At 40.7% G+C, this 72,089-nt stretch overlaps 2 protein-coding genes and 1 long non-coding RNA gene across 3 annotated transcripts; 1 reads left to right on the top strand and 2 right to left on the bottom strand.

The window, feature by feature from the left end:
- Nucleotides 1-17,438: 17,438 nt before the first annotated feature.
- Nucleotides 17,439-18,272, top strand: LOC143875689 (uncharacterized). Its single transcript, XR_013250171.1, has 2 exons — nucleotides 17,439-17,660; nucleotides 17,788-18,272. It is a non-coding gene; the product is annotated as an uncharacterized LOC143875689 (long non-coding RNA).
- A 20,478-nt stretch (nucleotides 18,273-38,750) lies between these two features.
- Nucleotides 38,751-44,855, bottom strand: LOC143875688 (thioredoxin domain-containing protein 9 homolog). Its single transcript, XM_077377289.1, has 4 exons — nucleotides 44,738-44,855; nucleotides 44,367-44,642; nucleotides 39,384-39,542; nucleotides 38,751-39,285 (listed from the first exon to the last, which is right to left on the bottom strand). Exons 1-4 carry the CDS (start codon nucleotides 44,759-44,761, stop codon nucleotides 39,103-39,105), a joined length of 642 nt encoding a protein of 213 aa, XP_077233404.1. The 5' UTR covers nucleotides 44,762-44,855; the 3' UTR covers nucleotides 38,751-39,102.
- A 2,344-nt stretch (nucleotides 44,856-47,199) lies between these two features.
- LOC143876005 (aspartic proteinase Asp1-like) lies at nucleotides 47,200-69,980 on the bottom strand. Its single transcript, XM_077377604.1, has 12 exons — nucleotides 69,598-69,980; nucleotides 69,373-69,493; nucleotides 60,020-60,447; nucleotides 59,763-59,919; nucleotides 59,050-59,132; nucleotides 58,848-58,944; nucleotides 58,592-58,664; nucleotides 57,843-58,112; nucleotides 49,425-49,549; nucleotides 48,849-48,950; nucleotides 48,651-48,748; nucleotides 47,200-47,867 (listed from the first exon to the last, which is right to left on the bottom strand). Exons 1-12 carry the CDS (start codon nucleotides 69,855-69,857, stop codon nucleotides 47,675-47,677), a joined length of 2,007 nt encoding a protein of 668 aa, XP_077233719.1. The 5' UTR covers nucleotides 69,858-69,980; the 3' UTR covers nucleotides 47,200-47,674.
- Between the last annotated feature and the right edge of the window lie 2,109 nt (nucleotides 69,981-72,089).

Here is a 72,089-nt window from a genome sequence, read left to right as displayed (position 1 = left end):
TCCCTGCCGCCACGGCGGCGAGAGGCGATAACGTCTTCCGCCCAAACTGGGCGGTGCAGAAAACGGACACCGGCCTAGGGGATAGCCGGGTGGCCACAGAATTGATGTACCAGGGCGTCCTCCCACGCGACCGACAGGAAGTCGAGAAAGAGGCGCCGGAGACCTGTGCAGAGGCAATAGCCTCCGCCCTCTATCAGCTCCAGATGTACTCTAGGGATATGGCGAAGAAGAGTTATCTCTTCTCTGAGACGCTCACACAGATAGAGTCCGAGAAGGGCCAGCTCCAAAAGGACAAGGACGGACTTAGCGAAGCCGTCCAGGTCAAAGAGGCCGAATGCAACAGCTTGAAGGACAAGGTGCAGAGGGTCAAGAATCAGGCCGTGTAGGATCTCCTAACTGCGAGGGAGAGAGCCGATCAGAGGGAAAAGGCGGCTATCAAGGCGGCCGTGAAAGCGGCAGTGCGGGAGGCCGTGAAGAAAACCGAAGAGAGGAAGGACACACAGTTCTTAAACCTGGGCCTCCAAGCCTATAAGGCGGGGTTCCTTCTCTGCTCCAAGCAGGTTAAGAAGGCTCATCCCGACATCTCTCTGGACGGACTGGCCGTCCCATACGCACCTGCGGAGGAGGAAGAGGACGAGGAGGAAGAAGGCGAACTGGACTCCTCCGAACCCATCGAGGTAGAACAGGAAGTCGTTCTAGCTTCCGAGGTCGCCCCCCCAACCGCCGAGGCCGGCCAGGTTGCAGCCCTTACTACAGAGGCAGTCACCGACGAGGTGGCCGATGGGGAGGCCTGAGTGGCTGCCCTCTTGCTCCTATCCTTAATTTTTGTTTGTAAATTTTTGTAATGGCCCACGAGGCTCATTCTTTGTAAGCCAGCTCGGCGAAAAGAGCACTTTTGTGATATGAATACAAATTCAATTTTGTCTAACTGTTTGTACGGCTGCCTTGATTTTTGTATTTATGACGTCTGTGCTTCTTCCTTGTCTTTCTGCCGAGCCGGAGTGGTTGTCCGGATGTCATTGGCCGGAGTGAACCATTGTCGTTCTCTAAGTCTGCAAACACTTAGAATGAGAGCTAAGTCTGCAAACACTTAGAGTCTTTTTGGCGTCTAGCGATTGCGCCATATCCTGTCCGGCTTAGGCTCTAGACGGCCAGGCCGGGCAGGTCTTTGAGGTGGTTCTCCACTAGGGCGAGTCCGTGGTTGGAACTGATCTCCACACCAAATTGGACGCGCCGGAGTGCACCACTGCCGTTCTCTAAGACTGCAAACACTTAGAATGAGAGCTAAGTCTGCAAACACTTAGAGTCTTTTTGGCGTCTAGCGATTGCGCCATATCCTGTCCGGCTTAGGCTCTAGACGGCCAGGCCGGGCAGGTCTTTGAGGTGGTTCTCCACTAGGGCGAGTCCGTGGTTGGAACTGATCTCCACACCAAATTGGACGCGCCGGAGTGCACCACTGCCGTTCTCTAAGTCTGCAAACACTTAGAATGAGAGCTAAGTCTGCAAACACTTAGAGTCTTTTTGGCGTCTAGCGATTGCGCCATATCCTGTCCGGCTTAGGCTCTAGACGGCCAGGCCGGGCAGGTCTTTGAGGTGGTTCTCCACTAGGGCGAGTCCGTGGTTGGAACTGATCTCCACACCAAATTGGACGCGCCGGAGTGCACCACTGCCGTTCTCTAAGTCTGCAAACACTTAGAATGAGAGCTAAGTCTGCAAACACTTATAGTCTTTTTATGAGGGAGCTGGCATATACTAGTGACTCGAAAGTGAGGGACACAGTTTAGAGACAACTCCACTTTATTTCTCTTTGAAATTTAATTACAGAGATTCTTTACAGGCCTTCAAAGGCAAAGGAAAAGACTATTGATAGTATATTCGAAGATTTCTGGAATTCCAGGCGTGCGGCAGCTGCTGCTCGTCAAGTGCCTCTAGGCGGTAGCTTCCTGGACGGATGACCTCTTTGACTCGGTACGGCCCTTCCCAAGTCGGGGAGAGTTTGCCCACCCTTCTTGGCTGGGAGACGGCCGCTTTCCTCAAAACTAGGTCGCCTGTGCGGAACTCCCTTGGTCGGATCTTCGTATCATGGTATCTAGACATCTTCCGCTTATACGCTGCGGCCCTGATCTGTGACTCCTCACGGACTTCTTCAAGCAAGTCGAGGTTGACACGGAGCCCATCCCCATTAAGCTGTTCATTGAAGTGAACAATTCTTGGGGAAGGAATGCCGATGTCAACCGGGATCACAGCCTCTGTTCCGAAGGAGAGATTGAAAGGCGACTCACCCGTTGCAGTGCGTGGGGTAGTCCGATACGCCCAGAGCACATGGTACAGCTCGTCAGCCCAGCGTCCGGCCTTATCATCCAGTCTCTTCTTTATCCCCTGCAGCAGAGTCCTGTTCGTCACTTCGGTCTGTCCATTCGTCTGAGGGTGCGCCACGGAAGTGAACCTTTGCTCAATCTTCAGATCTGCACAAAACTTTCTGAAGTTCCTTGAGTCGAACTGTTTGCCATTGTCCGTTATGAGGACCCAGGGTATCCCGAATCTGCACACCATTGATTTTCAGAAAAAATTCTGGATGTTCTGCTCGGTGATCTTGGCCAGAGGTTCAGCTTCTACCCACTTAGTAAAGTAGTCGATGGCGACAACGACGAACTCGCGGCCTCCGGAGGCCGGCGGAAAAGGACCTAAGATGTCCATTCCCCAAATAACAAAAGGGAGAGGGCTGATGATCGGATCCATTGGCACGGCAGGCTGGTGAACGGCGGGAGAAAATTTCTGACACTTCTCACACTTCTTCACAAGGCTCAGTGCATCTTGTCTTAATGTAGGCCAGTACAGGCCTCTTAGAAGGACTTTGATGGCGAGGGCCTTGCCCCCAAGATGTTCTCCGCAAATCCCTTCATGGGTCTCTCGCAGGGCATACAGGGCATCGGTTGGCCGGAGACACTTCAAGTACGGGAGGGTGTAAGATCTCTTGTACAGAGTCTCGCCGTCAAGTGAAAATCTTGTTGCCCGCTGTACGACTTTACGGGCCTCTTTTTTCTCCCCGGGGAGCTCTCCGCTGCGCAGATATCTGATGATCTCATCCATCCAGCACGGCTCATCGTCGATCTGCATTACTACGACGGGCTGGTCATCAATACTGGAGGTCTTTAGGAACTCCATACGGATTTCTCTGAGAGCGGTGTAGCCTGATGCCGCTAGCTTTGAGAGCACATCAGCCTTTGTATTTTCAGTCCGGGGGACTCTGATGACCTCAAAACTTCCGAACTTGTTGGCCAGGCCACGGACCCTTTGCAAATATTTTATCATTCGCTCTTCTCGGGCCTCATATACTCCTTGGATCTGACATACGACTAACTGTGAATCGCAGTACGCCTTCAGTCTCTGAGCGCGGGCCTGAATGGCGAGGTTCATTCCGGCGATGAGCGCTTCGTACTCTGCCTCATTGTTTGACGCACGGAATCCAAACCTCAGGGCATAATTTAGGACAAAGTCATCTGGTCCTGTGAGAACTAGTCCGGCACCGCTGCCACTTTTATTTGAAGACCCGTCGACATATACCTCCCAGAGCGGCTCTTCAGAACATGGAAGCGGGCTGGTTGGAGGAGCTGCACTCTCAAGCCCGGGAAGCGGAACCGCTTCGGCTTCGATCTGCTGCTCGGATATAACCGGTTCTGCTTCTGAAGGAAGCGCTGCTTCTGACCCGGGGTCTGAATCTGGCATGGTACATTCAGCTATGAAGTCTGCAGGAACCTGAGCTTTGATTGCTGGCCTGGGTAGATATTTGATGTCAAACTTGCTGAGCTCCACGGCCCACTTCACAAGTCGGCCTGAAGTGTCTGGACGGTGGAGGATCTGCCTGAGGGGCTGTCCTATCAGGACCTTGATCGTATGCGCCTGAAAATACGGCCTTAATTTTCTGGCCGCCATAACGAGGGCGTATACGAGCTTCTCGACTCGCTGATATCTTGTCTCTGCATCATGGAGGACCTTACTGACATAGTAGATCGGCTTTTGCTGGTGGTACTCCTCTCTGATCAGTACTGCTGCAACTGCCAAAGGTCCCGCTGAGAGATACAGAATCAGCTCTTCTCCTAGCTCTGGCTTGGACAGCAACGGCGGAGAAGACAAGTACTGCTTCAGCTCTTCAAATGCCGCTTGACACTCCGAAGTCCAGGGCGCGGTTTTTATACCTTTGACTGCGTTGAAGAACGGAAGGCATCTTTCTGCGGACTTAGAGATGAACCGCCCCAGGGCAGCCACTAATCCGGTCAGGCGCTGTACTTCTCTGATAGTTCTAGGCGGAGTCAGCTCCATCACCGCCTTGATTTTCTCAGGATTTGCCTCTATTCCTCTCTGGCTTACCATGAAGCCCAGAAACTTGCCTGCTCCGACGCTGAACGTACACTTGGTCGGATTGAGCTTCATGTTGTGCTCCCTCAAGACTTGAAACGCTTCTTTGAGGTCGGCAACATGATTACTGGCAGCTCTGCTCTTGACCAGCATATCATCCACATATACTTCCATATTGCGGCCGATCTGCTCTTTGAACAGCCTGTTAACGAGCCGCTGGTAGGTGGCTCCTGCGTTCTTCAGCCCAAAAGGCATAACTCGATAGCAATAAGTCCCCTGATCGGTTACAAAGGATGTCTTCGGAATGTCGGACTCATGCATTCTGATCTGATTGTATCCCGAGAAGGCGTCCATGAAGCTTAGCAGCTCGTGACCTGCAGTAGCGTCGATGAGCTGATCGATCTTTGGGAGCGGGTAGCTGTCCTTCGGGCAGGCCTTATTCAGGTCTGTAAAATCTATGCAGGTCCTCCACTTCCCATTAGACTTCTTCACCATCACAACATTCGCGAGCCAGTCCGGGTACTGGATCTCGCGGATGAAGTCGGCCTTCAGAAGCCTTTCCACCTCTTCTCTAATGGCCCTTCGCCTCTCCGGTGCAAAGTGCCTCCTCTTCTGTTTCACGGGTTTGCAGGTCTGATCAACCCCGAGCTCATGGGTGCTGATTGCAGGGTCGATGCCGGGCATGTCTGAAGGAGCCCAGGCAAAGACATCTGCATTGGCTCTGAGGAACTGAGCAAGATCCTGCTGCGCGGCCTCTGGCAGGGCAGAGCCGATCTGAACAACCCTCTGGTCGTCATCGCTATACAACGGGATAGATATAATGTCCTCGGCCGGCTCGTTTACTGTGATCTGGGCTTCGTCCCTTAAATCAAACAGCTCGATTGGCAGAGACTCGGACGCATTCTTCCCTTTTAGTGCCGCTGCATAGCACTGCCTCAACTGGGGCTGGTCCCCTCTGACTTCCCCTACGCCCCCTGGTGTACTGAACTTCATCTTCTGATGATAGGCGGAGGGAACGGCTCGGAGGAGATTCTGGCCGGGGCGACCCAGGATAGCATTGTAGGCCGACTTGGCTCTTACCACCAAGAAGTTCACCATGGCGACGGACTGGCAGGGCGGCTCCCCGATAAGAACTGGAAGCTCGATCTGCCCTTCAACTTTGACAACTTCTCCGGAGAACCCGAACAGATCAGAGTTGGCCGGCTTCAGACGGTCGGTTCCGATCAGCATCCGCTCGAAGGCGTGATAATAGAGGATGTCTGCGAAGCTCCCGTTGTCGACCAAGATCTTCTTCATTTCCCAGTTCGCCACCAGCATGGTGATGACCAGGGCATCATCATGCAGAAGGATCAGGCCGTCGAGATCTGCATCTGAAAAGGATATCTGGTTCTCTAGCCTGGCCTTCTTGCTGCAGGTATGGACGGCGTTGACCTGCCGGGCATAAGTCCTGCGGGCTGATGAAGAGGTTCCTCCTGCGGTCGGCCCTCCTGAAATGGTACCAATAACACCATGAGGTTGAGGTTGAGGTACCTGAGGAGGGGGGCTGGCCGGGGCCGGAGCTTGAATGCGGTCGCCTAGAGGTTGAGCGCCCCGGGGGCTTCTGCCTCTAGGCCTCGGCTTGTCCTTGCGCTCTTTTTTGTTGTCATCATTTTTCAAGTACCTTCCGAGGTACCCTCTGCTGATCAACTGCTCGATCTCTTCCTTCAAATGAAGGCACGCGTTGGTGTCGTGGCCGTGGTCCTTGTGAAACCTGCAGTACTGGGACATGTTTCTTTTTGTCGACGAGGTCTGCCTCTCCGGCCACCGGATGAAGTCCTCTTCCCGAATGGCTGCCAGGATCTGCGCTCTGGACGCGGTCAGCCGCGTGTAATGCTCTCTCGGGTGGGGGCTTCTCCCCTTTCGAGAAGGGCTTCTCTCCCTGCGGGAAGGGCTTCTCTCCTTCTTCTGAGACTTATCATCCCTACGCTGCTTGGTAGGGTTCTTCTCCTCGGGCCTTCTCTTGTTAGCAGAGTCTAGGGCGGCGAGAGTTTCCTCCACCGAGATGTACTCCTCCGCCCCGGCCATCAGGTCTGCGAGGGACTGCGGGTTGCGCCGGGCCACTGCTCGCCTGAAGTCAGTTGATTGGGCGCCGGCCAGAAGGGCGTTCGTGGCCGCGGAGGGATCCAGGTTGGGAACCTGAAGAGCTTCCCTATTAAAGCGACCAACGAACACTTTCAAGGCCTCATCATCTCCCTGCCTGAGGGCCATCAGCGAAGCGGTCGTCTTCCTGGGTCTTCTGCTGCTCATGAAATGGCGGGCCAGGTCATCCCCAAAATCATCAAAATTGTCCACTGACCTGGGTTTAAGCCGCGAGTACCAGTCCCGCGCTGCTCCGGTCAACGTGGTGGGGAATGCCCGACAAAGGAATCCATCCGACGCCCCGTGGAGGAGCATTGTGGTCCTGAAAGTCTCGAGGTGGTCCACGGGGTCGGTGGTCCCGTCATACTGCGAAATCTGCGGCATCTTCCAGCCCGCGGGGGCCTCCGCGCTGAGCACTCTGTCCGAAAATGGTTGAGCGCTTGTGAAGATCCGGGAGGCAGGTCGGCCCTGCTCTCTAGCGAGCTCTTCGATCCGGTGGTCGATCTGTTGGATCCTTCGCAACACCGGGTCCTCTCTTTCCTCCGCCCGGTGGACGGGCCTCTCTCTTCTTGTTGGCGGACTCATAGCCGATCCGGACTGACTGGCCGGACTCCTTCGTCGGTGCCGCGATCCCTCTCCGTACGTGGCGTCTCTCTTGCTGCCATGCCTTTGTACGGAGGGAGATCGTGACCGGTGATGTAGGCGAGGCTCAGGGCGCACATGCTTGTCCCGGGAGAGGTGATCTCGTCTTGTGGAGTGACGAGTCTGCTCCCGGGGCGGGGGCGGGGGCGTGTGCTCTCTGCGGGAGCTTTCCCTCCTCTGGGTGGGCTGAGAAGCCTCGGCTGGGTGCTGCTGGAGTGCGGGGGCCGGATTCCTGAACTGCGCAATCACAGCAGTCATTTCTTGGAAAAGGGCCCGCATCTCCCTCGGGGTCGGGGTAGGGTCTGAGCGGTCCGAGCGAGTCGGACTTTGCTCCCCTACCGCCCCGACCTCTATCTGCGAGGCCAGTCGCTCGCTTCTTCCTTCGCGGGGGGCTGTAGCCCGGGTCGTCCGGGAGGTTGGCACATGCTTTCCGTTTTTTCCTACCATTACTTAAGTGAGGTTCCGAACAGCTTTTTGCTGCGGGGTCCCACGGATGGCGCCAAATCTGTTAGGTCTAAAATTGGTAACAGGTTATGGTAGGGCCGGAAGGGCTGATCTGGCACGCCACAGCTGAAGGGCTAGTGGAGTCCTGCGCTGCACAAGGGCACAGACAAGAAGACAAAGGGTCAGAAGACCAACCCGGAGTGTTGCTCCGGACGGGCGCTTCGACACTCAAGTCAGTATGAGCAGGAGTGCAGAGCAATGTCAGAGCAGAAAGCTTAGGGTTTTTGGTTTTAGATCCCTCACCTTAGCACAAGTGAAGGCTATTTATAGTGATTCTGAGCCACCTGTCCAGGACAGGTGGTAGTTCTGAGCCACCTGTCCAGGACAGGTGGTGGCCTCTGTATGGACCAGGTCTCATACCTAGGAGGGGCAGATGGAAGTCCCTGATTGGTCCAGGTGTCACACCTAGCAGGGACAGGTGTTGGCTTTGCAGCGGTCCCTGTGAGGGCCACGTGTCAACAGCCAATTGGTTGCGGAGTTCGGACCCCATCACCTGCCAACTGGTGCACCCATCACTGTTATTTAAAGGGGCACTCATACTACCTTTATTTTTTGTTGGAAAATTCTAAACTGAAGATCACTGTTAGGCCCCATTTGTGCCATGTCAATGACATCGGAACCGAATCGGCAACGAAAAATCCTGCGAAATGTAATCAATGTTGCCTTGATCGTATAAATTTAGGGCCTTGATCTATGAAACCTTTTAGGGGTCCACCTATTAAAGTTAAACCATTGGTTTTTGTAGTTATACCTTATGCATGTGATGTATGCAAAGGAGAGAATTATACAGGTGAAAAAGGAGTGTCAATATCAAAAACAGTAGAGAGAACATTATCAATGGTTTTCTTAAACCGATTAAAGTTAAACCGCCCGATTTATTTTTGTAGGGGTCCACCGATTGAATTAAACCTTGATTTTGTAGGGGGGGTCCCAAAAGTTTCATAGAGATCAGGTTTTAGCTAGACATGCAGGCCTGCTATTTGGGCCGGGCTTGAAATTTGAACTATTTCATTAAATGGGCTGGGTTTTGATCATGGACCCTGGCCCAGCTCGAATCTACGGAACAGATAAGTTGGTTAAATGGGTACAATTACAGAGAAGATGGTGATTTTTCTGGACCCGTTATCCAAACCTTTCATTTTATGAGCATCAATATATGGCTCGAAAACACTAAATTTGATCCCATCCGACCACTGTCATACAAACAGATGGTTACAATGAAAATAGGTAATGGCCCATATTCAACTAGCAAAAGCCCACAAATGGAGGCTGATCTCCGTATGGATTAGAAATCCTTGAATAATCTACTCTTGAGATTGGTTAGCATATTTGGATATATAATCTTATCTGGTACAAACCCTTGGGATTGGCTACACGCCTACACAATTTGTTTAGGGTGATGATAAATTCGCCCCCCTGTATAATGGTTCACATCCCTGTAACGTTGATTGACGTCAGCATTAGTCTGACGTTTTTTTACGCCAATTCACCTTACAGGGGTGCAAATCATCCTAAAGGGGGGGTGCGAATTTATCATCTCCCTTTGTTTAACATGTATCCTAGGACATTTGGCTGAGATTAAAAAACATTTATTTTAGCGAGACTGATCTCAGACCTTTTCAGGCGCTCTATAAAATGTTATGCTCTGTATGGTTGCCGGGTTTTTTTTGTTCCTGGGAGTTATGTGGGAGAAAAAAATATCCTGGGAGATAGGTGGGAAAAAAAAAGTCCTAGAAGTATCCTGGTAAAATAAAAATCCCATGTTTGGTTATCCATCTATTCTGGTGTGGATGGACCATCTAATTCTCCGGAAATGATCAGTTGAAACCCCCTAATTGTTTCTGCGAGACCAACATATTTCCCTGGGGTGCAAAAGATCAACTGTATGGAGTTTCTACAATTGTTATTGTATGCATTACCATATCGGGAATCAATCAAAAATGAGTGGGGGGCTTGTTTAAGAATAAGAAAGAGGAATCTCATGGAAATACCAGTGGGAGAAAAAAATACCCTGGGAGATATGGTGGGAGAAAAAAAAACCTTTGTTTGGTTGCTTGAACTGTTGGGTAGAAAAAAATTCTTCTCAAGCTTATTTTTGGTTCCTGAGTTTATTTTTGTTCCTGGGATTATCTTGGGATGGGATGAAAAGGCAATCATTACAAAAGTGGAATTAAAAAATTCACCCCACAAGTAATCATTACAAGAGTGGGATTAAAATAAACCTAGTGCTAAAAGGCAACCAAACATGGGATGGGACCAAAATTTAACTTACTCTCCCACAAAACTCCCAGGAACAAAAAAAACCCGGCAACCAAACAGTCCCTTAGGGTTTTGCTAACGAAAGCCCGTCATTAAAAAATTAAGGTTTTACACATGTTTTTAGATTATTTTTTTTCCCAGTGCACCTATAAGGACACTCTTAGCAAAACCCAAAAGTCATAGGAGCAATATTTCAGCATAGCACATCACATTGATTGGATGCTTGGAATCTTTTGGTCATCACAATTTTGAGGCTATTAGAAGCATATAACGACCCCTCAACAGAATAATTTAATTGCGAGGTTCAATCTTGCACCATCAATCATAATATTGAGAGTTACCCCACTGGCCCCGACTTTGATATGAACCATTGACTTGATAGGCCTTGCTTTGGATTTTCTATGGCTCATCAACCACGGCAATAATATTAGGAAAAATTGCCAACGGGGACACACTTTTGAAAAATTGTTACAGAGGGACGAAATGGGGGTTATCAGCCTGTAAATAGGGTTATCAAACTTTCAAAAGGGGGTTATCAACCCTCTTTAACAATTTTTCGAAATTGTGTCCCCCCGTTGGCAATTCGAGCTTTTTTGTGTCTCCCATCAGCAATTTACCCATAATATAATCCTATCATCCGAAAATGCATATGGTTTGTCATTGAACAATGTTCAGCCTAAAATCGTCCGGCGCAATTGGTCATTGCACCTGTTAAGAGTGTGGGCAGGCATAACAGTCTGTTATGAGACAAATCAAAATTCAATTCGAGGGATTGAAGATCGAAACTTTTCCATCTCCTGGGATTGAATTTTAGGTAATTGAGAAGAAGATCTGGTAGCACGCAACGCCAAATGATGTCAACACATGCAGAATGTGAAAGACTAGTGGAAAGCGTATTGCGCGCAGAACGCAGCTGAAAATAACGATTGCAAATTTCATGTGTATGTTTCTACTACAGTAGTGTGCAAATATATTCAAAATACAAAGCACCATCAAATCCCTTGGATTGCAACTATATACAAGTTACAAAGCACAATGAAATCCCTTGGATTATGGGATTGATGATAGAATGAAATTACAATATAAACAACAACTTTACAAAGGAGCACACATGAGGTGATGATAGAAAGAGATTAATTTAGTGAGGCTAGACACGTGAGCTAATAAGGATAATAGAAAGGAGTCAAGTGATTCAAACCCCTTGATTCATGGGATTGATGCATGAGACAATAACTGTAAAAACCCGAATTATCCCCTTTCAAAAATTAGTTCCCCTCTAAAAATGAAGGGTGTTTTTGTCCATGAGAATTAGACTAAAATTATGGCTTCTTTAAGAAAGTCTATAAATACACATCTTAGGAAAATTTTACAGCCATTAAGAAACCCTAAACCATTTTCTACAGCCCTAAGAGATGATTCGCATGAGAAAGAAAGAGGAGATTGTGTTTTGAAATCGGAAAGCGAAGATTGAGGTAAAAACCATATTCCTTATTAATTTATGTTATTAGAAACCCTAAAATAAGAATTCTGTGATCTAAAAAAAAACAAAGATGAAAGCGAAGGTTGATTTCGTTTAAGATGTGATTTATGACTGATCTCGAGTTCCTTAAGAGTCGCTTTGTTATAGAATCCCTAACGAGCCCAATATCGAATCGTTTTGGTGTTTAGAAAAGTTTGTCTTGAACGGTCGAACAAAAAAGTTTAGATTATTTTTACAATAATTATAAGTGTCGATTCGAGCGTGAAATTAGATTAGTTGGATTCCTCTTGTATATACGAATCCAACGGATCCGATTACTCGCGAATCGGAGCTAAAACGAGAAAGTTTGGTCCTAAAAGTTTTGATAAAATCAGGGACGAATGTAGAATTATCGCAAATAAATTATGAAACTTTGAAAATTCATAACTTCTTCGTTTCTTATGTTTTTTCGATGCTCTTGTACTCTACTGACATGCTGAAAATGAGTACTTTCTGTTAAAAATAGTTTTAAAATTTTTTGGAGACTCTATATTGATGATAATTCCAAAATACTAAAAAGAACCCTAAGACGGTTTACCGATTCTTTTCCGAAGGAGTACCAAAGGGTGTCTTGTGTCAGTAGGATGATATATATGCCTGATAAGATTGAAATTGATGATGAAACTCATGTAGAATATTCATACTCTTGATTGTAGGTAATTATGAAAAGGAAAGTAGTTTGATATCAAGGTACGAATTTAGTACTACTTTAGTGTTGTGATTTACCATTCGATATCACATCTTTTGATCATAGTTTCCTAACATCATTTGAACATGTGAACCTTTGAATAGAATTTCATATCTATATTTGGATCCTTCATGCTTTAGCCCATTTTATTGAATGAACTCTATTGAATTTTGTTATTTGGTGCACCTACTAGGTGTAATACTTTGAACATGTGAAATCCCTTTCAGTTTTTCTAACTATATGAATCTTTGGACTATTAGACATTTTCTACTATATGAATCCATTTTGGAATTAATGTGAAACACTCACTTTGAACTTGGAACACCTCCTTTTGCACTACGTGAACTTTGGACATCTTTTGAGAGGCTTAGGTATTTATGTGAACTTTTGGGCCCGCACCAATGGGGATAGTGCGTTGGCTTTTGGGTCCCATCAATGGGTGCTATACGACGACCCTGTCGACAGGTATGTCCACCTAGGAACTAGTTCCAACACCGTGGGCAGTCGGTGTAAGCAATAACTCGCTTTGTGGACCCGTGGGCAGTCCGGGTTAAAATAACTTGCTTTTTGGACTAAGCCGAGGATCTCGGGGTGGTATCGTACCCATATTGACTCCCATCAATGACCTTCAGGACTTGTGACTCCCTTCGTTGTGACATTTTGAGCCATCACTTTATGGATTTTATTTTTCAATTATTGTACTTCTGAATACCTATGCCTTATGTAGCTTGGACCTGCTTTATTCTTTATTGGCCTTTGATCCTTGGAACATTGTGACTCTTTTGTTGTGACACTTTGACCTATGCCTTTATGAACCTTACTCCTCAACATTGAACTTGTGTTAACTATCTCACTTGTGGCATATATCTTTCTATTCTGTTACGAACCTCTCTTTTGTAGCATGCAATATTCCACTTTTGTAGTGCGCTATTATGTACTGAGCTTTCCAGCTGACTGTGGTTATTTCTGTTACGAACCTCTCTTTTATAGCATGCATGATCCGAGTAATGTCAGTATAAGCCAATTCTTGTTAACGTGCTTTCTTGTTTTAAGTGTTTTGCACGTTTAGATTGGAATACCATTGTTTTGATGTTAGTGTTGGTTTCTCCAAGTTTTAAACTTTCAAGGCGCTGGAATACTCCAAATAGTGTGCCATTTTTCACACATATTAGCATTTGGCTCATCATACTTTTCTAGAGCCAATCAGAAATGTTGTATCGGCAAAGAGTCATCATTATATCTATTTTGGCTTCCAAGCTATTGTCCATCCTATCTCTTCGTCCGCTGTCATCTCTTTCCAGTCATCGTTTTGTTCAAATCACTTTATATTAAATTATCCTTTTTATTTGGCCTTTGCTTTTTGCTATTCTGATGACGAGTTCATCCTCAAAACATCCTATGGGGCCGACCTTCTTGACCTTTATGGTCCTATCGACCTTCCTCTTCACAGTGAGGAATTTTTACCGTCTTTTGATATTTCAGAGAATATCAACACTAATCCCCAGATTTCAATTTGTTGTTTGTGAAAAGTCAGAGGTTTGCCAATTTTGTTTCCAGCATTTCTTATCTTTGTTTTAAAACATGCCTCCTGAGATAAAATTCATCTTCATCTTTACCACTCAAGCTGGCCCTTCATGGTTCCAACAATCTCTCCACTTTGCTTCAAACATGAAAAGTAGTTTGTTGACCGAGATTTGATCCTCATACTTGATCCCCTCATGATTTGAACTTTAGTTCTACCTTAGAATCTTCTATAAAGATTATCTGTGAAGTAGAGGTCTTGTTCAAATGATCCATTTTCGCACGATCTTTACTTCCAAAAGAAGTTTCCACGAAAGATCACCTTTCCTTGGGGAATTCAATACTAGTAATGTCTTAAAAATTTAGTCCTAGTTGAGGGATGAATTTCACTTGGAACCCTTTGAACTCAGTACTTTAAGAACAACTCCGTCCTTCAACTCCTAGGGGGCGACATATTTCAAGGGGTTACAATTTCTCCCACATTTAGAAATCTTGGAGCTCTTTAATACAGATGCTAATGATGATGATTCCTCTAACTCTAACTCTAACGTGCGTGATCATATTTCTTCTATATAGGTTCTCGACTTAGAGAGGCCACTGGCCGGAGGTAATTTTTCGAGGACTGGTTATAACTCCATTCTTGCATTTGAAAAATTTTACAGGATCAAATTCATACCAACAAAGTTGATCGAGATGCTCGCTGAGCTTCAAAAGAAGGCAAGGGAAATCGAGCAAGAGAAGACTGATAAATTTCAAATGAGTGTGGCAGATTATATCGTCTGGTCAGGTACACGATGACTTGTTTTCTTAAGATCTCGATATATAGTTGGAAACGAAGTAGCGCTCGCATGTACAAGTTTGTTCCATAGTTGGTGCAGAGACCGGTTTCCAAGTTGAAAACGATGGTGAGGAAATGATGATACCTTCGTTGGGGAGGATGAATCGAGATCCCTCTCCAGGGTTGATTGGGTCAGTCAACGGGTTTGCAGCTACACATGTGAATTGGTTGTGTTGATTGAGTATGGAGGAGCCAGAACCAGGGTGATTCAATGGTGTATAGCTGGTACCTCAAAAGACCAACGGTGGTTTGCGGCGACTAATGGCGACTTCAACGAAAAATCTTCAGGTGGTTGGGAAACAAGTCGTGGTGGAGATCGTTGGGAAAGTTGTCTTGTTTCCCAAGATACTCCAGTTATGTTGAGAAGCAAAAATAGAAAACAAGTGTATTTTTTAGGTTATGAAAAACCTAGATATAAAATCCATCTTAACCTACACTTGTGGTGTGGCAGCTGCATAGAGGCGTGGGCTTGACAGAGAGAGAGAGAGAGAGGGGGGGAGAAGAGGAGATTGATTCTTCTCCGTTTTTTCTCTCGGGGTTTCCGGAGGTTTATTCTTGGAGTTTCTCTTGGGTACGATCTTGTTGAAGAGGATAAGAGAAGAGGGTTGCGGTTTGTGGGTTGGCGAGTTTGCATGTTAATCCTATTGTAATCCTTGTATATATATTTTTTCTCACAGTGAAGATCGTGTTCTCGCCAGTAGACGTAGGCATCTTGGCCGAACCACATAAAATCTCAGTGTGAATCTTATGGTTTGCTTCGTGTTTTTCCTTTCTATTTACTTGTGCACAATCAGATCAGATTTGCCAGGCGGATTTTCTCAACACAAATAATATTATTGATGAGAAATTACCGACCTAGTTTTAGCCATTAAATATTTGTTTTCATGCCAATGGTAAGTGATCGACCGAGGGGGTTTCTTTTTTTGTTGAACATGTGTCTAGACCTGGCAAACGGGCGGGCCGGGCCGGATTTGACCCGGCCCGTACGGGTCCGGGTCAAACGGGCCGGGTCAAAGTGACCCGGAAAATTCTACGGGTCATTGACATTGGACCCACACCCGGCCCGTACGGGCCGGGTCGACCCGCGGGTCACCCGGATTTTTGACGTATTTTTTAAGAGTTTTTTTTTTATTTAGGGATTTGCTAGCCACCTTCTCCTGGGCTATTTTTCGGCTTGTAGCCCCTCCTTTGCTGCAAAGATTGGGTGAAGTACGGTCTGGGGCAAAGGTTGCTAGCAACAAAAGAATAAAGAGAAGTAATCATTACGGATTTTTGAAATATTCTCAGAATTTCTAAGTTTGAAATGAAAAATTACCGTAAAAAGGTCAAAAGTAAAAAAATTACATATAAAATATGACAATTACCGAGAAAACTACGGAAAAAAGTAAAAAAACCGTCTTTTGCACTTTTTTACGGGCACCCGCGGGTCCACCCAACCCGGCCCACTTTTGACGGGCCGGGTGGACCCGCGGGTCAATTTCTAACGGGTCACCAACAGGTGACCCGGACCCGTAAATTTACGTGCGGGCCGGGTGGACCCGCGGGTCCGGGTCACTTTTTGCCAGGTCTACATGTGTCACACATGGAGGACAAAATTTGTTGTATGTCTCAATCTATATTTGATGTCATGCCAATGGTAAGTGATCGACCGAGGGGGTTTCTTTTTTGTTGAACTTGTATCACACATGGAGGACAAAATTGGTTGTATGTCTCAATCCATCTTTTAATGCTAAAGCATTCTGCTTGCATATTAGTACCATGGTCTTAAAAGAGAGAAAAAAAAACATCTTTGCTTTGCTATCTCTAATAATAACCATGGTTTAAAATTTTGGTTTCGGTACCGGTTTTGGACCCCTGAAATTTTGACTGAAATTTCAAAATTTCGGTCGAAATCCGGTGAAACAAAGAAAAGTATATTTTATTCAATATTAAATTTCGGCAGAGATTACCAAATTTCGGTAATTTCAGTCTAAATTTTGGTGGAATATTAAATTAATTAAAAAAATAGGTTTTTTGGGTTTGGTAATTTCGGTCTAAATTTCGATGAAATATTAAATTAATTAAAAAAAAAAACTGGTTTTTTGGGTGAAATTTCGGCCGAAATAAAATACCGTTTCGGGTTTTTGTGATTTCGGTGTCGGTCTCCACTGAAATCCGAAATTCGGATTTCGGTCGAAATTTAAAACCATGATAATACCTCCATCCCTTGAGATCCCACGGATGAATTTTAAAAGGCCATGTATATTCATTTTAATGATGGGGTCAACACAGGTTCTATCCGAATAACCGAGGTGAATCTCTTGAAATTATCCCAAGAAGCTTTGATGCTGGTCTGAGACAATAAAGGGTCTCCAAATAATTGCAAGCCCCTAGAGGGTTTCCAATATATAGCTAGGTAATAGATTCAATCACTCTAATTTTCCTAATTATTTGACGGGATTCACTAGGCAATTTCATGGAAAGTCATTTCGTGGCTCACTTTTGCAAGATAGAACCACCGCAGAGGCGCACTTTATAGTAGATTCTGCCTTATTCATTTAATTCATATGAGATGGGAGCTGCAGAATGGCTTTCCGCGAAATTGCCTAGCAAATCCCTTATTTGACGAGGTAATAGATATTTCCCTTCCATTTTTCTCCTATACTTTCTAAATCTCCCTATCTATAATAAGGGGTGCCACTCTGATAATTAACATAATCATACAAAGATTAAATCTTCTTAGCCAATGCAAACCACAGGGAAATTCTACTACTCAAAACCTGATTTGAGAAAGGTCGAGAGTAACAGCTAGAGAAGAAATTATAAATTGGGGAGGCTAAATCACTTTCAACAAACAAATGAATTAAATGAATAAGACAAAATCTGCTAAAAAGTGAGAATGTGTGGCTGAGTGAGCAGGGAAATTAGTGATGGGGCCTCTAGCTCAATGGTCAAGGCTACCCTCTTTGGCATGTGGTGTTGCCTTGTTGAAATGTTTTTCAAATTAATATAAGCACTCCCCCTCCAAAGGTTATACTGCACCCCCCGTTTTTCCTCTATAAATACCCTCTCACAATTCCTACTGCCTTCATTGCTTTCCTCGTTTTCTCCCCTTAAAACCCACACAGATTACCCTTTATTTCTGTCTAAAAAGATGAGAAACCTTTCCACCCCCTTAGTATTTTTAATGCTTCTTCTAAGCTTATCTTACCTTGAATCAACCTTAGAAGCCTCAGGTAAGGATCTAAAACAAAAACCTACCTCTTCAATTTCTATTCTTTTTTTTTTTGTTCACTTACAAGTTACAGCCTATTTGATTGATTCTACAAGTGGGTTTTGTTCTGTTGCTTGGTTTTGATTCAGGTTTCTTTCATTCCAAGTGCGACAAGAAGTGCTCTAAAGCTAGTGACGCGGATGGTTGGTTACATCGTTTGGGCTGCAAGGGCTGCGCTATAACTTTTCCTTCACGGACTTATGGGAACATGAACGAGTGCCCTTCCGAAACAGACAAACTCGACAGAAAGCCAAGCACGCCAAAGATCAACTCTTTTAATTATGTCTAAAGGCTTCCTACATGATGAGAATTTATATATGTAGAAGAGATATGTTGGATAACCTTTTGCCTAGTATTAGAAGATGTAGCCATTGGACTATGCAGAGTGAGAAATTTACATTATGGGGGTAAGTCGGGACCTGTTGGGTCGGATGGAAGCCAAACCAAGCCTATCTCCAGATAGCTTTGTAAGATATTTAGCGGACTTGCATAGCACATATTTTGGCTTTTGTAAAATTTGGATTGTAGAGAATATTTGATTAGTAAAGAGTAGTCTAGATCGACTCATAGACAATTAGTGATTGTAGACACCCTCATTTTGCTACACTTTAACCAGCAATAACCTAATATATTGATCCGTAAAATTTCATTGGTAAAATATGCATCATCAAATTTTCTGAAAACCAAAAGGATAAAGAGACGTACCTGGTGAGATGATTAGATCCGAAAAATTGAAAAAATACCCTGATTGGTGAATTTAGTGTGTTAAATCCATGTGAGAGTCCCTCTATCATGGATTTATATGTTTTAGGTCATTAATATCTCGATCTGACTTTACGGATCATCAATCGGGACAAAATAAGCTAGGGTCACTTCACAGTCCGGGCCCTGATTCCATTCCGAAACCCGATTTCCGTAAATCTTCATATCAAGGGCAGATCTTGACCTTGGTGTATTTCTTTACCAAGGATTTGTGATCATTCAGTCAAAATAATATCAATCAAGGTTAATCTCAAATCCGGATTAAACATTGGGTTACTTAACTAAGCAAAAAAACTAGTGAAGAGTCACGGATCAAGGCGGGATAAGCGAGATCCGTCGAAATCATCCCATTAAATCATTGATAACAGAACTTGTTGATGTCTCAATCATTGTCAATATCATGGTTTAATGGTTTTAACCGTTGATCCAAAGTTGATCGAATCGGTTGGTTCGTTTAGATCGCCGATTTGCTCGATCTTTGGAAAAATGATCTACAGGCGGAAATCGGAGGCCCTCACTGGTCAAAAATTTCAAAATCAGTATTTCTATGGCAATATTGGGCTTAAAAGAAAGAGGAAAAATCAACGATTCCATCGACGAAGGAATTATCGAAATCGGACTTCAAAATCTCCTGAAAACCATGTTTTTCGATTTTCACATTCAAAATATTTGGAAAATCTTTTACAAAGATTATAGGAGATTTGGAGGCATCATCTCATTCATTCTTTTGATTCCCTAAGGATTGCAATTGATCTCAACCACACAATCTTAGTTCATATCTTTGCAAAGATTTCAGGATATTTGGAGACCCGATCTCGCCCTTTCTTTCGATCACATGGAGATTGCAGTTGATCGCAGCCATCCAAATCGTTGCCATTCTCTACAAAGGCAACCAATTTAGACATTTTCTTTGTCCTCCAAATTTGTTTCCACAGTCACAAAGATTCCTGGGACAAGTGGCATAATCTTGGACCTTGAATTGATTTTAAATCTTTAGTGCTCGATCCATGCCACACAAAAGCTTGCCATTTTTTTACATGGCAATGTCCAAATGAGAAACTGCTAAAAAGTGGGGAGAATATTCTAGACGGATTCCATCTTGGCCATTCTTTTCCCTTCCTTTTTAACTCACTCAATCTCCACCCTACACCTCTATGCCCTAAAGATGGCAGTTTAGCCCATCCCTCACCTATAAATACCCCCTCCCCCCCTCTTCATTCATTACATTATTTTCAGCCCTCCCTCCCCCCTAAATTTCGCCCCAAACTTCCCCTTCCCCCTCTCTCATTTCTTCTTACCCGCCCTCGGTGGTGGTGGAAACGCTAAGGAATCGAGTCATCTCCGAGGAATCGTCTTCATCACCTGGAGCAAGGATCGACATCAAGCCTTGGGAGAGGTAGGCCATCATTTTATTCTTCATTTTTGGCCCATTTTAATGAACCAAATCTTTTGAAGTCACACACCATTCCTGAATCTAATATATTGTATATGCAAACGCATTGCCTGTGCATGCATCCGTACATCATGTACATGTGCTATGCATAGACATACAAACATTTGTTGCATATAACTAAGTGTATCATGGTCAATCATCAAAACACAATGTGTGTAAATGTGGAGAATAAGCCTACGAACATAAGCTCAAAGAAACAGATCTGCATGCTATGGTATAAAAATTAATGTTCTGTGTGGACCCAAGGCTCGTGGATTGAATACCTATGCTCAAATGACTCAAGCATACATGCACATGATGTGTGTATTATTCATGTTAAATATTTAATCGTTTCCATCTGGCTGAAACATTGAAGTGGCCCGACACCCCAACAGACCCCAACCCAACTCGGGTTGCACCTCAACAGATCCTAGGCCTAGACCTAACCCAATTCAGGTTACACCCCTTGAACCCCCCTGACACACGCCTTGATGGCACCCTGGGTTACTACCTGGTTGCACCCTAGTTGCACCCTAGGTCCCACCCTGCTGCCCCTTTGATTCAACCCAACCCAATTCGGGTTGTACCAACCTGACCATACCCAACACCACCCATATTCAACCCATTTCCTCCACCTAACCAAGCCCAGTTCAAACCTTACTTAATAGAACTTTCCCCCAATCATCCTATTGAAATAATTTTGTGGTCACTACCTCTTTACATTATGGCATATCACATGAACGGCTTGGATCATCCCATAGTGTTGACCGAACAGTACTTTTGAAAAGATACACAAAACTCCAAATACCCATTACTGATCTCCAAGAAATTATATGATGGGTGGCCATGTAAACCCAAAAATTTCAAAATGTACTGAATGGCCCACTGCATTGGCTGATATAAACCGTCTCTTTGTTTAGCCATAACATAAATATGTTGTGCCCCGAAATAATATTCACAGGATGATCCTAACCCTTATATCTATAGAATGATCGCACCCCAATCAGCACCCACAGCTCAAAGCCGCACCCCAACTTGCACTCCTACCTAACCCATGCCAAATCAGCCCCACAAACCCAAACCCGCGACCCAACCCTGATTCCGCATCGGCCCCACAAATTCGAACCCCGTAACCCGGCCCCGATTTCGCATCAGCCCCACAAATCCAAACCCACAACCCGACCCCAACTCCGAACCTGAACCAAGAACCTGTGCCGTACTCGTATCCGAACCCGTCCTCGAGCCCAAACCCCGACTTTAAATCCGAAGCCGTATCCGAACCCGGTTCAACCCAACCCTACTTGGCCGTAACCCAAACCCGCGGCTTACTTGGCCTTGATCCAAACCACCATCCCATTAGACTCAACCCAATCCGACCCAACCCCAACCCAACTCAACTTGTCCTATGCCCATTCCCAAACCCACGTCCAAGCTCATCGAACTCCATGGCCATGTCAAGCATGCCCATCCCTTGAACCCATGTGCTATGTATGTGTCACTAAACTCCATTTTATATGAAATCAAGAGATCCAAAATACATGAAATTCTAATGCATTGTGCATGTGCCGCAACCCATGTGAGTCCCATCTGTCCGGTTAAACTCCGAACCACTTCCTAAATATTTAAAACAATACCCTCTCGTATACCGGCCCCCATTTAATCACATCAGGCCACATAGCCATCCTCCATCAACTCATCATCACCCCATGAGCCTCCACAACACATGCTCCACTCCACATATCCCATGCCCTTCACCCTTACCCATCTAGCCTACCCGTAGCTTAATCTAAATCTAAAACAGCCTTCAAACCCACACCCAATACCCCATTCATTATTAAAAACCACATTCTATACCTCACCCAAAGCATGTCCAAAACAGCCCCCCCCCCCCCAGTCCCATATAAAACATGTCTAAAACAACACCTAGTATGCCTTGTGCACACACCCGCGTAAGCCCCAACTCAGCCCAGCTCTGTTCCAAACCCATGCCCAACTTTAGCCCAAAACAGTGCCTAACCCATACCCAACCTTAATATAGTTTTGCCCAAAACAGTGCCTAACCCATACCCGACCTTAGTTTAGTTTTCCCCAAAACAGTGCCTATCCCATTCCCACTCCTGGCTTGGTTTTGCCTAAACCAGTGCGTAGCCCACGCCCAGCCGTTGCCTAACCCACGCCCAGTCTTTCCCTAGTAATGCCTTCCCTGTGCTTAATTATGAGACCATGGATTGCACATTCAATGCCCAGAGTTGCTAACCAGTGACCATGAGTTGCACGTCCCATTGCCTAAGAGGATCACCCAGTGCCTAACTCTCATGCACCCAGTACCTAAGATGTTCACCCAGTATCTAAGGCGTGCACCCAATGCCTAAGATGCGCACCCATTGTCTAAATCCCATGTAACCAGTGCCTAAGATGGTACACACTCGATGCGCCCTTAGCTCACACTAGATGCCTAGGATGGCATACTACAAACCCCAACCGAGTCATTCATCCACTCAACCCAGCCCGTTCCAACCCGGTCCGACTAGGACCCAACCCGAACCTAGCTTGACCCAACCCGAGTCAACCTGTGCCCAACCCAACTTGACCCAACCCAAACCCAAGTCGACCCAACCCAAACCCAAGTCGACCCAATCCGAGTCAATTCCAATGCCTCGGGTGGTACCCATTTATCTGAATTGAGTTAAATCTACTCGAGTTCTACTCAAATTTGACCCAACCAAGTGAGCCCAACCAAGCAAACTAACCGAGTTGCACCCCTCTATGTGAGTCCCACGCCTTTGACCCCACCGAGCTGCATACTTAATCCAAACCCAAGCCCAAACCCAGTTGGTCATGTCCCCAAGCCTAATTAATTAGCCGAACAACTTTTGGCCGAATCTTGCGGACGATTCCTCCTTCCAAGTTCCCAAAATCCCACTCCCAATCTAAATTCCCCATCCAAGTTTCCACTTCTCAATCCTAGCATCCAAAGCTAATCCCAAATCTCAGTTCCAATTCTCAATCTCAACCACCAAACGGAACTACGTGTGGCTTGATCCCCACAACGGGGTACGTAGGCAATTTGGCAAATCCAAGTTCAGCCACACCTTTCTCCATCATTCCCGTTCCCTCACACCCTTCATCATCTCTTCCATCCCTCTTTCTATCCCTTCTCCCATTCTCAAATCATTGATTACATGTTTAGTTGTTTGATTATTTTGCATGATTAGTTACTTTGCTTTCCATGTTTAGTTTCTTTGCATCACTTAAAAATGGCATGTTACTTGTTTTTGGCAGAAATTGCATGTTTAGTTATTTTGTTTGAATTTGGAACTCTTTGGAATTTGAAAGTCTTAAAGAACCCAAGAGTTTTCACCTAATTGGAAAATCACAATTCAAGATTATAAATTTTAAAAATGCTTTAGGTTCTAAACTTAGAGATTGCACTCTAGGTTCCCTAATAGAATCTTAGAGCCCAAACTTCACAAATATACCGAAAATACAATTCAGGTCCATTGCATTAGATCTAGGTTCATATAGTATAGGTCATTTTAAATCAAATCAATTAATCAAATTCAACTTAAACTAAATCTCATCAAATCTCATAAAATGTCAAATCACTCATATAAACATCTAAGCATTCTAGTTACGCATTTAGGATCATCACTCCTGGCCCGCATGAGTCTAAACTGTGAACGGCCAAATCATTAGTAATATTTAGATTTCCCAAATAAAACTCACAATTACCCCATTTAGTTAAAACTTAAACAACTAAAGTATTTAAAAGGTAAAGTCTGACTTTCGTCAGGCAAGATCGATGCTGTACACTTCGTGCGGTACACCTTCCGATCTCGTAATCAGGTAACTTACCCAGAATTTAAATCGTAGACCAAATATACAGAGTTAATCATGGGTCCTAGATCCCTAATCTAGGTGGCGACTCTGGTCCTGACTTCTCTCGTAAATTAAGATTTTTATCCCAAATTTATGAGAAAAGCAACCATATTCAAATCCAATGGACAAAAGCGCTATCATCATAAAAAAAAAACACCCTCGTGGGCCACCCTCCGGGACGGGATCCACAGTGATCAGTAAGGTTTTGAGCCAATAACAACTTAGCCATGTTTGTTCACTTCAGAAGGGGTATGGTAATGGGTTAACAATATGTGTGGGCATGATGTAAGCCTAATTAAGGTGAGTGGGCTTATTTGAGGAACAAGAGTCTTGTAATAGGTGAACTCTAGGGTTTCTAGTTATTATAAATATTGAATTGGTCCTTGTTCTCACACTTGTTGTTTCTTCCCATTGGAATACACATAAGTGGATGAGGTCTTTATGCTCAATCTTTTGTTGTGTGTTTAGTTTCTTGAACCATATGCTTAATGGTTTCTATGGTTCCGATCACCTGATTCTTAGCCACTTCACCAGCTTTACCCCTCACCACTTTGAGATACTATTTTATCATGAAAAAAAAAATCACGGTAGCCAAACGTGCCCTAAGATTTTGAAATTGCAATAAAATCATGATAAAATTAGGAGAACAGGATCGGGTTTGGGTCTGGTGGGATTGCCCAAGGCCTCAACCCTATCCAACCCAAAATTAAATTGGACAGTTTTTCCTAACCCTAACAGTCTTAACCCAATCCAACCCGAGGAAATGCCAATTCAACCCGTGTCAAAATCGGGTTGAACTCGTCGGGTTCGAGTCGAGCCCGGCCCAGCAAGTGTCTATTAGGAATGAGGTTATTAGCTGAAGAGTAACATGGGGGTGTAACGCTAGCATTATCATATTCTTGTATTATATTATAATGGCCAACAACCTACTCTACTAAATACAAATGACCAGAATTATACTCGGTGGAGTGTCACCTACCAACACATGCACCCATCCCAAAAGCGGAGCTGATAAGCAAATGGACATCCAAGTCCATGTCGGTGCACAGTTGTAACATTGCATTTACTAGTAAGTTTTATAAGAGGAATGCTAGACTCACAGGCGCCCTTGCAAAAAATTAGGGTAAAGGGAGCCCCCATTGGTCAATATACATTTACCATAGCACAAAAAATTACGATCATAACTGCTATAAATGTATATTGACCAATGGGGACGCCCTTTACCTCATTTTTAGCAAGGGCGCCTATCAATCTAGCATTCCGCATTTTACAATGAATAGAGGTAGAGATAATGGCTATGTTTGGTTGTGCGGGGGTGGACCAGAGAGTAGTAGAATAAGAAGTTAAAATGGAGGAGACGAGCATTTGATTTGTCTAGAAGAATAGTGGAATAGTGATAAGTAGTGTTTGGTTGCGCGGCAGTTCTCTCTGAGAATAGTGGAAAAGGTAGGGGTGTCATTACCAAAAATAAGAGAGAGAGAGGTAACAGAAAGAAAGGACAGACCTTTTCCACTAAAATTTAGTTGGAAGAGGAGTAAAGGTGGCATTAGTGCCACATGGGCACCACATGTGTAAAAAGGCAATAATAATGCCTAGAACATGTTAGGGAGTCAAATGAAACTTCAATGCAATATTGGCAACCAAATAGGAATCGGCATTCATTGGCATTTGAAATTCCAAAGAATACCGAGCATTTGTGCAACCAAAAATAAAGAATTGGGGTGGCTTGCCCGATTATCTAAGGGTGGAGCCCTATTAAGAGGTGGGTGTCTATCTAAGGGTGGAGCCCTATTAAGAGGTGGGTGTCTATCTACTAAGACTTCATGTTGAGCACGAGGGTAAGACTTGGTGAAAAAATCAGCAATCTAAAGGCCTTAAAATGGACAAGGCAAAAGTTAGGGTAGTCATTTTCTCCCTTCGCTTCTCGTGAGTGAAGCGGCAATCTATATGTTTGGAACGCTCATTGTAATAATCTCTGACAAGTGGCTACATAATGTAAAACAAGGTGAGTTCGTCCTATTATCAAAATTTGATCCTGCAGATATTAGTCCCCTATGCACACGGGCAAATTCTCCTCCCCTCTTCTTTCTTCCCTCCCTCAAATTTTAAAATGAGATTCGGTGTATCCATAAAAAATGACGAGGTGAAAAAACTCAAGCCAAGTTTAAAAAACATCTCATCAATGGGTCAGACAGGATTGCATTAGATGTTAATAAGAAAACACAACAAATAAAAAAAATTGCACTGCAAATTTCTTAAATTTTCTATTCCTTTCCTAACAGATGACAAATCTATGTGTTGGAAGTAGGGGTGCAACTCGGGTCGGGTTCAGTCGGGTTGAGGCTAACCCAAACCCAACCCGAAGAACCATTTACTCAACCTGAACCCAACCCAGGTTCCAACCCGATGAGGTTCAACCCAACCCAACCCAACCAGTGGAACCATTTTTTTCAAACAGAACCCAACCCAACCCAACCCGAGTTTTTAAGCTTTAAATGTACAAAGTAAAAACTAAAAAAATGATAAGGAAAAATGTCGGGCTTCACTCGTGTCAGGTTTCCCGAGCCCTTAACCTGAATACAACCCGAAAGATACCAAACCCAACCCAACTTTTTCGGGCTGAACCCAACATGTTTGGGTTGAACACGACCCGAGTTGCTCCCCTAGTTGGAAGTCATGTTGATGGAGAAGCAGCGATTGGGTCCAAAAATATTAACCATATAGACATAACTGCCAATGCACGAAGAAATTTTTGTTTGCTACAGCAATTCCTTCACCACATGTATTACTAACGCATCACTTTCTAGTACGGCCATGTCCGGCCACCATGAAAAAATATTCCATGGAATAGTTGTAGGGTCCATTGTGAGAGATGGACCGGAGATGGAGAGACTTGAGAGGGCCGGAGTTCAAACTTAGATTGAGGTTTTGTTCGAAAAAACCGAGAGAATTGATTATCGCATCATAAGAAGAAAAAGAAGAATGAATAGATATGTTTGTTATTTTCAACCATTTGCTGACTTTCTTTATTTGACATAATCCCAGTCGTGTATTGGGTGAGACTGCCCTGCTGGCCCCCCAGGGACGCGCGGGGGACCTTGTCCCCCGATCTCTTGCTAAAAACGAGGCAATCTTCTTTCCTCTCCTCGGATATCCAGAATCCTTGTAGGTAGCCCCTGCTCCTCCAGAAGTGAGTCTCTTTCGAGAAGAAGGCTCTGACAAGAGTGAGCAGGCATGCTCTTCTGAATGTGTCTCAACATCCAAGGCGCTCTCTATGTCGACACCATATGTTTTAGTCTTTCGTGAACTCAAAGAATAAGGACAGAGAAAATGCCATTCTGGAGTTTTATCAACAATTTGCTTGTGTAGGTGGGGGATCCAGTATTTTCTGAGTCCTAATGTAAAGAATTACAAAAGAAATTTTTTTCAACATTGATTGGAATTAGGAAGGATTGATTGACAAAATATGAACCGGAGACTGAATCTTGATATACCTCATAACGATATATTTTTGTTACTACAAGATGTATTGGCTTTGGGGGACCAAAGGCAGTTCTCCGTGCACTGGACACGTAGCTTACCGAATCAGTTGCAACACAGATAGGAATACATGCTACGAAAGTAAGGGTCAAATCCGATACATCAACCATCTACTCAATATCCTTGTACAATGTCCTATTTGAGAATAAAATGCCCTATTTGCAAATAGGAACTATTTTGGTGGTATATATAAGAGGCCAACCTATAGATTTTCATATTCATCTGTTAACTGTTTCCTCCAACTCAAATATTCCGTTTGAAGAAAGTACATGCAATGATCCATGCAGACAATTGTTTTCCAAACTCCCTGTGCTTTTGTATTGGGACATCTTGTCCCTTCCTTTTAATCAATAAATTTTCGTTAATTTTCAAAAAATAAAAAAATTGTTTTCCAAACAAAATTCAATTGGGTTAACTCCTAATCACTATCTAAACCTCCCCAAACTCACCTAAATCAACTTGGTTTTACCTACGTTACTTTCTCGTCTGTTAAAGTATAAAAGATAAATAACACTTTTCTCCAATGGCTTAAGCTTTTGGAGAAGTTGGTAAGTTAACATGGTATCAAAGCCAAAGGTCTCGAGTTCAAACCTTCCAGATAGCAAAAATCCACATGCGATGGTCGGCCCAAAGTGGGACCACATGTGCCACGTGTTTGCCAAGTGGGCCACACGTGCGGGGGAGTGTTAAAGTATAAAAGATAAATAACACCTTTCTCCAATAGCTTAAGCTTTTGGAGAAGTTGGTAAGTTAACTACTCGCCCTACTAAATCAACCAAAAATCCTTTGACTTGCTCGAGTTAATGAAAAACTGTCTGCATCAATCATTGACTAGCCCGACTCATCTCTTTTTTACCGTGGCCGAGTTCTTGTCTTGTCTCAACTGTTCAAATGGTGATAATTCTTGGTTTTGAGCCCTATAAATCCTAAATATATGTTTCTATGTTTTAACATCAATAATACCATCATTTCAAAAAAAGAAAAAAGAATGAGAATTACAGATGATAATGAAGAAAATATCTAATATAGATATCAAAAGCTTTAACTGGCATTCATATCGAATCTAAACCCAGACCACAAACGACATGTCACATTCATATGGTCTGCACTTTTAATTAGAAACCACCAATACTCCAAAAGTACCTCAAACTCTTGCCTTTGAAAAGTGAGAGATGGGTATCTCTAATACATCAGCTCCCAAATTATTCTGAATCAGAAGAGTTTGTACTTGCACTTTAACGAACGTTTCTTTTGGTTGAGGAATTGGACTTTAATTGACTTGCGGATGATTCACCCTAAAAAATGATAGCTTGAGATTTTGATAACCTCTCCTCGATCCAGCTCTTCCGTGGATAATTCACCCGTCCCACCAAGCCACTTGCCATAGGATTCAGATGTGGAGTAACTCCCTGGCAGTGGTAGGGGTCCCACCTCATATTGTTACAAAACTTTCATGTTACTGTCACTCTCTCTCCTCGCAATGGTACTTGGGAGTTGGGACTGAGGCCTGCAACTCGGGCCGGGTTGGGTCGGGTTAGGTTCGATTAGTCTTAAGGTTTTGGGTCCTCTGGTTGGGGTAGGGTTAACCCTAACCCAACCTGTCTTTAAATATCTCAACCCTAATTCAACCCTATTTTTAAAATTGGATTGGGTGGGTCAGGTTGGAACGAATTGGGTTCATGTTTGTCCAAGGGAAAAGGTAGAAACCAATACCAAAAAAGAGATCATAGCCCTAGGATTTTGAAATCGTGATAAAATCAGGATAAAATTTGGGGGACAAAGACCGGTTCAAATTTGGTGGGATTGCCCTCAACTCAAAATTAAATATGGTTAGCTCCCCATATACGCAAGTTCGAGTCCTTCGCAGTTACCTGGTGCACATGGTTTACGCGTGATTGCGTGCATTCTTAGGGATTAGTTCTGCCCTAAAATGGGGTGGGGATATCCTATGTCATAAAAAAATGGTTGGCATTTCCTAACCCTTACTTAACCCAACTTGAGGAAATACCAACTCGACCTGTGTCAAAATCGGGGGTTGAACTCATCAATTCACGCCTAGAGAGTGTGGAACTCGAGGAAATGCCAACTCAACCTGTGTCAAAATTGGGTTGAACTCGTCGGGTTTGAGTCGACTCTGGCGTAGAGAGTGTCAATCTAGAACAAGGTTAGAAGCTGAAGAGTGAGATATCAGAGTAACGATAGCATGCTCACGTTCTTGTCTTGTATTATAATGGCCAACAAACAACGTTACAAAATACAAAGCACTAAAATTATAGATGGGAGAGTGATGATAGCATACTCACGTTCTTGTATTGTATCATAATGGCCAACAAACTATGTTACAAAATACAACTCGCCAAAATTATTGTGAGTGAGAGGGTCACCCCTGCCAATAGGTGCACCTATCACTGTTATTTAAAGGGGCACTCATACCTTTATTTTTAGTTGGAAAATTCTAAAATAAAGATCACTGTTACGAGGAACCTCTCTTCTCTTCTTCTTCTTCTTCTTCTACTTCTTCTTCTCCCAACCCCTTCCACCCTCCGGCAACACATCCTCCACCCTCCGACGGTCCCCTATGCCACCTCCCGCCCCTCCCTAGATACCACCACCACCTCCAGCCTTCTCAACCCTCCGGCGACCCCATCTCCACCCTCCGGTGCCCCATTCCAACCCTTCGGCCCCTCCCCAGCCATCTACGCCACCTCCATGTCCCTTCCCCTTCCGCTTCCGCTTCCCCTTCACCTTCACCTTCACCGTAACCCCCTTCCCTCCACTACTGCCACCTCCCCCTACCTTTCCCTTCGCCGTAAATCCCTCCCTTGCAACTATCTCCACCTCCACCTCCCTTTTCCACCCTTTTTTAAGAATCATCCGTGTTTAATAATTACTTTTTTGGGCACCTGTTATGCGTAATTTTTAGTAATTAATGCCCTAATTCCGTACTTTTTTTGGAATTTTCTCTAGAAAGAAAATACTAAAATAATAAAAAGGAGAATCATGTGAGCACCAACATAGCATGACACTATCTTCATTCTTGTAATGTCATAAGGGTATTTGGGTCTCTTTCCCTCCCATTTTTTAAGAATCACCTGTGTTTGATAATTACTTTTATGGGCACTTGTAATCCGTAATTTTTCGTAATTAAAGCCCTCACTACGTAATTTTTAAGGATCTTCTCTAGAAAGAAAATACTGAAATAATGAAAAATGAGAATAATATAAGCACCAACATAGGAGGACTCATTTTTCATTCTGATAATGTCGTAAGGTTATTAGGGTCTCTTTCCCACCCATTTTTTAAGAATCACCAGTATCTAATAATTACTTTTATGAGCACCTGTGATCTGTAATTTCCGTAAGTAATGCCCTCATTCCGTACTTTTTAAGGGATTTTCTCTACATAGAAAATACTAAAATAATAAAAAGGAGAATATGTAAGCACCCACATAGGAGGACTCTATCTTCGTTCTGATAATGTCATAAGGGTAGGCACCATTTGTGCCATGGTCCATAAGATCGGAGCTGTTGGTTGAATCGGCAACGAAAAATCAGGCAAAATGTAATCAATGTTTCCTTGATCGTATAAATCTAGGGCCTTGATCTATGAAGCCTTATAGAGGTCCACCTATTAAAGTTGAACCATTGATTTTTGTGGTTCTTTACCTTATGCATGTGGTGTATGCAAAGGAGAGAATTATAAAAGTGACAAAAGAGTGTCAATATCAAAAAACTGTAGAGAGAACATTATCATTGATTTTGTCAAACCGATTAAAGTTAAACCGCCAGATTGATTTTTGTAGGGGTCTACTGATTGAAGTTAAACCATTGATTTTTGTAGGGGATCCTAAAAGTCCCATAGAGATCAGGTTTTAGCTGCACTTGCAGGCCTGCTATTTGGGCCGGGCTTAAAATTTTAGCTATTTCATTAAATAGGCTGGGTTTTTTTTTATCACGGACCGTGGCCCAGCGCAACTCTAGGAATGGATAAGTTGGTTAAATGGGGGTCACTTTTGTGGACCCGTTTCTACTCTGATTTTAGGCAATCCAAACTGTTCATTTGATGAGCATAAATATATCGCTCAAAATCACTACATTTTGATCCCATCTGGCCACTGTCATACAAACAGATGGTTACAATAAAAATAGCCAAGGCCCATATTCAACTAGCAAAAGCCCGCTAATGGAGGCTGCTCTCTATAAGGAAAGAAATCCTTGAATAATCTATTCTTGAGATTGGGTAGCATATTTGGATATATAATCTTATCTTGAATAAACCCTTGGGATTGGCTACACAATTTGTTTCGGGTGATGCTAAATTCGCCCCCACTTTAGGATGGTTCACAGCCCTTTAACGTTAATTGATGTCAAAAAGCGTTACAGTTTGACGTTTTTTATGCTTTTTAATGCTTTTTGACGTCAATTTACCCTACACGGGTGCAAATCATCCTACAAGAGGTGCGAATTTATCATCTCCTTGACATGTATCCTAGGACATTGGGCTGAGATTAAAAAATATTTATTTTAGCGAGACTAATCTCAGCCCTTTTCCTGGGCTCTATAAAATGTTAGGGTTTTGCTATAACGAAAGCCGCTCATTAAAACATTAAGATTTTACACATGTTTTTTAGATTTGTTTCACAATATATTCTCCCACATCCCCCCCTTTACCGGTTTCTGTGAGAATGGTTCACCGCTTGAGGATAAATTCACCCCATTAACATTTTTCTTTTTCCTTTAAAACTTAACGAATAACGTTAAAGGAGGGGATTTTATCTGTCGAGGGGAGAATATCATTCCCCAACTACTTTTATCAAAACATGTGTAAAACTTCTTTTCCAATGCACCTATAATGGCACTCTTAGCAAACCCAAAAAGTCATAGGAGCAATATTTCAGCATAGCACATCACATTGATTGGATGTTTGGAATCTTTTGGTCATCACAATTTTGAGGCTATAAGAAGCATATAACAACCCCTCTACAGAATAATTTAATTACAAGTTCAATCTTGCACCATCAATCATAATATTGAGAGGTACCCTACTGGCCCAGACTTTGGTAGAACCATTATCTTGATATGCCTTGCTTTGAATTTTCTATGGCTCATCAACCATGGCAATATTATAAGCCTATCATCCAAAAAGCATATGGTTTGTCAATGAACAATGTTCGGTCTAAAATCGTCCGGCGCGATTGGTCATTGCACCTGTTATGAGTGTGGTCAGGCATACCAGCCTCTTATGAGACAAATCAAAATTGTATTCGAGGGGTTGAAGGTTGGAACTTTTTCGTCCCCGGATTGGATTTTAGGTAATTGAGAAGAAGAGGGGAATGTCACTTTTTCCTTGGCCTCTGATGCCTTTACACAGATCGAAAGAACTTTTTCTAGTACGAAGCGATGCCAAATGTGGATATGAACACACACAGAATGTGAATGACTCGAGGGAAACGTCGATGCGCGTAGAATGCAACTGAAAATAACAATTGCAAATTTCATGTGTATGTTTCTACTACGGTACTGTGGACCCCGATCCGAGAGAGGCGGGGGACGAGCCCCAACGAAGAAGTATCTCTCTACAGATCATCCACGTGAATGGAGAGCTTTACCAAAGAACTCTCGAAAGAAGTGCCCCTCACAGTATGAGTGGCGATACAAAGGGAGATACCTCTCGATTCGGAGACTAGCCCAGATTCGAGGCGTACCTTAAACAAAGAAGAGTTGTCATCCAAGGAAGTGGGCCCTGGATCCCATACTATGCTCTGTTGCAATGGATAACCAGAGATATAAAAGAAGGTTCGTGCCTAGTTACGAATTTGGAAGGTCCGAAGAGCACCTCATCCGCCCAAGTGCAAACACCTGGTCTCTTATGCCATTTACTTAATGATTTTAAAAAGTTTTGGGCGAAAGTCATATGAAATGAGAACGAATATCTCCGAGAAGACGTCTATCTAATCATGCATGTCTCGGAGATGATTAATAAACATACACAAAATAAATGAGAGAAGTGTCACCTAAGAATAACTAAGTTATGAATGTCATACTTAATTGGTGTCTAAGTTCTGGTGTGCAAACACATGCATACTACAGGTAAAAATATAGGATCTGTACATGAAAGTAAGAAAACACAACAAAACACACAACACAAATCAATTCTATACATGACTGGACAAGACAAATCCTAAAACTCTAATGCAATACTTGACTCGGACCAGAATGGCCATCCACCCTGGCTGCTCTACGTATCCCGGCCTCGGGAAGAATCAGAATCAGCGTAGTTCGATGACCTATTCTAAACTACGATGCCTAACCATCTAGAACCGCTATCCTAGACTCGATCCACTAGACTCGACTGATTTTTAAAGCTTCTTGTACAATTGCTTAAGTTCATGTGAATTGTAATTTTTAGGACTCTATATATGCCCTAACTAATGCAAGTTGGTTAGCCTTAAGCTAATGAAAGTGGGGCCTACATCCTATGTGTAACTAGGCTGTGCATCCTAAAGAAAATCATAGGCTGACTATATGCTTCCTAGTCTAGCCATCGGTTCGACTAAATGTCTAACCGACCAGGACTTGAGGTCTTCTAACTCTAGGAACACTCACACGACAGGACACACCATATCAATACAAACAGGACAGCCTCTTAACTCTAAAACGCCCCAAACAGCTAGGACAGACTCCTAACTCTAGGGGAAGATCTTTTTGGAAAAAGGTTTTGAATAATTTTTTGTATTTTTGGAGGGTTTGAAATGTTTATTTTGAAAGGTTTGGCTGGACTTGGGATTCATCCCAAGCTGCACTACGTACCCTGTGGAAAGGGATCAAGCCAACGTAGTTCGGAAAAGACTTCCTAATACGCTCCTAAGACTCTTGAATTTTTTAGATGATTTGGATTTTTCAGATATTTTGATGTTTTTTGAAATTTCTGAATGTTTTTGAGTTTTTGACACAAGAGGACAGAATCCTATCATCATAAGGGTAGGATAGACTCCTGATATCCCGCAAAGGTTGGATATCATCCTATACTTTGCGGGGAGGACTGGATGGAATCACGAATCTGCAAGGGTTGGACAGCATCCTATACCTCCAAATTGTCTTTTATTTATCTCTATAGGATCCCATTTTATTTGTCTTTTTCATTAAAATATCTCCAAATTGTAGAACTATAAAATTCAAAACGAGAGAGAGAGAGAGAGAGAGAGAGATGGCCAACAACCTACGGTACTAAATACAAATCACCAAAATTATTATAGACTTTATAGTAAGTGGAGTGCCACCTGCCAACACATGCACCCATCCCAAAAGCGCAGTTGATAGGCAATGTAGTAAATAGTTTGGATCCATGTCGGTGCACACTTGTAACATTGCTTTTTTTAGTTAAATTCTATAAGAGGAATACTAGGGTAAAGGGCCCCCCCATTGGTCAACATACATTTACCACGGCACAGAAAATTAAGATCATAACTGCCATAAATGTACATTGACCAATTGGGACACCTTTTACCCAATTTTTTGCAAGGGTGCCTATCAATATAGCATTCCTCGTTTTTTAATAATGAATACAGGTGGGGATTGGCTATGCTTGGTTGCCCGGGGCTGGCTTAGAGAGTAATAGAGTAAGAAGTCAAAACGGAGGAGGCAAGCAGTTGATTTGTCTAAAAGAATAATAGAATAATGGTTAGTAGTGTATGGTTGCGCGGCCGTTCTCTCGGAGAGTAGTGGAAAAAGTAGGGGTGTCATTATCAAAAATAAGAGTGGAGAGAGATAAGGAAGAGAAAGAAAAAGATAGAGCTTTTCCACTATTCTCCTACCCAAAATTTAACATTTTTGGTAGAATTTAGTTGGAAGATAAGTAGAGATGACATTAGAGCCACACGGGCGCCACATAATGTATAGAACATGTTGGGGAGTCAAATGGAACTTCAATGCAATATTAGCAACCAAACAAGGAATCAGCGTTCATTGAATGTTTGTGCAAACAAACATAAAGGAATGAGGGGCTTGCCCTATTAAGGACGGAGCCCTATTACGAGGTGCGTGTCTATCTACAAAGAAGTCATGTTAAGCACGAGGGTAAGACTGGGTGAACAAATCAGCAATCTTCAGGCCTCAATATGGACAAGGCTGACGTTCGGGCAGCCATCTCTGCCAACTGGCTACATGATGTAAAACAAGGTGAGCTCGTTCCTATTATCACAATATGGTCTTGCGGATATTAGTCCCCAATAGACACGCACGCCAATTCTCTTCCCCTTCTCTCCTTTCTTCCCTCCCTCAAATTTTAAAATAAGATAAAATGTATACAAAAAAATGACGGGTAAAAAACTCAGGCCAAGTAACACAAAAAAAAAAAAAAAAAAAAACTCATCATAGGGTCATACCGGATTGCATTAGATTTTAATAAAAATAAAAAAAATTGCATTTCAAATTTTTAAAATTTTCTATTCCTTTCCTAACAGATGACAAATCTATGTGTTGGAAGTAGGGGTGCAACTCGGGTCAGGTTTGATCGGGTTGAGGCCAACACGAACCCAACCCGAGGAACCATTTACTCAACCCGAACCTGACCCGAGTCCCAACCCAATGAGGTTCAACCTGACCCAAGCAGACGAACAATTTTTTTCAACCTGAGCCCAACCAGACCCGAGTTATTAAGCTTTAAATGTACAGACTAAAAACTAAAAAAAAAAAAGATAAACAAATGTCGGCTTCACTCAAATCAGGTTCGCAAGCCCTTAACCTGAACCCAACCTAAAAGATACCAAATCCAACCCACCCTTTTTTTTCGGGCTGAACCCGACAGGTTTGGGTTGAACCCGAGTTGCACCCCTTGTTGGAAGTCATGTTGATGGGGAAGCAGAGTTTGGGTCCAATAAAATTAACCATATAGACATGACTGCAAGGCACGAAGAATTTTTTTTTTTTTTTGCTACTGCAATTCCTTCACCACATGTATTACTAATGCATCACTTTCCAGTACGGCCATGTCTGGCCACCATGAAAAAATATTCCATGGAATAGTTGTAGGGCCAGTTGTGAGAGATGCGCCAGAGATGGAGAGTTGGGGGCCGTGGGGGGGAGATGGAGAGACTTGAGAGGGCGGGAGTTCAAACTTAGATTGACGTTTTGTTCGAAAAAGCCGACAGTGATTATCTCATCATAAGAAGAAAAAAGAACGAATGAATATGTTTGTTGTTTTCAAACATTTTTTGACTTTCTTTATTTCACATAATCCCAGCCGCGTATTGGGTGAGGCTTGCCCTGCTGGCCCCGGGAGGACGCTCGGGGGAACTTTCCCCCGATCTCTTTCTAAAAACGAGGCAACCATCTAGTCTATAATCTTCTTTCCTCTCCCCAGATATCCAGAATCCTTGTAGGGAGCCCCCGCTCCCCTAGAAGTGAGTCTCTTTGGATAAGAAGGCTACGACAAGAGTGAGCAGGCACGCTCTTCTGAATGTGTTTCAACATCCAAGGAGCTCTCTATGTCAACACCATATGTTTTAGTCTCTAGTGAACTCAAAGAATAAGGACAGGGAAAATTGCATTCTGGAGTTTTATCAACAATTTGCTTGTGCGGGTGGGGATCCGGTATTTTCCAAGTCCTAATGTAAAGAATTACAATAGAAATTTTTTCAACAAAGATGTAAATTAGGAATTAGAAAGGATTGGTCGACAAAATATGAACAGGAGACTGAATCTTGATATACCACAGAACGATATATTTTTGTTACTACAAGATGTATTGGCTTTGGGGGCCCGAATGCAGTTCTCCGTGCACCGGACACGTAGCTTACCGAATCAGTTGTGACACGGATAGGAATGCATGCTCCGAAAGAAAAGGGTCGAATCTGATACATCAACCATCTACTCAATATCCTTGTACGAGTCCACAATCACTACACGAGATGAAACAAGGTTTGGTGAATTGAAGTTGGCCTTATGTAATAGGACTCCCAGCAAAAAACCAATTCTAAATACATATTTTCTTTTCACTAGCTTTTAAGTATTTTGTATGCTATCCCTACAACTCCCGCCTACTCAATTCTCTACCCCTCCTTCCTTCTCAGACCTTCTCATACAATTGGACCCATTAATATCCCATGGAATAATTTTTCATGATTGCCAAACATGACCTATGACTTTATGCCCAGAGGCTCCCGCCATTGCGGGGTCTGGGGAGGGCTAGATGTATGCAGCTTTACCCTTGCTTTGCAGAGAGGTTGTTTCCGTGACTCGAACCCGTGACCACCAGGTCACAATAGAGCAACCTTACCGTTGCGCCAAGGCTCGCCCTCCTGACCTACGACTTTATGTAAATCCCATTATTTTAATTTCATTACTCCAACTAACGACTCTTTCTACCAACCCTCTCCAAAGGGATACACGACTTCCCCTATTTAAGAATAAACAATGACGAGAAGTGAAAGCAACTTACACCATTCGAAGGGGTAATTCCTCAGACTTGTGGCCATCGGAACAACCATCACTTTTACGTAGGAGGTAAATCAATGTTTTTTACTCCTTATTTACCCTCACTGGAACATAGGAGGAAAATGAATGTTTTCCCAACAAAGTTTAGCAAAATTCCAATTTTTGTGCTCTATCACCGACGTTCAGCAAACTGCATTCCGGCCATCCGTCCGTCATATCTGCAAACTCTTTCTCAGGGGTGCAACCGAATGAAAAAGCAGAGTTATTGAACATTATCTCCAAACGAGAATACATTTGCCAATAATAGTTGGAAGGGTTTTATATCCATCTTCAAATTATACAGTTAATTGATTCCAAAGAGGCCTAAATGTCCTATTTGAGAAAAAGGTTAACTTTAAAATGCCCTATTTGCACATAGGAACTATTTTTGTGGTAAGAGGCCCAACCTATAGATTTTCATATTCATTTGTTGACTGTTTCCTCCAACTCAAATATTCCCTTTGAAGAAAGTACATGCAATGATCCATGCAGACAAATGTTTTCCAAACAAAATCCAATTGGGGGCACTCCTAGTCACTATCTAAAACCTCCACATACTCACCCAAATCGACTTGGTTTTACCTTCGTTAAGCTTGTCCGACTCTGAGTTTTTTCCAAACAAAATTCAATTGGGGGCACTCCTAATCACTATCTAAAACCTCCCCATACTCACCCAAATCGACTTGGTTTTAACTTCGTTAAGCTTGTCCGACTCTAAGCTTTGCCCTGCTAAATCAACCAAAACTCCTTTGACTTGCTCGAGTTAAAAAAAAATTAATTGTCTGCATCAAACACTGACTAGCCCGACTCGTCTCTTTTTTTACCATGGCCGAGTTCTTGTCTTGTCTCAACTGTTCAAATGGTGATAGTTCTTGGGGTTGAGCCCTATAAATCCTAAATATATGTTTCTATGTTTTAACATCAATAATACCAGCATTTCAAAAAAAAAAAAACATAAATAATACCATTCAAAAAACCATTAAAAATGTGGTTTTGGATATGAAAATAGTAACTGATGCAAGTATTTCAATAAAAGGACATGCCAAAGTCGGGAAATTTACTCACTACAAAATCACTACAATATAGGAAACTTTCACATCCATAAACAAGAATGAGAGACTACAGATGATACTAATGAAAATCTCTAATATAGATATCAAAAGCTTTAGCTGGCATGCATATCCAATCTGAACCCAGAACACAAACGACATGTCACATTCATATAGCCGGCAGTTTTAATTAGCAACCGCCAAAAGTAACCACAAACTCTTGCCTTTGAAAAGTGAGAGATGGGTACCACTAATAGATCAGCTCCCAAATTATTCTGAATCTGAAGAGTTTGTACTTGCACTTTGACGGACGTTTCTTTTGGTTGAGGAATTGGACTTCAATTGACTTGCGGATGATTCACCCTCAAAAATGATAGCTTGAGATTTTGACAGCCTCTCCTCCAGCTCTTCTGTGGAGAATTCATCCGTCCCACCAAGCTGATCAAATCCTACCTGCAATATGCCGACAGTTGAATTAATATATATATCAGCGACATTCAAAATCTTATGAGAATTCACATATTAATATTCAGAAGCTGTGTATCTCATACCACGTAATCCTCAACTTTTGCATGCTTTATAAGGGCAAGGGTCGGCAGAACAACTATCTTAAGCTTCTCAGCCAAGAAGGGACTTTTTTCGGCTTGAATTTTGACAAACCGTGTCTCTATATGCCTCTTTGCCAAAATGCTCAAATGTTTGTCCATCACCTGTAGAAAACAATTGAACTGGTTCATATCTGTTTTACTAGAACAGAATATTTTTTTATCATACATCACAAAATGATTTGATGAGTTACATACTGTCCAGTGATTTGAATAGGCTAACATTTAAATCCGGCAAAGACTTTGGCAAATAGGGAAATATATATGTGTGTGTGTGTGTGTGTCTGTGTGTGTGTGTGTGTATATATATATATATATATATATATATATATATATATATATATATATATAGGCAAACTCACCTTGTCTTTTCCTTTTAAATAGACTGCTGAAAGAATTTTGGGAATTGTGATAGCTTTTACGCTGGTTAAAAAGGAAATGGCAAGGTAAGTTTGTCTCATTATCAAAACATGGGAGTGCAAATATCAGTAGCTTATATATAAGGTAAATGATATATTAGCCCCCTTTTCTTCCCTGGGCCACGCCCTTCTTCAGCAGCTGGAATGACAAAAAACAATTGTGGAAAGGAAATAATTATATCGTTTATAAATTTTCATTTCACCGAAACCAATTTGAAGCAACATAATGGGAATGAGATTTGTATTGCTAAACACAGATCTGTTGCATAAAAAAGAGAAGGGCTTACAACAAAGGAAAAATATGATGAAAAACTGATATCAGTTGGTTTCAGAAATCTGGATCTGTTGCAAAAATTAGATTCGGCTACAGTTACACAGCCAATTTACAAATATCAGAAAACCTTCTGCAGATCGGCCTAGGCAATATCCTGGGCTATGTCATATACGAGTGGAGAACTAATTTGGTTGCGATTTTTCTATCAGAAATTGGTTTTCCAACTTCAGGCATGGTTTAAAATTTCGGTTTCAGTAACCGTTTCGGACCCCACCGAAAACCGAAATTTCGGTCCGAAATTTGGTAATTTGGTTCCAAATTCAGGACCGAAATTCCGAAATTTCGTAACACTTTTTTTTTACAATAAATAATGTCATTAAATCGAAATTTCGGCGAAAAAATGAATTTTGAAAATTTTCAGTTTCAGTCTCTACCGAAATCGGTCGAAATTTAAAACCGTGCTTCAGGTCCAGCACGGTTGTATTGTGACAACAAATCTGTCATTCATATCGCTACCAACCCGGTCTTCCATGAACGAACCAAACACATCGAAGTGGATTGCCACTTCATTCGTCAGAGAATCCAAAGAGGAGAAATATGTACCATGTTTCACTCGATCAGCAGATCAGCTTGCAGATGTATTCACCAAACCATTAGGGCCTGCTAAGTTAAAGGATGCTTGTAACAAGCTAGGAATGTATGATATATAGATTCCAGATTGAGGGGAGAGTATTGAATATATTCGCGCCACTTAAAAAGGGCAAATTGGTCATTTGTAATATTTTTCATATAAGTGAAATTGAGGGGGTGGGAGAATGCAACTTTTGCTTCTCCCATTCACGACATTCTCTATCTCTCTTCTCCTCTCCTCTCACCTTCTCTTCCACTGTCCACTTCATCATGTAGAAATCTAAGTAACTTAATAATGCTTATGCGCATTTTAAAAAATTAACTTACTTTGAATAGGTTTTTCCTAGGGAATCCAACTTCCTAACTTTTTTGAAACTGTTGCAACCCCACTCTCGTTTCGCATCTTCCATCAATTATTCAACCTTAGAAGAAAAAGGGACATGGTTTAGGAATGTTAAATACGATCAAAGCTAAAGCTGGACTTTCTAAGGATGGAGAGACTTCAATAAGGCAACAGAAATAGGTAATTCTTTGAGCATCACATGAAGCTTACAACAGTCTCAAAGACACATCTACTACATAGAGTCCTCAGTAGATAAATCGGCTTCAGACATTCCACTAAGAAAAAGGGACATGATCTAGGAATGTTAAATACGATCAAAGACAAAGCTGGACTTCTTCTAAAGATGAAGAGACTTCAATAAGGCAACAGAAATAGGTAATTGTTTGAGCATCACATGAAGCTTACAACAGTCTCAAAGACACATCTACTACATAGAGTCCTCAATAGATAAATTGGCTTCAGACATTCCACTAAGAAAAAGGGACATTGTCTAGGAATGTTAAATACGATCAAAGATAAAGCTGGACTTCTTTTAAAGATGAAGAGACTTCAATAAGGCAACAGAAATAGGTAATTCTTTGAGCATCACATGAAGCTTACAACAGTCTCAAAGACACATCTACTACATAGAGTCCTCAATAGATAAATCAGCTTCAGACATTCCACCAAACAGTTCAAGGATGCATCAGCGAAGTGATTTGTCAACCCTAAATACCCATGACAATGGAATATCGATGGAGGTATGGGATAGTGTCTTGGGGGAGGGCGTGTTGGGGTTTGGAAATGGATCATTTGGCTCGTAGAAATGGTGCATGTGGAGTGCATCAATAATTTAAAAACGTGTGAGGAAGAAGAAGTGTCTTGGGGGAGGGCATGTTGGGGTTTGGAAATGTATCGTTTGGCTCGTAGAAATGGTACATGTGGAGTGGATCAATAATTTAAAATCATGTGAGGACGAAGACAACGATATCACATATAGGGGCGCATGACATCTTTTACTCTGCCTTTAGTATCAAGTCAGGAACATCTTTTACAATATATGCCAACAATGCAAGTCAGTTGGGCTTGTTGATTATTTAAACAAGTTACCTAAGTAATGTGGGCTACTACGTACTACATACTACATACATACAAGGAGTAATGATTAAGTAAACCACTGTGGCACCACATGATTAGAAAGGCAATGTATCATTCTTTGAACTTCCTTCACACAATGTTTCATTCTTTGAACTTTCTCGATACCTTCCTACCAAAAATTTTTGACGTGCAGATCTCAAAATACATGGACTTCCAAAGAAATCCATAAAGCATCTTAGGAGTGTAAATTGGTGATTAAAAAAGAAAGAATGGTGCAAATTGGTGATTAAAAAGGAAACAACAACTGGACATGTTTCAAAAAGTTTTCTCTTAGACTATGTAACCTGGATACAGTTGTGAGCAATGAATAATTCAAGGATCTAGTATGAGAATCCTCCAAGTTTCAAAATCTAAGTTTACGTATACTGCAAGGATCTTATATGTGAGTGGGGCACATGGGTAAGGATCTTTTGTAAAAATGTTGAAATATTTTAAACCAAATGTGGTTCGATTTTTGAAATGCACATACATCAGTCTCGTACACAAATCAACCCGTTTTTTCTTAGAGAACTCTCTCACTTACGATTCTCATTTATTTTATGATGACGAATATAAAAAGAACAAAAAAGCATTTACAACTTAACATTATGAGGATTCTTATTTCATAGTAAAAAATAAATAAGATTTTTGGCCAAATTTCCTCATTCTTTGGTCTGTATATTTGAAAGACCAAGTACCAAACAAAAACTGATAAAAAGATGGAAGAATAAAGAGGATACCAATAAGCCGTATCCAACACATATCCCACACTCTTACCCCTTGGTGCTTCAACCATTTTGAAGGATCTTGGTTTTATTGCTCTTATAGGTTGCAAGTTAACAAAACTATGAAGAGCATACCGTCTTGTGGCTCAACTCAAATCAACTCAACTCAACCAAGCCTTTGTCCCAAACCAGTTGGGGTCGGCTAATGAATCTTTTAGAAAATTTTCATGATGAAAGTGAAAGAATCTACCCACCTCAAAATGACTAATTCTAATCTTGACACTAGTTGGGTTCATCTACATGGATCATTTTCTTCCATTCTCTCTTATCCAAGGTCATGTTCTCTGTTATGTTCCTAGCTATCAAGTCTTTCCTCACTGTTTCTACCCAAGTTGTTTTCGGTCTGCCCCTACCTCTTTTTACTCCATCAACTTGGCACGAGTTGCCTCTTCTCACTGGAGCATTCAAAGGCCTACGTTGGATATGTCCAAACCATCTTAAGCATCTTCTTCTCAATTAGTGCCACCCCCACCTTTTACGAATGTCTTCATTTTTAATTCTATCTAACTTTGTGTGGCCGCACATCCATCTAAGCATTCGCATCTCCGCTACACTCATCTTATGCACATGCTGCTTCTTGGTGGCCCAACATTCTGAGCCGTACAGCATATCGCCTTGTAGCTAAATATTAAATCTATGAAAGCGTAGGATAAATTAAGGAGAATGAAAAATGAACATTTGGGGAAGTTGACTTTTAGGGTTATCAACAACTTTCCTTAGATGCTGCTTCTAAGGATAGGTATTGTCTTTGTTCTCTTGGTTTGTCTCCCTCTTCTTGTGATAGGGTTAGTGTTTTGTATGTTGATTGTAATATCTTTCTCATTCTAACAAACCAGTAGGGGTCCCCGCCAAACCCCAGCTTACCTATAAAAAAAAGGGTTATCAACAACTATTGGTTCTTGACTCTATGATTAACATTAACAAGAGAAGTGAACTAATTGGTAAAATTCAGTTCCCCACTTGGATCTGTTGAGCACTCGCAATAATAAGATTACAGCCCAAAAGCACACCCATAGTCAAATGCGATACAAATCACCACCTATCATGAGTTTTTTCAGATTTGAAATTAGTTTGGATCTGCTGGATTTCGTCTTCAATCCTATAAATACTTAACGTTTTGTTTCGGAAATGCAGGAATCTAATGTTGGCAAAAATTTCTTCAAATCAATGTAAATCCAATTGTTGGACAAAAACTTCTTCATAGTTCAAACTAATCCTTACATTAACTCAATTCGTCACCATTTTAAAAATAAAAATAAAAAAGAGACAATTCCCAATAATTATCAATGGAAGAACTAAAACCCTAAAAGTAAGATTTTGCAATGAGATTGAAGATTGTGAGAATTGGGTATGATTGAATACCTTACAAGGCCAATTCTCGCGATAGAAATGACAAACAACGCGATCACTAGCTTTGACAGTGGAAAAGAAATCTTTCTCAGAGGGGATCTCTGTGTAATCTCCATGCCCTAACGAGATCCAACGGCTGCGCTTCTCCGCCATTTTTTTCATCTGTTGTAATCTCCTCTCCCTCAATGCTTCAAGATCGTCTAGGTCTAGATGATCCAAAGCTGAAATTTCCTCATCTATTTTATCTTCTACCGCCTTGGCTACTGTTAAAACCTGTTTCTCTACAATCTAAAAAAAAAAAAGGAAAATGCAGGCATGAAAAATTGAAGGGAAATTGATGAAAATGAAATGAGAATGAAAAGGAACAGATCTGAGGTTCTCACCTCTTGAACTTTTGGGATTTCCATCTGTAGATTTTTGGATTTCTTGAAATTTGGTATTTTTGAGGGAAAAGGCCAAGCTTTTTTGAAGAAGAGAGAGAGAGAGAGAGAGAGAGAGAGAGAGAGGCACAATAATTTTTGAGAAATTTGGAAGATTTATATAATGATTCAAACTAGGGGTGCAACTCGGGTCGGGTTGGGTCCAACCCAACCCAACCCAACCCGAAAACCTCAACCCCCAACCCTAACCCAACCCAACCAGACCCAACTCTTAACCAGGTTTGGTTAACCGACCCAACCCGGATTTGTTTTTCCCCAACCCCAACCAGACCTAACCCGACCCGATTTCCTAAGTCGGGTCGGGTTGGGCAGGTTGCGCGGGTTGGTTCGGGTTGACAAGCTGAGGCAGGCTTCACTATTTTAGTGTCTTACAATACACGTGATGAGAGCCGGGAATGGTGGAGCATTTGGCATATAAAATGGTGTTCAAGAACTTCAAAAAAATCATTTTCATATAAATCTCCCTGGGAAACATTTGGCATTTAATTCGGGAAGTGATATTTACGCCCCTTTTCATCACCAGGGACACCCAGCGTCAGTGTATCAATGGCAAAAAGGGGGCTCATGTACTTTATGTTAGAAAAATTCAGAGGCTTTGATTGCACAGTACACTGGCAAATGTGTGTCTCTGTTGATAAAAGGGGCGTAAATATCATTTCCCTTTAATTCTAATCTAATAATCAGTTTTCCACTCAAAACCAAATCAAACAGGGCCTTAATTCTGAGTTCAACAATCTATTTTAAACACAAAATTAATTCTCAAACATGGGGAATAACCATGAAAGAACCACATTAAGTCGGGTTACGGGTTGGGAATATGGGTTAATTCGGCCACACTTCATATGAAATCCTAGAAATTTGGATTTAGATGTGGAGGGATTGCGTATTTGGGATAAAAAAAAAGGCTTAGAGCCGCGTCCACTAAAAGACAAATGGAGGGACTTCAAATCCCATAATAGCATTATGGGATCCCGTTTTCAAAGTGTTTTTTTTGTGGACAAAGTTGGTGGACTGTTAGTCTGTCATTCGAATATTTTTCAGCTCACACAACACCAGATAGAGACAGCCGTGGTCCCACAAATATTTTGATCACAACCGTTGATTTAATGGGCCACCACCAAAAGACTTTATCTGATTTGAAGATTAAATGCATGAGATAGAGGCTACAAAGATCAAAGGTTAAAAAGCTCTTTAAACCCTTTAAATAGTACACGACAAACAAGTGGAGCGCATGTTTATCGAAACACTCGGCTCCGATATCTAATGAAAACCCAAAAACAACTCTTCCAAAATAAGGGCTAATATCGGCACCAATTCGTTGGGATACGGTGCCGGACTAAATCAACGGACCAGATCACTTGTCACGTCATATCTATCATAGTGGGCCATAGCCTTTATTTTCATCTTACAAGTTTGAGGGAACCTAAATAAGGCCTAATTGATAAAATATTACGATTAACCAATCAAGACGTTGGGCTGGAATTTTGCAAAAAGAATTTTAGTTTGAAAAAAAAAAAAAAATTAATCATGTTTTCATTCTCTTCTCTCTATTTTGGTAATGGTACCCCCCACCACTATTATCCCAGGTTGACAACCAAACATTACATACCATTATTCTCCGGATTAAGTTCCAGGTAAAACAATTGCTTGTATCTTTCCTGTTGGCTACTTACACCGCTACTGAGGTAAATACAAGCAACCAAACATGAAAACTCTATTAATCTTAAGGGCATGTTTGGAAAACATGAAACAAAAAATCTCATTGAATACATGTTTAGTTGTTTACCTTGGGCTGTTTCGATACATGGATTTTATAATCCAGGATTTTATGGATTTATAAGCTAAAATCTGGATTTTACAATAAGGGTTTAGCTTGTAAAATCCAGTATTTTACAATCCTGGATATATAATCCTCGCCCAAAAGATAGATCTGAGTGGTGGTGAGTGCAAAAGAGACTAGGATGGGGCTGGAAAATAGGGAAAAAAAGTATTTTAAACGGAAGCGCCCTCTCATATCTCTAACACCAGCCTTCTTCACCCATCTCTCTCACACCAGCCTTCTTAACACCAGCCTTCCTCACCCATTTCGCGGCTCACTTTTGCTAAAGAGAACAGCCACCTCAGATGACTTATGAACAAGACAAAATCTGCTAAAAAGCGAGCATGCGTGGCTGTTATTTCCTGCAAATGTGAGCAGCGAAATGGCTTTCTGCAAAATGGCCTGGCAAATCCCTACTTCCATCAAACAGCATTATAGAAAATCCCAAGCCAATGGTCTAGCACTCTTAAACACCTATAATCAAAGGAAGCATGGCAAGAACGCATGCTCCCTCACAATTCAAGGTCTCAATATAGCTAAATTAAATTCAATCATGCCACTAAAAAATTATCCAACCCCACTAGAAAATCAGAAATAAAAATGCTTTTCATTCACACCATAGATTATTATTAGCAAAAGAGTTGTATGAATACATATAATCAGCAGATGACTTGCCAATATGTATTGGACAAACTGTTAATAAAAACAGTATATTCTAATCCTTCTACAAAACAATCTTTCTTTTTCCTTTTTATCAGCATGGGTGCCCAAAAATCCAATGCCACTATGAAAAGCATTTGATCGACACTTTAAAGTGATGGGTAAAGGGCAGAATAAATAAGCATCCAAACAAACCATCAGAGTAGCCTTCTTTCCGCTGCCCTTCAATATGCCACCAAGAAAATGCGGCGCTTCCTGTATAATTTGCATCCCATGTTAACTTGCACTGCAAAAATAGACATATTGAGAGACTCCGTTACACCCTCGTCAGTGAGATTTTCATTGATTTTGGAGCTTATGGTATGGCACTGTCGTTGGTTAATGAATGGAATACTACTTTATCATTGACTCGTCCGACCAAGTTCGAGTGGCTGGAGCTCTTGTTCGGGCACCATAGCACCTACGGGCTTGTATCTCGAAACCAATTGCCGATTGTGTCTCCAAACATAAAACCCAAGAGCAGATGAAAAACAGAGCACCACAGCCACTATAACTCCAACAATCACTGCCAAAATATGTTGCCTCCACCATGTTCTGCAATCCTCCGGATGAACATAGAAGAAAAAGAGGACGTAATAACAAATTAGAAAATGAAAGTGAACAGATGGTGCCAAATATATTATCTGTACCAGAAATAGGAAAACTGTAATTATGGAATTCATGGAATGGTAAGTGATGAAGGCATTAAAAAAAACCTAGACACCTATGATTTTACACTGGAAAATAAAAAAATACTAATACATGTAACAGCCTTCTTTCTTTTGAACTGGAAAGCAAATTAGCAACCTCTGACCTCACCCTAGAAAAAACCATATAATAATAGATGCATGAAATCCATTAAAGTATATTCTTTTGAACAACAAAGACAAATCAAGTGCCCTATGACCTAACTGTAGAAAACATCACAGGCATGCTCTAACTTTGATTTTTCCCCATAGAAAAGATGAAGTTGAAAAGAACTGTTCACTACACTCCATATGATGATCATATAAATAGGATGCAATTTTCAACCATGATATCCTTAATCAATGAAGTTCACAGGAAAAAAAAACAAGAATGCATGAGCAAGTAAAACTAGATCAAACAACATTCATTCAGGACATTAATTGTTGTTTATGCCCTTGCTTATACTGTACATGAAGGTTGTAGTACAAGAAATGTGAGGTTTTTTTTTTATTGCAGAGGAATAAATATTTTTTTAAAAATAAGATAGACAGACTACAAATACATTCTGATAACTTAAAAGTTCTCTTTCCAATGCAAAGAATAGTTAATAAAGGGCGACCCAAATTAATTAAAAAAAAGAAGCAAATATACCTTTTCAATGGTGGTTCAACTTTCCATTCAACCACCTGATAACTTCCAAAGGTATCAGGAAGGCGTACGCGGTGATCAGTTAAGCGGAGGATTATGCTCTGCAGAAATAACATTATGATGGAGGGCACAATTTAGAAAATGATCAGAGTCCCACTATTTATTTCCAGGTGATCCTCAATTGCTAGAAAACAATATTACCTTTGCTGTGGTATTAGAAATGTAATCAGAAGACCCTCCTGGATATATACCCCATCTTACGAGGGATCCATTTCCTTCACTAGAAGAACTCAATAAATGGACCTGGAGCATTCATCTAGTCATCTCAGGCATGCAATATGCTATCATTTAACTAGCCAATGGCAGGTAATATAGATGATTCTAGAACAAGTGTTGCTATAATCTATGTCACAAATATTGTTCTCAGGAATTTCTCGGCAAGGGAAAATCTCGGGACATCTTTTTTTATTTTTTTGGGGTTTATATCGGGAAAAACGATAAAAATAAAATTATTTAAAAATATATAATAAAAATATCGTAAAAATATCAGGATAATATCATGATATTATAGCGATATTTTATGATAAAAAATGAAAATATCGCTATATTTTAAAAATCTATGGATTATTTCGGGATTTTGTTGTTTTATCAAAATGTTGAGATAAAAATGCGATATTTTGAAAATATTAGAGATATTTGTGACATCGGCTAATCAATCAGAGAGTATACATAACAGTCTGGAGCTTGCTATTAAAAACAGAGAACGTTTTGATTCACCTGAGACGTATTAAGTTCTAATTCCTGTGCAATGTGTTCTGTAAGTTCTGAAATGTGAGGCACCAGGTCCGGGTACTTTATATCCAAGGACATATCAAATGTTATGAGCCCGATTCGGAACTGACCTGAACATCAAAGGTAATATGGAATAACATTAGCCGCAATCTAATCAGACTTCCCTGAATAGCAACTCTTGACATTGTGTGGCAAACTGGTTTTTAACTTAGTTGGAAGTAGAAATGGAGGTTCCAAAATTCTTAGCATTGCTATAATTGGCTTATGATAACATAAATACTTGGGGAATATTATAAGATACAAAATGAAAGTACAATAAGAGCAAAAGGATCCAAAATAATAATGAAGGCATGTTTTCTGACATAAGAGCACATGTGCAAAATATCTTTAAGCAAATCATGTGTACTGCACATAAGGTACAAAGTATTAAGAAGAAGAAAATGTTAGGAAGAAACATACTTGGACAGTTTAAGCTTATAGAAAATTAGTAAGAGAACTAACATGTTTATAATGTTTACCCCATGGATCTAAATTTCGGTTTCGGATTTCATGAAATTTTGGTTTCGACAAAATTTAAAACCATGGTTTACCCACATCTATATCAGTTCGAGTCTGGAAATAGCAGCTATATAGAAAATATATAGGGCCAAAAAAGTTATAAGTCCATTAGTAGTTTTGTGATCACTAATAAGATGTAATGGCACAAGCACATGTAGGACACCTTTATTCTTTTCATTCTTAACCAATTTGGTCACCTGCTATGTGCATACAGATGTATAAACCTCTCACTCCATGTTTCTTGGATGTAAAAGCTAGGAATTAAACTCATCATAGACACTTGTAGTGACATAAAGAAGCATTGGAAAACCATTCAATATCTTCATATTTTTACCTTCATATTTTCAAATGAATTCACAGCTCATATACATCCCAGATGACAAAACCATGGTTTTAAATTTCGGTTTCAGTTTCAGTTGGAAATTGATGTGTAAATCTTGTAAAATCACAGAAACATACGCAAATGATAGAATTTAAAGATGAAACTTTAGAAAATACTAGGATTAGCACAAATACACACTTAGAAACCATCACATAAGCAAGACAACAATCCATAATGGTTTAAAAACATTGAACACCTAGTGAAATGCACTGTCGTGCATGTCTGATACTTCACTACATACCAAATTTCATAAGCAATTGATATAAATATGAATACATAATATATATGAAATGTATATATTATGTATACATAATATATGCACCACATTTCAAATGCAAATCATATAAATATAATTATGTAATATGTGCCGATATAGTATACACTCTTACACTTACGATTTGGTTTATGTATTTCAGTCGTTTCATGCCAGTTTTGGTGAAAATTTAAAACCAAGGACAAACCATGGCATCTGCCCTTCAAAGATATGGATCTTGTGGTATTGCGACTATGCCCATTATTTTATTCCCAAAGGAACCTTGGGATTTCACTAATTCATGGTAATTCATGGTTGTTGCAGTCTCCAACAAACATTTACTTCTTCTCTGTCCTATAGATAGCGCTGTAGCTACAAGTTCAGTGCAAGATCATTAGCCTAAATTATCTTCTCATCAGAACAACTCAGGCACTCAAATTACATCAATGACTACATATAACCATAGTATGATTTCCTCTACATACTTTTCTAATCTAGGCGACTACAAACCTATGCATTGTAAATTTTAGGATTCCATGCAAACTATGTTATGCAAAGTAGTTTGGAGGAATTGAGGTGCAACAATGTTCAATTATTCGAAGAGTACGAAGATGAAAACTCAATGGTGAGTTCTCTCCAACCTCAGGGAGGGGGGTGGGGCATAAATTTGATAAGTATCACAAAGCGGGCAACTTATGCCAACAATCAAACCCCAAAAAGATACACCTTAATATGCCAACAAATCGTTTGAGGAATTTCCTTCGGTACACACAGTGCTCCGTAAAATATCCATAATCTCCCGATAGAAATGCCTAAATCTCCACAAAGGGGAGGACTTTGTGAAAATCTAGGCCCTTGTGCTACTTCCTGCACAATGCGCTTTTCGAATTCTCAGAATAGATAGTTTTGACCTATGCAAGTTCTTGTGGAGAAAGGGATGTGTTGAGACAGAAGTTATAGTTAGGAGCAAGATTAAGATAGTGGATCGATTTTTCCTATGATTTGTGGACACGGACACGGGTGTCGTGTGTCGACACGGCCACGGAGTGTCGAACACGGCGAACCCCCAAAATTTAGAAATGGGGACACGGCTAAAATAGAAAATATATTTATGAGACAACAGCAAAAATCAGTTAAAGAAGAGCTAAAAAAGAGTTTATAATAAAAGAAAAGTTAATAATAAAAGAGGTAAACATAATATGCAGTAATAAAACAGAATGTCACACTTCACACGGCACAAAAACATGTCCACACATCCACATTAACTAGCAGTACATTTAAAAGTGTCCAAAGGAGTGTGGACAAGGGTGGACACGCGTGTCGTGTCGGACACGGCAGGAAACGTGTGTCAGCAATAAATTCGAAGTGTCCGTTAAATCATAGGATTTTTCCCATCTAGGATTTTGTTTCAGGGAAATTCTCTCAAAACTATTTAAGATGGCTCAAAGAGGATTCATGTCCACCCTGGTGATTCAGGCATTATTTTAAAGTTATGGACATTTTATCACATTTTGAGTGTTCCTTCACCCACCCACCACACAGACATAGAGAGACAGAGAATGTGGGTCATAGGGATGAAATTCAACACTCACAAATTTTTCCAACTTTTTTTTCTTCTCCTTCCCTCTTCTCTCCTCCCAAACCTTGGGTGGTCTACTCCAAATCTTTCTTCCTTTTCACTATAGCTATCTTTTGAACCCACGATTTTTAATTTAGATGTTCAATCATTACCAACCTCAGAATTAGGTCGTTAATTGTTTGTTTACAAAGAAGATTTAGGCAAAGTCGTCCCAATCAGTACCAACAATAGTTAACTGAGGGACACCAAGTGGCTACTTCCCCTTCTCTTTTTTTGAAGAAAAGTCAAAAACAACTGAAACTCATTACTAGGGGAGAAGTTCCTAATTGGGGTCTCCAAAGACACATAGAACTATTTATCGAATGGGGTTCCATTACCAAAACATTTTCAGGTCTCCTTCGCGGATTCTTCTTTTCCATTTGCCTTTATTGGTAATTAAATATGAAGTTTGGAATTAGCATGGCAACCTCACCGTAGATCCTCATTCTTTCCCTAGAATCCTCACATCTCTGAGATGACTTTTCCACATGCCTTTTTTAGTAATTAAAATTGAAGTTTGAGATTGGCGTAGCAACCTCATCGTATATCCTCATTCTTTCCCTAGAATCCCCAAATCTCGGAGATGGGTAGAGACACAAGGTTTAAAATGTTGTTCTCGGTATGCATATTGGTCATCACGAAAATAGAAACATGTCGGTTTCGGTCATATATTTTGGTGGAAATTCTATAAAATCACAAAAATTTATAGAAATGCATACAAATAATGAAAATATAAATTAAAACTTCAGGAAATGCCAGAATAAACACAAATACATAAGCACAAAAACCCTCAATAATGGTTTAACAAGATCAAACACCAAACGACATGCGTTGTCGTGCATGGTTGGAATAATATGGTTCATTCTAAATTAATACAACACACACAACCACAGATACATATCTTTCAACCACAGATACATATTGAAGTGGCTAACTCGAATCAGGCAGAGGTGCGTGCAATTCATCAAGGCATAAAGCTTTTAGTACGTGAAGACTAGGACAAAGTTTTGTTCGAAGGGGACTTCCTCAATGTTATTCGATGGTTGAGTCGCACCCATATCTTTCCCTGGAGATTTGCCAACTTTTTGAGGAGATCAAGAATACTTTGGGAAATTCATCTATTTCCTTTAGGCATATTAAGATAATGGCAAATGGGGTAGCAGATAAACTTGACAGGGAAGGAGTCCATTTGGAAGCGTTTGAACCGTTTGACTTTTTACCTCCTTGACGCCCTAATCTTGGTTGCTTTTATTCCTTTGTGTTCTTCGTTTTCTTTGTTTTTGCTAATTTACTCCACCATTTTAGCCATTCAAAAAATATATAGGAAAAAATCACTCTATTCATTAATTTCACAGAGAAAATACAATATAATGATGAAATTTAAAAGATTTTCTTAAAAAAATAAAATGAAATAATTAGGTAGATGATATTTTCACCCCCCCCCCCCTGCATTAAGCATGCGCCCCCCTTATAATGTGATTTGACGTCAAAAAGCATTAATGTTGCCCACTTTTCACGTCAAATCAAGTTAAGGGGAGCGTGCGTGTAAAGCAGGGGGGGTGAAAATATCATCTCCCAATAATTAACTGACGAATTGAAAAAAATTGATGTTGTCAATCAATAGATCAGGCAAGGATAACTCAAATATAAAAAAATTACAAGCTAATATGTATATATGATAAATTTGTTTGAAAATGTGAAACAACCAATTACTCCAAGAGCTAACTTTTGAAGAAGGTGTTATTTAATCTTTTATATTGTAACACTCCCCCTCACTGTGGCCCCTCTTTTTAGGGTTGGCCTACACGTGGCATATGTGGCCCCTCTTTTGGGTTTTGGCCATTGCATGTGGATTTTTGCTGTCAAGGAGGTTTGAACTCGGGACCTTTGTCTCTGATACCATGTGAAACAACCAATTACTCCAAGAGCTTAAGCTTTCAGAGAAGGCGTTATTTAATCTTCTATATTTTAACAGAAAATATAGTTTTTCATACTTTAAAAAGAATTTTCTAAGAAAAATAAATAAAATAATTATTTTTTAAAATTTAAAAATCTGACTCAATCAATCATCAGATCGTGCAAGAACTCACATAGAATTAAATTAGAAGCTAACATGCCTATATGATTAGTTTTTATTCGAAAATATACTTTTTACAAATTTTTAAGATAAAAATCCATGCACTAAAACACCCTTGAAATGGTACTTGATGTTATAAAAATTGGAGAGCATTTTTCATTAAATGGTATGATATATTCGGATTTAGGGCTGTCCCACAGGCTTTTGTTAGTTATCTGGATCCGATTGGTAACTTTTTAGGTGATCGGGATATGAAATATGCCCATGAAATCTAGTAGTGTGTCTAGATTATGTCCATTTAAGTTTGGATTTGGATGGTCCATCGGACTGTCTGGGCCATTGACACCTCCTTAACCAGCTAAGAGAACAACCTGCCCCTTGGATTTCCTAGATGTGAGAAGGAAAGCCATAGGAGAAAAGGTAGAATGTTGGTCCTTTCCAAGAGAGAATCAATTCTGAATAGGACTTTGACCATGATTTGATGGCCCCGCAGAGCCCGCGGATATATGAGCCCATGGGCAAAGATCTAGGCTTGGGTCAAGAGCGAACACATCTTTACAAAGACTTACAAAAGAAACAGACTAGGTCATGATCCCTAGATAAAAACAACAAGCTGCCCAAGCCAGCAAAAGAAATGTCCTAGCCATATCTCCTTGGGATTATGCCATGCATACCCACATATACATAGGAAGTAATTACAATTTATGCTTAAATCCTCTGTTAATTTGAGCAATTACAATGTATGCTTAAATCCTCTGTTAATTTGACAACAATCCTCCATGATCATTGTCCTCTTGACAAAATTTGACCACTAGCCATTTGACTGCCAATCATCGACTGATTAAAAACCTCGAAAACTCCAACAATTGGGCATCATCAGCTAACTGTGAGGAATCTCGGCAATTCTAAACCCTAAGGACCTATCCAACTCCAAATATGAAGTGTGACTTGCAGATTGCAGTAAGTATCCCCGTCACCTCGACTCCTATCATGCTCTTGTCTCTACAGGAGTTATCAAGCATGTTCTCCTTCTCAAGTACCTTCTTTTTCTTCGATTGGAGCAACGTTATCTACTTGTCATCATCTAAATTCCAAAGGGAACTACATTAGTCGTAATGAGTATGAGGCCACTGCAAAGTCTACATGAGCACCGAGGATCCTTGACAAAGGTAGAGGAATGCAAGGTAAGGGATCTAACATTGTCCGTGGGTCTTGGTGAGACGTCCTCCAAGCTGATGACTGGAAAATGTTTCCCCTTATAAGAAACTCCTACCTCGAGCGACCTCATGCTAGGAGAAGTCATATCAACTCAAAGCAAAATACTATCAAATCTACTGTGGGCAAAGGTACCCAAGAGAACCCTAATCATCCTACCCACCTTCCTATCTCGAGCAGTGAAGACAATATTAGTCCAACACTGAAGGTGGAGACCAAAAGTCACCATCCATTGCATTACTATGCGCTTGTCCTTATGATTTTCATCATACATCCTTTATCCCTTTTCGTGAGTCTCCAAGGTCCACAAGATGTTTACTTCCATCCTAACCAAGCTCACAGTGGGAGAGATGACGAGCATGCATCTCTGCCATGTTTGACTGCCTCAACAAGGTCTCCAACACTAGGAGAATATGAAGTAGGAAGCCCCATTAATCAGGGCCTTTGACTCCAAGAGATCATTTCATCAAGGGGGACCACATACCCCCTCGAAATTCGAAAGACTAGTGAAATGGACACGACTGAATCACCAAAGGGATGTTCAAAAAGGGATGATTGCCAAAGGGATTCTCAATGTATGTAAACCAATGTATCAATGTCTCTTCAACTTAGTTCGCTAACCTCCATGGTTAATCAACTCCAGATCTCATCCATATCCTTCCGCTAAAACAGGACCATAAAACGAAACATTGGACCCAATGCTTTGGTTCAAGATGTATCCAGAACCAAGAGAGTCTAAGTTCATCATAAACTGAATTAAAAATGATCCTCCATTACGACACCAATCAAATAATGTCTTCTAGTTATAAAACAAGCCAGAAGCCTTGCAACAACTATGCAAACAATTTCCATCGACCAGGTCGGGTCTAACTTTACCAAGACATGTGTCAACTTTATTAAGAATTCTGCAATTATTTACTCAAGCGACTCCACTGGAAAGATGACATTCATTTTTATTTTTATTTTGGCTTGATTGGATTCCAGATTCTCTGGTAAGGTTTCCAGTGCCTTCTCCCTATGGAAATCTCCATCCTCATTATGAGATCCTTCACAACAACAGTATGAGTGAAATCAAACTTGCATTGAAAATCAAATGTGAACTGACTGAAAGATAGAAGACTATTCTCGACTCTTGGAGCAAGGAAAACTGTAAGGATCGAGAAATTGTCAAAAGAAGTGGACAAAAATATTTTGGCACAGCAATGCTATGCTATGTGACAATTATAAGCAATAAGTTCATTTTAAAGCGAGAATTATTTGATAATTATTTGACACAACATTACCCCGATAAACAATTTGAAGGGGAAAGAACAGAAACAATTTGATTAGTGTAAACAAGGAATACTCTTCCCGACTCTTGGAACAAGGAAAAATGTAGGGACAGAAATTGTCAAAAGTGGACAAAAACATTCTGGTAGCACAATGCTATGTGACAATTCTCAACTCAACAAAGCCTTTGTCCCAAACTAGTTGGGGTCAGCTAAAATGAATCCTTTAGAAAAATTTCATGAAGAAGGTGAAAGGAATCTACCCTGCTCTAATCCCGGCTCTAGTTGGGTTCTTCTACGTGGATCATTTTCTTCCATTCTATCCTATCCAAGGTCATGTTCTCTGTTATGTTCCTACCTATCAAGTCTTTCCTCACTGTTTTTACCCAAGTTGTTTTCGGTCTGCCCCTACCTCTTTTTACTTATCAATTTGGCACGAGTCACTTCTTCTCACCGGAGCATCCAAAGGCCTACGTTGGATATGTCCAAACCATCTTAAGCGGTGCTCTCTCATCTTATGGAATGCTCACTTATCTTAAACTCCGCCTGTGTTTTTCACAGCCTGTCCCAAGCCAGGATAAAGGAGGGTTGGCGTCAGGTTGGCAGTCGGCCGTAAAATTTGCCACTCCTCTATGAAATGAGTCCTATAGAAATGATATGTGACAATTATAAGCAATAATTTCATTTTAAAGCGATAATTATTTGACACAACATATCATTCAAAAGAAATATATATTTGACACAACATTACCCCCGATAAACCCAATTTATCACAAGAATCCCTATAGTTCTTATTTGCGCGGCAATATAGCAATAGTTACCATTTCTTACATATAACTCTATATACCATTTAATTTTAAATTTCTACTATGTTATTATATATACAATTATTTTCATTTTCTGAAATATCTTCATAGCAAGAAAAAACCTAACTTTAAAATTATCGTGATAAATACCCAAGCCGGAAGAACCCAAGAACAATATTTGCCAATATATAACAAGGATCATTTGCAAGCATGCAGCTAACTAGACCTGGAATTGTGTTGTCTGGCAGTCCACTAGGAGAAGGCGTAGGCGCCACTTCTATACTTGAATTACTGCTATTTGAAGCTGATGGTATCGGCGAAGATGAAGGCGGTGCCGACGAAGATGAAGGCGGTGCCGGCGAAGATGAAGGCGGTGCCGGCGAAGGAACTCCAGGGAAATGCAGCCTCTCCCATAGTTCAGAACAGTTAGTTTTCCAGAATCCAATCCTTTGATTCTCACGATCATAAGTTACAAGAGTATTTCGGACAATGATTCCTGTACAAAAGTTAGAAATGATCAATAATATAAACATTGTTTCAGTAACTAACATAGGAAGGTTGGCAGTTAAACATGAACGGAAATAGAAAGACAATTATCGTATATTGAGAACTTGCAACAAAGCCGGCATATTGAAGGGTAGAGGAAATAATGCAACACATATTGGCATGTATTTCCCAATGTTATTGTTAAATAAACCGCATTTTTTAAAGCTATGTAACACGGCCTCCCCATGAAAATTTACCATGTTAGAATATAAAATTTCAGATTCAAACCTTTCTTCTAGTGTTTTTAATTATATATGTACAATTAATTTTGTGTAATGTACTCTTATTTAGGTAATTTACATATAGTATATCCTTGTATATATGTATCAGTAAACAGATTTCTCAGAGGCAGTGTCTGACAACTTGTATCCATGTCTTCCACCAACAGGTCAGTATCAAAGTTGCATATGTATCATGCATTAAACATACCTCCTAAGAGAGTAGTTGGATCTTTTCCATTCTGAAAAATTCCCAGGCAGTAAGCACCATGAACCTTTGAATGCTTCATAGACAGACAAAATAAGATAACAAACATCAGAACGAAGCATATAAAGTGAACATTGCCAAGAAAACCAACACATGTAATAAAACAACTTGAATGCTTCTAAAACCGATTTCATCGGCAACCAAAGGCTCTCTCATTTTTACTATAGAAAGTGGTGCAAATAATTATTAGGTCCCTTACTCGGAACAAGTAGTTCTCTGGAGCCAGTGATAACTTTTGTCCATTGCCAAAAACCATTTCAACCTCTGGAAAGGCCTTTGAGAGTTGGGAGACATCACTGTATGCATTTCAAATAGAATTAATAGTTAAAATCAAAAGAAATGAAGACTCAGGCAAAGGTATTGTCGAGGTTTGAGCTTTTATTTTGAAATAAAGGCATTACCTTCCAGCACCAGAAAAACAGATATCATTATAATTTGGGTCCGGACCACGGATCTGTTTAAGCGGATGTAATTGCTTCACAACCTGAGCATTCAACAAATAGACCATTTTAGGATGGTCGGCCGTAACAGACAGATAAGCTAGTTGAATACATATTTTGACAGAAAATATAAGATTAGATTTGACTTTTGAGACGATAAATAATGCCACAGAATTTTTGTTGTTTTTTTTTAATGGTAAATAACACCACAGAATTGAGCAGCACGCATCATTTAAAACACTATCATCAAACATCCACCGCACCATATTTGCTTTCTATAACTGTCACCCATAACTGGGATCGCTCCTCCCCATATCTCCATAGCCACTTCCCTAAGAGTGCATTATTAATTCCTTTCAATTTCCTGATGCCTAGCCCTCTTGCTTTTATGGGCTTACAAACACTTCTCATCCGACCTACCCCAAATAGATCTCCTGAATTCTCTTGATGACGCTCATTGGACATTTGAAAACCAATAGGTGGTAAATCGGAATATTGACTAGCACAAATTTGATTAGGGTGATTGATTCTATCCACTTCTTATCTAACAACACACACACGCACATTTCTTATCTAATAATGTGGAGAGCAAACAACGGAATTACAGCAGCCCTTGTGAAATGCGAACTTGCCTTCAACTATATTAACGGAACTTCAAAGCAAAGGAAACTTACAGCATCCTTAAATGCTACAAATGCAGCTTCTGGCAGGTAGGCGTAGGTAGTGCCACTATCCAGGACAGTTCCATGCTTGCTATTAAAGATCCTAGGGTTCAACTGCAATGGCTTCTTGTCCACATGTATTTCCTTCAGCTCAATATTGTAATATGGACTGTTGCCATCCCGAGACTAGAGTAAATGTGTCAGATGTATCAAATGTTTACGGAAGTCATAATTATGACCTCTTATAAAAAAAAATCAACGAATCATACCTGCGAATAGGGTCAGAAGGGGAAAAGACCATTTCATGGGGAGGAGAAATTCCACCAAGAACCATTGCACCCCCGCCAACATCCATCCCACCATAGCATAAAGAAAATGAGTCAGATATTACACTCTTTTCAACGAGTTGATCCATTATACTGAGCTTGCCACGGCCGAGACCGATAATGCCATCGGCATGTTGACTAAAAAGATCGCCGGTTTCAGTATTTTCACAACCAAAAACAGCACGCTGGGGTTCAAGTGCGCTTTCCTTGCCGAAAGATACGATATCATTACCAAGCACCCCGCTGCTAGAGCTCATTTCCGCATACTGCCTCTCGTAAACACACTGCACATTGTCCCTATCACAAGAACAATCCATAGTGCATTTTACCGGTTGGTAAGTGCTTGACAAATCCGGCTGGAACCTCGGATCCTGGATAACCAAAATGAGCATTCAAGAGTGAGAAGAAATAAGCAAAACTTATCTACAAGAACACTACAGCCTGGATAATAAATAGCTAAGGTAGTAGAGTACAACATATTTAGTCAAATCAACAATATCATCAGGTCTCCCTTACATCAATCCTCATCTAGTCAAATAAAGAACAATATCAACAAACCCCCCATCCCACCCACCATCCTTTGTCTCACACAAAACACACACACACACACACACACACAACAAAAATGAGCATTTTAATAAGTACAGAAGAAACAAATAGAGCAATCAGTACTTGGAGAACAAGTAACTGTGAGATATGCATTGGTAGAACATATAGTTGAATCAAACAGATCTCTCTCCTCCCTGCCTCCCTCATCTCTCTGCTCTAAAAGAATAATATAACACTGGGAGTGCATTTGTGTTGCAATTTACAGATCATTCATTGTTCGAATGTAGCGGCACCTGCTATTGCCATTCACAAGTGTTTGCTAATTACTGATTGCATGCTCTAGTGGAAGACAAGTTTCAAGTTCCACCTGAGTGTTTCTGCAAATATTTTTTAAAGGTATTAGAGAGTATTAATTATCAAGGGATTTGCAAGCGTTCATCAGGCATTTCACGGAGCATCTGTTGAATAAGAAGGCAGCCACCTCATATGAATTAAATGAATAAGACAAAATATGAGCCTATGTGGCTGCTCAGGTGGCTGCTATATCATGCAACAGACACTCCATGAAATGCCTACTGTGATGGAAGCTAGCAAATCCCAATTAACAAATAAGTGTCTATCACCACCTTACTGTTTGATTCTCAAGTCGGTAAAGGAGACTTCTTTTGAATAAATTTCCAACCCTCTCGTTCCAATGACTCTTTCCCCCTCTATCCTTCTAAAAAAATAAAATAAAAATTATTCTTAAAAAATCACCTCTCTTGCAAAAAAGAGGGCAAATAACAAAGGGACCAGTAAATTAAAGCACATCTCTCTCTCTCTCTCTCTCTCTCTCTCTCTCTCTCTCTCTCTCTCTCTCTCTCTCTCTCTCTCTATATATATATATATATATATATATATATATATATATATATATACACACACACACACACACACACACTAAGCATTTTTTTTCCATTGTCATTAGCCTTTTTTTCCTGGAAAAACTTTTATTGGAAAATATTTTCCCCTGCAAAATCACTTGCCACCCACTACAAAATTGAAATTGCCCGAATTAATTTGGTCCCTTTATTAATTTTGATCCCCACAAAACCAAATTTCACGCACACAATTACCCATATAACTTGTTAATTTGGCTATCAATTTGACTTTGCCACCCTATACCAAATTTCGAATTTCATGCTATTAATTTGATTTCGTCAATTTGTGTCAATTTTGCCTCTACCATTTATTAGGGGTGTCAACTAATCCACTTCGGATCGGATCCACCTATGTCTTTGTCACGATCCATTCAAATCCCTTATCGGTCGGATTGGATTCAGAGTGTTCTTCGGATCCTACTTCTTGTGTCCTGGTCACGATCCATTTCAAATCGGACCGTCCATCGGAGTGTCCTAGTAGTTCCTACTTACAAAACAACAAAAAATCGCAGCCTTCTTCATTTGAAATGAACTCCAAAACTTCCTCAATTCAAAAAAGAATTAGTCACTATATCTAATAATAACCCATGATTTTGATGAAGAATAGGATTTATTGTTGAAAAGAACTCCATTGTTCGAGGGTGCGCGACGATAAAACTTTTGAGTAACTAATCCTTGTTGAAGGTGAGTGGCAAGTTTACAGGAAGAAACAGTAATCGAATAGAAAAAGATGCCTGGAAAAGGGGGGAAGTGGAAAGTTGTAGGCTAAGTAATATTTAGTTCATTTTTATGAAAATACTCCTCCTTTAAGTATTAGTATAAGAAATATTTTGATGGTATTTTACTAAAAGGATTTCGGATCGTGACTATCATCGGATTTTTTTGCCATGTCTAGATCACAATCCGAAATTTTTCGGATCTTACGAAGAGGATCCATAATATGTCCATGGATCCTTCTCATGTGCCCAGATCCTGTTTATTCAGGTTCGGATTCGGACGGTCCATCGGACCGTCTGGGTCCATTGACACCCCTACCATTTATGTTTGATACCAAATCAGTTTTGTAGATATGGGAGAGATATCCTACTAATTTGGAGAGAGAGAAAGAGAGGGAGAGAGATTTTAGTAGATTTCATTGGAGATTTTGTAGGCTTTTTTTAGTGTTGTCAAAAGAAAAAAATTGCAGCATCTAAATAGTGCCTCTCTCTCTACTAAATTGGTAAGTAATTGAAAGAAAAAGAGAGCTAGATTTGGCAGATTTCTTTAGAGATTTTGTAGGCTTTTTTAGTTTTCTTTAAGGCTCTGTTCACTTCTTTTCCCCCCAGAAAGGAAAGGAAAGGATTTCGTTTTCCTTGGAAAGCCTCTTTTCGATATATTTAATCGGAAACCAAATCTCGAGTAACAGGGAAAAAGTCAATTTCCATGTCATTTTCAGCTTCTAAATAAGAAATTTCACATCTGATAATATTTTTCCCTGGAAAAGAAGTGAACACAGAAATTCTATCTTGTCAAGGTCTTGTCAGGGAAAAAAAAGGCTATTTTCTAGGGAGAACAGCACCAGGGAAAAGAAGTGAACAGAGCCTAAACTAAAATTATTTAACAATTTTTTTCCTATGTTGGAGTGTTTTTACAACTCACGCATAGCATGGTTTGGGCCAGATTTGATATGGTAGGTCGCACTATTTTGCAGCCATGAGTGGGCCCACTCCACTCAAATCCATTCCTAGGATGAGAAATGGATTTACATAATGTTTTGATTATGGTGGGTCCCACAATCTCCACCCAACCCCTATGTAGGGTGGGGCCCACTATCCATGTTTTGACGATTCAGACCCAATATTTTACAGAATGCTAGTGTGTGTGTCTTTTACGAGTATCATGAAACGTGAGATGTTGAGCTAGACGTATAATTCTTTCATTCAACCGAAATGGCATATGTTCCTAAATATGTAAGGTTACTAAATGGGCTGACAGAGAAGATTCCATATTTGTTGGATTAATATGGACTAAGAGAAGATATTTCCTACATTAGTAACCTTACATTACGTTGATTGGCTGTCTAAAGCCAATTTTCCATATTAGTTGATTGTATTGTAGATTTGTATCCTAAAACAACAATAATGCAAATCCATTATTTCCTATGACTTTCTATATAAATATTTGAATTTTCCAGTGAAAGGAAATATTTTTCATGGTTCCTCCTCTCACGTTGTTGGTCACAGTTTTAGAAAACTGTTTTTCATCTCTCTCTCTCATTCCAGTAGTCTCATACGTCAGCTTGTGCCTCAGTCGTATTCTTTTGTCGGTGTTAACATCTAATTCTTTGGTTGTCTTCCTACTCATTGAATCATTCATCTACCCCACTCTCATGGCTATTGATTCGTTTGTCTCTGCTGTCAACCAACAAGGCAACATTCTAGCTAGTGTCACTAATGTTATCACTATTGGAACCTTCACACCCATCGATCCATCTTCCCCATAGAACTTTGGGAAATCGTGTTACCAAGGTGCTGTTGCTTCAATTCATGCTTTACTTAACAGACAGTGAATTTCGATTGATGGCAAGGTGCCACCAATTGCATGTTGGATGCTTGATTAAAGTCAAGTGAAAGAACATGGATATCTGCATGTTATTGTAAGCTTCAGAATTCCATGAGTCCTCTTAAGTCCTCAGATGCCTGAAGTTGAGTCGTATGTTTACTCTCAATTTAAGTTTTGTAATACCTGAGCAAGCTTAATTCGTTGAATGTTGGCCATTTGCCTCAACCGAAACTCGTCATGCACTATAAGTATCAGTCACTATAGGTCTCGGTTGATGCCCAGAATTTAGAAATTTAGTCCAGTTCATTTACATTCCTTGCTGCCATTAATGCCTGGGTGATGCTTGATTAAAAGTCACAAAGTTTGAAGATCAAAGGCCTTTCGCCATCCTCTGCCTTGCAAAGTCCAGTTTCTAATGCATAAAGAGGGAGCTTCTTCAGGTGATTTCAGAAAATTTTCTAAAAGCCCACATGGAGATCGAGGCGATTGAATCTCTGGATGGACTGAATCTAAGCACAATCCAAAATGGTGAGAGTATTTCCATGATATATTTGACCAATTGATTGTGCATCTATCCTTTGTTAAATTCTCCCAGCTTCAAGACCTTATTCGGTTCAGTTATCCTTAACCCCTAACTACTATAGGGATTGGGAATTGCATTTGTGTGACCAAAATCTGCTCGAGCAAATAGTTACTGTGCACTTGGGCTATTGAATATTGAAGGCACAGCTAGCTTGTTCATCAATTATTTGAAGGACATTGAAATTTACTTTCTGATATTAGCTTTCGTGTTTTATTAGAATCAAAGGTTGGAGATCACTTCAGTGAATTTAACAGTATCTGGATAGGAAAGTTCAGTTTCTGACACGTTGATTCCCATGTGAATCAGCTATGACCTGTTTCTGAGCTTGTACAAGTGGCTGTTGTTGTTGCTCTTCAAGTGTTTGATCAGTTCTGGGTATCACCTGAGCTACAAGGTGTTTTACTCAAGGAAGCAGGATTCTTCCCTGGGAGCCTTCGATTCCCGTTTCGATTCCTGCTTTCAATTCCTGCTCTGGCAACCTTGGTTCTACTGAAGTCTGGAACACATGCTGCTTTGACCTAAGTCATTAAACCTAGTTACCTGCTTTGACCTAAGTCATTCAACCTAGTTACCTCAGTTTCTATACACATAGCACAATTGTCACATGAAAACTGATGCACTTTATTGATGTCCACTATTCAAGTGGTATTTGCGTCTATTGAATGTGAAACAAAATTGACTGTATGTAATAATGCAAATCATGTGCTTACTCTAATGCCTTCAGGACGGCATTGGAATTCATTCCCTATGTGTCTGTTCTAACACTGACCGTATGTAATAATACAAATCATGTGCTTACTCTAATGCCTTCAAGACGGCATTGGAATTCATTCCCTATGTGTCTGTTCTAATATTCTTATAATTTGCAAGATTCAACTTCTTAAGGATGTGGTTCTGTTGAGATAATTTTTTAGTGGAAGTTGGAAACTAGGCTTCTTCTTGCCACCGAGTTTATAGTTTTCATCAGTCAAGAGAGTGGTAAACATCAGAATTATTTTAGATAGGTGTGCTTGCTATTTGAGCACTTGATTGGGCTTTACATTAGCTTCTCTTTGAGAAGTTTTGGACCACAAAAGAAGGGCACCTTGAGAATTAGCCCAGAAATAGCAGAACTAATGTACTTGCTGTGCACTTGCCTCATTGATAACGGTGGTGGAAACCAATCCATTAGCCTTAAAACATAGCCCATGGAATCTGTGTAACTGCACTTATTTGGTCAGGAATTGGACTATGTTCATGTAAAGTTGAGTGTCTTGGATGATTGTCAAGTTTTGAACAAGAATTAAGCCCAATTGAAGCTTGTTTCAAGGGTGAGCTTCTGAAGGGATTTTTGGAAAAGAATGGTGCATTGCAGGAGACTTATAACATGAATAGTAACACCAAGGAAAGCAGGCTTCAACATACTGCAGAAAGAACTTTGTCTGCCTTGGGTGATAGAACCCTTGACAATGAAGATCCCCTTGAACCTTAGGATTGTGGAATGACAAGTGAGTATGAGGGAAATGATCAAAATCAACTAAGCTTTGCAACTCCTAAAACCAATGGACAGACCATGGCTTATTGGTTCCAGGATGTTTTCAGTATAGCAGCAAAGTATGATGAGGGGGCTCTCTTTCCAATTAGTAAACACATAGGAATTTATTATGGGAGGTTGCAGCAAATCATGCAAAATGAGAAGGATAGGCATATGGAGTTCTTGAAGCAGTTACAGACAGTAATGCGAAGAATTTCAGCTGCCACATTGCTTCGGGTCATTTCATCTTTCCTTTCCTACATGTTCCTGCAAACACAAATGTATCCAAAGTGGTAACACATCCCAATTTCGAATGCTTTCAGGCCCTTATCATGTTCTTGGTAGTGTTACTACTTACTAGCAAGGTTTTAAATTTCACGGTCAACCCCAAAATAAAAATCTGTGATACCCGAAACGTTACATTATTTCGATTTCGAAATTTCGGTTGGTGATACCTGAAACGTTACATTATTTCGACTGAAATTTTGAAATTTCAGTCGAAATTTCGATTTCCTGAAATTACGGGTCCGAAACTTAAGGAATTTCACCAAAAAATTCGGATTTTATTCATTCTTTAATATTTTCCCGAAATTTTGTATGGGATAAAATATTGGTTTTTTTTTATTTCGCCCCATTTCAACCGAAATTTTGGTTTCGGTGAGGACCGAAACACATTCCGAAACCGAAATTTGAAACCTTGCTTACTAGTCATAAAATGGGCCAGTTGCAACATTGTTCTCAACTTTGGTGGTTTGCTATCTCAAACGCATGGAAGTCCAAAAAGTTTTCAGCAACAAACACAGGTGCAGAAACATGAACAAATTTCGAACGAAATATTTCCGAAACCGAAAGTACATTGAATTCGAATTTTACATGATTTCCCCGAAATTCCGTTTTTCACCCTTTGTACAAAATTCCTACCGAAATTGAAAGACTCCCAACAAAACAGCAGAAATCTCCACCGAAATGACTGAAATTTTATACATTTCGGTGGAAAATTTTAAAAAAGCGGACTTTTTGTCAAAATTTTACATGATTTTGGCAGAAATTTCCACGGTGGTGGCCAAAACCGACATTTAAAACCTTGGGTGCAGAATCTATATGACAAGGTGCAAATTTGGTATCCTTGTTCAGAATTCGAGGACAAGAAGGAATGGCAGTTTATATCACAGAAATTCAGCCGTTTTCTAAAAAAATTCGGACTTATGGATGGGCAACCCAAAAACTATTTCTCAGAGTTGCAGATGGGCAACCAAAGAACTACCGGAAATTTTTCTTAGACAGAACTGAATTTAGAGCAGAGCATGAAAAACAGTGGCTGAAATTGAGTACACAGGTAGATTAAAATATGGGACAATAACGCAAGCTGCCTCCTTTATGTCGACTTGTTGAAGAAGGTTCGAGCTTGAGGACAAGTTATTTTCAAGAAGGGGAGTTTGATGCAGGAGCATCCCCTAAAACACATCAGTTCCTGCGTGGTTCTTAGAGTGTGCATGTGCGTGCACCGGCTCGTGTGTGTCTTTGCTTGTCCATGTGATATCTTGTTTAGTCATTTTACTTGTTGTAATTGTCCTTAATGGCCTTTTTTGTATCATTAGGTGTAGTTTAGGAGTTCTGTATTGTATTAGAGGCTGCATATAAGGCCCTTCCCTCTCATTTGTAATAAGTTTTGGAATTGAAATTTTTGGAAAGATTATCTTTGGAGAGAAATTTGACATAGAGTTTAGCTCTGCTCTTTACCCTTCATCTTTTATCTTAGGATTATAGAATCTAAAGATTAGAGTGCTAACATTTCTTCCATGTCTTTCAAGTCTTATCATTTCTTGTTGAAATCAAGAATCGTCGGGTGATTCCACATTTGATCGAGCTTGTGTGTCCCCTCACTCGTGGCATAGATCAAAGCATCCGATGATTCCACTCTTGATCGAGCTAGTGTGTCCCCTCGCTCGTGGCATAGATCAAGATTTATCTTTAAAAAAAAAAAAGAGCAAGAATTTTCAAATCTATCCGATCTCTGAGATTGCTGAAAAACGCTTCAGGATCCAACTACGTTAGTGACATAGTGAAATGGCCCATCTACATTTCATATGTTTTGATTAGTGAGGGAATTATTACTAATGATGACATTACGGGCATGAATTCTTTTGAATATAAATCCAAAAATAGTTTCCCGTTAAAGATTTTGGAGAGTCAAGAAGTTGAAACATTTTTTGGAGATTGAAGCATCCAAGGCTACTCGAGGGTATGCTCTAAGTCAAGACTAGTATACTCATAATTGGTCTTACAGGATCACCTAGATAACTTAAGCTAGTATACCTCTTGAGCTTAATATGAAATACAACTCACATAATTTTGAAACATTATGAGATGTGATAGTATATCAAAGATTGTTTGGTGAACCGACAGAAACTATGGTTACTCACACAGACAAAGCTCAAACCATACTTGTTATCAATCAGTAAGTTATTGCTCCTCAACGATCTCACTTGACATTTTCCCATCACATAGTTCATTATATCTGAGGAGCATCTAACAAGGATTTCTTTTACTTTTCCACCTAATCATTAGATCTTATTGCCAATTCAGATTCTGATTGGGCAAGATGCAGAGATAACAAGGCCCTACAAAAGGTACCATTCCCAAAAAAAAAAAAAAATGAGGCCCTACAACAGATTTTGGGTGTTTCATGGTTCTTCTTTTGTCTTGTGGAACGGAAAGAAGCAGGACATGCCAAATTTAGCGCAAAAGCCGAATACATAGATAAATCTTCTACTAGCTTATCTGCAGCAAAATCATTTAGATGCGAGGACAGCTCACATACTATTGGATCCAACTCTCTTCTTCTACCCATGGTTTTAAATTTCGGCCAAAATACCAAAATTTCAGATTTCAGCCAGGACCGAAACAGAAATTTATACCGAAATTTGAAGATTTGCACCAAAATTACCGAAATTTCCTCCGAAATTAAAATTTTCCACCAAAACTAAAACTGAAATTTCAAACCTGGCTTCTATCCCCATGTTAATTACTAGAAGGATCAAGATTCAATACATGTAGTCTTTCAATTCTAGGGTCACTATGTTTAACGCAATTTCTTCGTTTATACTTACAGATCAAAACCCAGATTTGAAAAAAAAAATCTCATTACGAAAAAACATGAACTGACAAAAGGGAAAAAAAAACTATTTACCTGATGAGTGCCACACTGTTCACATGTAGAACAAGGAACGTATGTAACAGTACTCCCCGAATCAACAATAAGCGCGAATTCCTGCGGTGGTGTTCCAATCCAAAGCCTAGTCGTATAATAACTACAAACAGATTAACAAATCAAACACTAAATTCATCAGATCCAAATAATATCACCATGAAAGAAACAACAAAACCCTAAAAATAAAATCCAGAAAAATTGTACCCATTTGTGAGGAGATCATCATAGAGTCTCATACGTGCGTTGGCAATTCGAGGCTCCTCTTTCTGAAGATGACGACGGTAATTCCCCGGAATGGAATTCCGGGACGAATTGGGAGAAGAAAGGATGAGAGGGAGAATCATGGAGGGACCAGATGGACGGACGAGATTGTATGGATCTACGGCCATGATGTTGGATAAGAGGATGAGAAGAACAATGGTAGAGATGGATCGTATACATGGGGTATACCCTGGCTCAGGCATCTGGATCCTGTGCCTAGGGTTTTTTTTTTTTTTTTGTTGTCTGGTCTGGTCTGGTCTTCTTTTGTTGAGATGGAGAGATGAAGAGAATGCAGAAAGAAGGACTGTTTTTCTTCTAATCTATCACCAACCGATGTAATCACCATCTATACCGGTGACTTTCTGTTTATGGGCAGTCATAAATTCAGCCTCTTCCAGGATGAATTCACCCCTTATTTTTCCAAAATGGAATGTGCACTGCAGCTCACACTATAGGATGATCCAAACTGCCCATTTGATGGGCCACAATGTAAATAGGTTGTGCCCCAAAAATCATTTCCATATGATGATCATAACCGTCCGATCTATAGAAGTTTACATAATGTGAGTCTCTTTTTAGATCGGACGGTTGGAATCATCCTATGGAAATGATTTTTAGAGCACAACCTATTAACGTTGTGGCCCATCAAATGGGGGTTTGGATCATCCTATTGTGTGGGCTGAACGGTCCATTTTGAAAAGTATGGGATGAATTTATCCTAGAGGGGGGTGAATTTATCACTGCCAATTATAAATAACTGAAATTTAAAAATAAAGCCAATATTTCTATTTTCCAGGATTAGACTTCCACAGGATTTGTCATTGGTTGGATTGAGAATTTATACCATGGGCAGCCGTGCATACATGTGCAACCCCAAAGTACGGTGCGGCCCACTTTTTTTGTGATCTAAAACCATTCATTTGTTAGGCCCTGACATAGGATTGTCCCAGCCCTCCAATCTGTTTCTGTATTGTACCGTCTATTTTAAACCTCGATGGATAGGTGTCAGGCACCTTACCGATACGTCAAAAGCTCCAGGGCAGATGAAACGCGTTAGGCAAGGCCCTTTAAACCTATCACACCCAGTCCCATACCTAGGCGGGCCCCCCCACTTAGGACCGTAACACACCACCACACTTCTGAATCCGCCGTCCTCGGTGGCCCACTTTGTGATGGCTTTCACTCTGGCCTTTTTTCCAAGTAGCCTTTTCCATAGGTCTCCCATTCCGTGACTCGAACACAGGACGTAGTGGTTGCTCTAAAACCAAATATTAGGTACCTTACCAATACGCTAAAAAGCTCTAGAGGTGATGGAACGTGTAAGGCAAGTCCCTTTAAACATGTCTCATACCAGGCTGGGTCCCACCCAGTCCCATACCTAGGCGGGACCCCACTTAGGACCATAACAATGGGATCATCCTATGGAGAAGATTTTCGGGGCACTTACCTTGCCTTTAAATGAATGGTTTAGATCACCCAAAAAATATGGGCCCCATTGTGCTTTGGGGCTGCAGGTGCATGCACAGCGGTTCACCATATAATTTTTCAGTTGGATTAATGCCTTTACTTTTATAAAAGTTGTTTTATTTCTTTTAGGGAAATGATTTCAACACAAACAGGTTTTGATACAAGACCTCATATTTCTTGTCTTCTCTACTTAAAGAGCTGTAAAAGGGGTTTCACTATCCCCAAAAAGCACTTACCTGACAATTAAATGCTAAAAGACAAGATACATGAGTGTCTTGTATGAAAACATAGTCGTTCCGAAATCATTTCCTTCTTTTATTGATTTTTCTACTCATGTGTTTTGGAAATTTTTTATTGGAAAAATATTTTTCCCTGGAAAATGACTTTTTCATGGATTCTTTTTCAAAAATTGCATACCTGCAAAGCCCTGGATTTTTTTTTCAAAGGAATATTATTAGGGAAATGTTATCAGCACTACCATATTTTGATGATTGCACTCCTCACTTTATTAAAAAGTACAGCATGGCCCACACCATAAGATGATCCAATCCGTCCATTAGATGGGCCACAGCCTAAATAGGTTGTGCCCCAAAAATCATTTCCATAGTTTGATACATATTTCCCTTAGATCCAAATATTCCTCATATTATTGTTGGGCCTCATAATTCCTGCGTAAAGACAAAAAGTTAGGAGCAACCGGAGAGAGTTGTCTTAAGAAGATACTGGTGTGTGGGCAAAGTCCAGTACATAGGGGCCACTTCATAGGATGATCCAAACCGCTCATCTGATGGGCGACAACATAAATAGGTTGTACCCAGTAAATCATCCCCATAAGCAAATCCTAACCCTCCAACCTATATAGGTTTCCATAACATGCACTCATGCAGTCCCCTACAAAGCAGAGTTAGGATTATCGTGTGGGGATGATTTACAGGGTACAGCTTGTGATCCAGGTTTAGATCGTCCTA

This window comes from Tasmannia lanceolata, unplaced genomic scaffold (assembly GCF_043159265.1).
Source record: "Tasmannia lanceolata isolate RefF3 unplaced genomic scaffold, GAP_Taslan_0.1 ptg000004l, whole genome shotgun sequence".
Lineage (NCBI taxonomy): Eukaryota > Viridiplantae > Streptophyta > Magnoliopsida > Canellales > Winteraceae > Tasmannia > Tasmannia lanceolata.
This window is presented reverse-complemented; position numbering and strand designations above follow the sequence as displayed.

Excerpts from the sequence above, each read along its gene's own strand:
- LOC143876005 (XM_077377604.1), bottom strand. The coding sequence starts at position 69,857 with ATGCCTGAGCCAGGGTATACCCCATGTATACGATCCATCTCTACCATT. Across the intron at positions 58,945-59,049 it reads TGTTTTTCTGGTGCTGGAAG|TGATGTCTCCCAACTCTCAA; the intron begins GTAATGCCTTTA and ends AAATGCATACAG. Across the intron at positions 58,113-58,591 it reads TCCAACTACTCTCTTAGGAG|GAATCATTGTCCGAAATACT; the intron begins GTATGTTTAATG and ends ACTTTTGTACAG.
- LOC143875688 (XM_077377289.1), bottom strand. The coding sequence starts at position 44,761 with ATGGAAATCCCAAAAGTTCAAGAG. Across the intron at positions 39,543-44,366 it reads GCGAGAATTGGCCTTGTAAG|GTGATGGACAAACATTTGAG; the intron begins GTATTCAATCAT and ends TGTTTTCTACAG. Across the intron at positions 39,286-39,383 it reads CAAAAGTTGAGGATTACGTG|GTAGGATTTGATCAGCTTGG; the intron begins GTATGAGATACA and ends GGCATATTGCAG.